Source organism: Lolium perenne, chromosome 3 (assembly GCF_019359855.2).
Source record: "Lolium perenne isolate Kyuss_39 chromosome 3, Kyuss_2.0, whole genome shotgun sequence".
In the NCBI taxonomy this organism is placed as follows: Eukaryota; Viridiplantae; Streptophyta; class Magnoliopsida; order Poales; family Poaceae; genus Lolium; species Lolium perenne.
The window spans coordinates 110720749-110791194 of NC_067246.2; the positions used below are offsets into that span (position 1 = coordinate 110720749).

The 70446-nt window shown below is 45.2% G+C and overlaps 4 protein-coding genes and 1 long non-coding RNA gene across 28 annotated transcripts; all 5 read left to right on the forward strand.

Moving 5' to 3' along the window:
* Nucleotides 1-2226: 2226 nt before the first annotated feature.
* Nucleotides 2227-6626, forward strand: LOC127342165 (large ribosomal subunit protein eL20z). Of its 4 annotated transcripts, none has more exons than XM_051368113.2 (4): nt 2227-2523; nt 5213-5285; nt 5448-5562; nt 6485-6626. In XM_051368113.2, the coding sequence occupies exons 1-4, from the start codon at nt 2409-2411 to the stop codon at nt 6554-6556; spliced, it is 375 nt and encodes a 124-aa protein (XP_051224073.1). In that variant the 5' UTR covers nt 2227-2408; the 3' UTR covers nt 6557-6626. The 4 variants fall into 4 exon arrangements, with proteins under 4 accessions (XP_051224073.1, XP_051224072.1, XP_051224071.1 ...); XM_051368112.2 differs by having other exon boundaries at nt 2238-2523; nt 5207-5285; XM_051368111.2 differs by lacking the exon at nt 2227-2523 and adding an exon at nt 3674-4363.
* Nucleotides 6627-9976: 3350 nt separating this feature from the next.
* LOC139838465 (large ribosomal subunit protein eL20z-like) lies at nt 9977-20821 on the forward strand. The gene is made up of 4 exons (XM_071828093.1): nt 9977-10230; nt 19330-19408; nt 19521-19632; nt 20598-20821. Exons 1-4 carry the CDS (start codon nt 10173-10175, stop codon nt 20661-20663), a joined length of 315 nt encoding a protein of 104 aa, XP_071684194.1. The 5' UTR covers nt 9977-10172; the 3' UTR covers nt 20664-20821.
* An 11934-nt stretch (nt 20822-32755) lies between these two features.
* Nucleotides 32756-35830, forward strand: LOC127342166 (G-type lectin S-receptor-like serine/threonine-protein kinase SD2-5). The gene is made up of 2 exons (XM_051368114.2): nt 32756-33029; nt 33100-35830. The coding sequence occupies exon 2, from the start codon at nt 33116-33118 to the stop codon at nt 35627-35629; it is 2514 nt and encodes an 837-aa protein (XP_051224074.1). The 5' UTR covers nt 32756-33029; nt 33100-33115; the 3' UTR covers nt 35630-35830.
* A 24429-nt stretch (nt 35831-60259) lies between these two features.
* Nucleotides 60260-62860, forward strand: LOC127338344 (uncharacterized). Of its 2 annotated transcripts, none has more exons than XR_011755219.1 (7): nt 60260-61053; nt 61135-61273; nt 61382-61458; nt 61988-62032; nt 62117-62183; nt 62270-62457; nt 62782-62860. It is a non-coding gene; the product is annotated as an uncharacterized lncRNA (long non-coding RNA). The 2 variants fall into 2 exon arrangements; XR_011755218.1 differs by having other exon boundaries at nt 62326-62457.
* A 28-nt stretch (nt 62861-62888) lies between these two features.
* LOC127342167 (uncharacterized) lies at nt 62889-70172 on the forward strand. Of its 20 annotated transcripts, none has more exons than XR_011755225.1 (13): nt 62889-62962; nt 63259-63381; nt 63463-63551; nt 64073-64177; nt 64305-64526; nt 65468-65534; nt 65643-65681; nt 66288-66350; nt 66835-66985; nt 68074-68186; nt 68283-68412; nt 68879-68975; nt 69797-70172. XR_011755225.1 is itself a non-coding variant. In XM_071828094.1 (13 exons), the coding sequence occupies exons 8-13, from the start codon at nt 65676-65678 to the stop codon at nt 69857-69859; spliced, it is 435 nt and encodes a 144-aa protein (XP_071684195.1). In that variant the 5' UTR covers nt 62889-62962; nt 63259-63381; nt 63463-63551; nt 63857-63968; nt 64073-64177; nt 64305-64526; nt 65468-65534; nt 65643-65675; the 3' UTR covers nt 69860-70172. The 20 variants fall into 20 exon arrangements, 9 of the variants coding, with proteins under 9 accessions (XP_071684195.1, XP_071684199.1, XP_071684196.1 ...); XR_011755227.1 differs by having other exon boundaries at nt 66835-66944; nt 68051-68186; XR_011755229.1 differs by having other exon boundaries at nt 66835-66944.
* Nucleotides 70173-70446: the final 274 nt, after the last annotated feature.

Sequence of the window (70446 nt, forward strand, 5' to 3'; positions counted from 1 at the left end):
CGGCTCTCGGCTCTCGGCTCGAGGCATTCCCGCAAACCGCGGCGCGCGCGTCGTGACGAGGCGAGCGAGCGGCGGCGTCGGAGGAGGAGCGCGCGTGTGGCCAGCTCCTATTTCCTCCTATTATTTCTCTCTTACAAAAGGTATGAAGAGCTCCCCTTATAAGCTGCTTCAACTCTTCTTCATCTAGCAATGTGGGACTAAACTTTTGTCCCACCCCTGCCATGCATGAATGGGCCATGTGGGCCTCTAGGATTTATTAGGAATTTCTGGAATATTTATTGTGTTGATCCAATATGGGCCAAAATTCCAACACATGCGTGCATCCCCTAGTCCCCGCATGTCATTCTATTTTCCCACACTTTCTCTCACCTACTTTTCCCACATGGGGTGGGCCCCTCTATTAAAATACATGCATTTGGACGCTGTTTGAGGGATACAGCTAAAAGACCTCTTTTTTGAACAAATTTTTAGTCTCTTTTTATCCGGCCCCGTCTCCAAACGTGCCCTGTCTCCAAACGTACCCCAAATCATCGTGTCGAACGTTTTTTGAGAAACGCGACTCGAGATGCTCTTACAGAAGACAATGTAGATTTTTTTAGTTACTAATAATAAGGTTGTAAGAACATCTCTAGCAGCATGCCCCAAAGCGGTCTCCAAAAGGGCGCCGGATTTATCGTTTGTGGGACGTGTTTCCTTCGTGTCGCGCTTGGGGTACATCGCTCTCCAGCCGCGTCCCTCAAACGCGCCCCAAACCTTTAAAGCATTGCATTTTTATTTTTATAAATAGACGAAAACTCTATACTAATATTGTTGCACTAATATTCAAAGCGGTGCAACACAAACAAATTACATATAAAAACTTCGAAAAAACATAAACAAATTACATATAAAATATTTAAACTACTTCTTCTTCTTTGATGGCCCCGCCTCGTCGTCCTCACGATGTCGCTTCCTGCTCGTCACCTCTTCCGGAGAGGCGGTATCGGTCGACGCGTCGGAGGAACTTGTGTCTCCTCGTCGTCGATGGTGCTCGTCGGCTGCGCCTTCGCCTTCACCTTGGCCTTCGCTTTCGCCTCCGCCTTCGCCTGGGCCACCGCCGTCGCCTCCTCAGCCTCTTCCTCCTCCTTCTCCATGGCCTCCCATTCCTCTGCGCTGTCCAGCGACGGCGGGGAATCATCACCGCTGCTTGGTGTCGCAACTCCGTCCCACGAATGGCGCCATCCCGAAGGGCTTACCCTCGCTGTCGGTGTCTGATGGAAGCTGAGAGAGGTCGCTCATCGTGAGAGGTTTGGATGAATGGCGGCCGTCTCGTAGATCCAAAAGTGCATACGCAGGGGTCTTATTGAGCGCAGATGAACATTGACGCAGATGTTGAAGAGAGCGACGGTTGCTCTTCTGCGGAGTTCGCGCTCCATTCCGACTGTTCGCGCGTCGATCGACGCGGTTGCCAATGCAACGGTTCTTTTTCCCGGCAACTGCACCGTCGCTAGGTAGGCGGCGATTGAGCGTCTGAGCCGCTGACGCGTCGGGTCCCATGTGTAGTGGACGCCGGACACCGTATTGAACCGTGTTGGACAAAAAGAGCATTTGGAACGCATGGCTGAAAATATTTTTTGTTCGACACACCTCAAATCCTTTTGAGGGACGCGGCTGGAGATGCTCTAAATTTGCAACCGAGTTTATTAGATTTGGATTTGGATTACAATTGATGAATTCTCAGTCTCTAACATGTGTTACAACTAAAGTTTAATAACTTACTAGCCGCACTCTCCAAATTAATCCAGATGGTTCCATGTGTCAAGATAGCGTGGGCAGAGGCTGGGGGCTTCTGGGTGGGAGATGATCGAGGCATCGTGCACGCGGCAGCCACGCGGACTCGCGGAGGAGTCCCAAGTCTAGGCTACGCGAAGTCATACAAAGGTTGAAGCCATGGCGTGCATTCAAGCGGCCCAATTTCGCGGCTGATGCCGGTACGTGTCGAGGTCATCTTCGAGACGGATGCCACTACCCCCGAAGAAGAAGGATTCTGATGTGACCATTTGTCGGATGGTGAATGAGTCAGGGAGAAGTAGTAGTATGATGTGCCAAGTCCAAAAAGCAGCACGCGGTGGCGTCTGGCGTGGTGCGCGCGCGGCTGTGCGCGTGACAGCAAATTCATGTCGACCGCACCTAGTACCTTGCTATATCTTCTAGCCAAGCCTTCACGCATCCAGCTCCAACGTTATCTCTTCCCGCGACAACACGCTTCCATCAAGCTCCAGAGCTCCACCAAGAGAGAGAGGAGGGACCCTCTGCCGCGGTTCGCCGTCGAGCTCTCTTCCCGTTCCCCCATTGCTGCGTCAGCCGCCGGCGTGTGAGCGAGGTAGCGGCCGCCGTCGTAGCTCGTAGGGCTTCTGTGCCACGGTTTCATGGCCGCCCCACCGACCGCGCCCCAGATGGAGATGGGCAAGCCGGTGCCAGGACAAGGTAGCGCGCCCCCGTTCGAGCCTGCCAAGGCGTATCCCTATCCGTATCCAGGACAAGGTACACGAAAGGCCGATTTGATTTTATGATAGTAGTTCACTAGTTGTTAATTTCAAAATTCATACTGTACTATGAAACTTCGGAAAGTCTGTTAGGTAATGATGCTCTAACATTGAAAAAAAAATCAACTCGTAATTTTGGAAAGCTACCTACTCTCTCCATTCTAAATCTTTTTTCTAATACATCTAGATAGGGCTTGAATAAAATTTGATCATTTATGGATGGAGGGAGTACATCCTTTCCTATCGGAAATTTTTGAAAGGAAATGCAAACTAATATGGAACAAAATCTATGTACAACCTGAGGAAGTAGTTTATATAGTTATCATATTTCTTTCATATATTCTTATTTTTTTCAAAAGCTTTTCGAGAAGAAAAGCAAAAGCTTTAATTTCGGAAAGTCCGTCCCTGATTTTGACTAGAGGTTATTTTTTTTAGAGGTTATAGCAGTCCCCGTTCCAAATTAATTGACTTGTTTTATCTAGACATGGATTTATATAAACATGTTTTAGTGGATAGATATATCTTTATCAAAATTTAGTCACAACAGAAAAAATGTTTGTAAATAATACTTGCGTGGAAAAAGGATAAGGCAGGTGTGTGGTCTCTTGCGTGGTTCGACGCTGATCGCTTATGTCGCTGTCGGAGTGTGCGGTGCTAGTTTCGTGGGGGTTCAAAGCGCACGCGGCGAGCAACAGAGATTACTAAATGAAATTTTTTATCACTAAGTTAGGCTGGTACCAACGCAGGCTATAGCGCGGGCGGTAGCGCCCGCAGCAAGGCGGTAGCGGGGCGGTAGGCGGGCGGTGGTTCCACCGCCCGGCGGTAGAGCTTGGTACCGCCCGCCTATAGCCCGGGTTGGAGGCGATAGCGGTGCTAGTGGGGGCGGTAGGGAGGCGGTAGGGAGGAGAGAGAAGTGAGAGCTGTCACTATAGCCCGTGCACTGGCACCGTGGGGTGAGAGTGAAGTGAGAGTGGGGTGAGAGTGAGGGTAAAAGCTGACGTGGCGAGGCTATAGTGGGGTGTTGCATTGGCACCAGCTTTATAAAGTGAGGGTGAAATTTTCTTTAGACTAAACTTGTGATTTTTGCGTAAGCTATATATGTTCGAATTTGGGTATAAACTTGGCTCGCACCGCACATACATACGGGCATCCTTTATGTGCAAAGATCTTATTTCAAAAGTTTGAAGATCCGAAAAGAATAGGGATTTCAGAGCACTATAGTATTTGCTATAGTATTTGGATTCCACTGAACCTATATGTCACTACATAATTCTTTAGAGATCACGATTGACCTAGCTGCAGTCGACCTCGCAGGAGGAGAGGACAATTCAGCCTTTTGGAGCATGGAGTAGAAAACTAGTCGAAATTGTCCATGATCTTCGTCAACATCTCCTTGACAAAGTGGTCGAAGCAGGCGAATCGTATCAATAATTCCGTTGTCGCGAGAGACCAAAGACAAAAATTCTCACCGTCGATCTCAAGCCGTCCACGTTTCCATGTGACGGGCCACATACGACCAACGGAGTTTCAGAGTGATGAGCCACGAGCTGAGGAGTGATGTGCCAGGAAAAGAAACGAAAAAAGACACCGAGGAGTTAGGCAGGCGAGGCGAAGCAGGGGAGGAGAGGAGAGATCAGAGATGAGCGGGGACGAAGGCGACAAGGCCAAGGCCGGCGGTGGCGGTGGCGGTGGCGGAGGGGAGTACGGGACGTTCCAGGGCCCGCCCAGCTACCCGCCCCCGCGCCCCCCGGTCGTCGGGTACCCGCAGCCCGTCCAGCCCCCCGGCCTCGTCGGCCAGCGCTACTCGCGCAACCGCGGAGGGTACCACTCCGGGGCCGGTAATTTCCAGATCCTTCCTCCGATCTCGGGTTCCTGGGTGGGTGAGACGAACGCGGTCGAGAAGTACAATTTGGAAATCTGTCTGCTCGGCGCCGCGAGAAGTTGTAAATGTTGATCAGAATTTGGTGTGGGGAAATGGTCCAGTGGTGGGATCGGAATTGGGTGTGGAAGTGGTGGGATCAGAATTATCGCTGTGGCTGGGTGGAATCGGGGGCCCGATTTTTGGGACGTTTTCATCTTTTGGTGTCAAACTGATTGCTCTGACTGATAGGGTCGAAAATCCTGTTGCAGTTCTGCATTCTTTATTTCAGTCCAAGTTGACCTTTTTATCGCCATGTCCTCTGTTTGATGTAGGTGCTATCCATCTGTTGTATGGAGTTGTTCCATTACAATATAGTTTTGCAAAAAAAATCCAGAAAATAAATGATTAACTCAATTTGAGTCACCAGGAGTAGTTGTGTAATAAGCATACCACGTTTCCATTTCTTAGCATGGCATGGAGGTCAATTGTCTAATCAGCTTCCCCAAGTGAGCATCGGTGCATTTCTTACCACAACATTGGGTTTGAATGTTTGATAGATCTGACCATCTGACATAAAAGATTAAAGGGCGTTCTGCCCTTTTGATCTCACCATTTCGCAAATATACAGGAAGTAGCAGATGTAGTGTTATTGTCTTTGTCTCTGATGAATGATGATTATAGGGAGTCGCCCACTCATATGTTGCCATTGTTGCGGCTGAGGCTTAATATGACAATCTTAAGTTTTCCTAGTTATCAGAGTAAAAGAGTCTCTAGACAAGAATTTTACGTGGAGCATTAATCTTGCTGTACCTGTTTTCAGCTCAAGATACCGAGGCAGGTGTACGTGGACATGGTTACGATCGCCTTCCTTGCTGTGGGTTGGGCATTGGCTGGGTTCTGTAAGTGATCATTGTCATAACTTTTTTTTTTCTTTTGGTCTTAGTTTCATGTGCAGCAGCATCATACGTGAATAATCACTCTTTGACATAAATTTGCAGTGAACTATGTGGTTGCTTTAGTTGCATCTGTGTAATTCTAACGATAGGCTTCTTGTTCTGTAGATTCATACTCGGTTTTATCTTTGGTGCCATTCCCTGGTATGCTGGAGCACTTCTGCTGTGTTTTTACAAAAGGGATCGCAGGGAGAAACCAGGATTTATTGCATGCGCAGTAGCGGTGAGTAAAGAGTTTTGTGCCGAGTTCATCCTGTTCCTGTCTAACAACAACATACATTGCCTTGCTACATTGCCTTGCTTGTTCCAATTGCTGATATAGCAATTTTTGCGTTTGAGAGCTTTTTTCATGACATGCTGATGTGAACCTAAACAATGGTCCAGTTATCTCGGTGTCAGGATTGTATATAAAGTTTCTGCATGTTGTTTCCTTTGTTCCTCAAAATATCTGTTTCCATATGTAATATACTAGTATACCAGAAAACGGAGATTAGTTGAGCATTTTTTTGATCTTGTTATTCTTATAAGATTTTTGAAAAAATTGGATCGTGAATCAGGAACAATTAATGAATCAAGAATCATATTAGTGGTGCATTCATGTTAGCCCCAACCGAAGAAGCTAATGAGATTTTTTTTAGTTTGGTTCAGTCAAGTTGTTGGATCTGTTTGTTCAGAAGCATTAAAATAACGGATTCAAATGAAGAAGATACTAGTCGAGTTAATTACATAGGATGTCTAATTAGGCAGGTGTCTTGGCATACTTGAAAATCATACTCTTCGGCAGTAGGACACCCTATCATTTTAATTCATGCATGAACTTTTCTACACTTCAGTATCTGGACCATATCTATGTGACGTTAACAAGGTGATTCAGAGAACATGAGCACCCTTATCAAAGAATGCATGAAAATGTTAATATGCAGCTAGGGCATATTTATGCTACAGTAAAAAAGGTTAGTCGGGAGAGTGAACACACTTTGTAAAATCATGGTAGTGTAATCTAGCTAATGCAGTGTAATGCTATGTAAAAGCTCCATACTGAAATAGTTTAATGAAGTTCAGTGTAGACCACTTATCTGTCAGTTAAGTACCACTTTTAATGTTGCGTTTCTGATGATTCTAACGAGAACCACTTATTGTAACAGGCTGTCATAGGTACAATTCTCATCATCATCGCGGTAGTTGTACCCTCTGAAGTCCGGGTTCATCATTATTGATGGCACAACTGTACATATTGTACATTTCACAAATGAATAAAGACTTCCATATCATGTCTTCTGCGATGTATTTTGATTGTCAACTTTGAATGTTAAATGTGTTCTTGTGCCAAAAAAAAAAAAAAAAAAACAATGTCTGGCAAGGAGAATCAAGTCTGAATCAGATGGAGATGACCCTGCGTTGTGAATGCGAGAATACTGTTCCTTGTTTATCATTGCTAGTTTGTTCATATCTGCTCTAAGAAGTATGTGACAAATGACAAGTACTCCCTCTGATCCATAAGAAGTATCAGGGCTTCAATTCAATTTAGTCCAAAATTGAACTAAACCTCCGACACTTATTGTGGGTCATAGGGTGTAGGTAATTTGTGAGGAATGTGTTGCAACCTTAGTTTCTTTTCGGTCCTCTTTGTAAAAGTTTGTCCGCCTCTTTATAAATGAAGCTCATGGGTCCTCTTGGGCGCTTTCCCTGTTCAAAGTAAAAAAGCAAAATAGAACTGTATGTGCAGTTTCTACAAAATTCTGATTCCCAAAGGATCTTTCAACATAAAAATAACATAGGATAATGCATATTCTTCAAGATGTTCAAGTACATACAAATTCCCTATTTTACAATGGAACACTCATGGAAAAAAAACTACGGGATTCATACAAATCAAACAACCTATCTAAAAAACATTCATATGATTACAATACTCTAGAATTCATATGGGAGCCCTTTCAATAATTAAATCCACTTTAGGACCCAAGTGGTGTGTGCTGTAATCCCGCGTCTCCAATATTCGGAACATTTGTTTCTCATACAAGACAGGATTACCATAGGATGAAATTTCCATGTATTCTTGAGTATTACAGGATTAAAAATTGGGGGCCACTTCTGATTTAAATAATTTGCCATGAGAATTTTTGAAGATCAGATTTTTTTTCTTCATATGTTGATTGTTTGATTTGTAGGATTTAATAGTGTTTTAATTTTTTTATAATGAATCCTTTCAAATACACTTCATAGAAATATTTGCATCCTTAAACCTGTCGGAAAGAATCCTTCATACTTTCATTTTTAGACAAATCAATTTTTTGTAAGATTTGATGATATGTCAATTCTGTTTTTTTTTTCGATCCTGTGTGTGAGAATCTTGCCAATCAAAGAGGCTATGGATAATTTGGAGCACAACATGATGGACATACCACTAGAAGCACAGAGAGGCCATACAAATAGAGTGCCTCTTTTTCGTAAGAAATACAATCTTCTGAATCAAACGACCTAAGAGCATCTCCAGCCGCGTCCCCAAAGCGTCCCCCAAACCGCGTCGGATTGAGCGTTTGGGGGACGTGTTTCGTTCGTGCCGCATTTGAGGGACGTCGCTCCCCAGCCGCACCCCAGCCGCATCCCCCAAACGCCGCCCCCAAATATTTAAAATATTTTTTTGGCATTTTTATTTCAATTTCCACAAACTAATACATAATTGGGAACATGGTTTACACGAAGACATAGTTAGGAACATGGTTTCCACGAACTAATACATAATTGGAACCATGGTGGACACAAATATATAATATTGCAAAAAAACTAAACCTAACTAGGCCGGTCATCGCAGGTTTCGTGTGTTCGCTGCCAAGAAAGAACACTCGAGGGCACACCCAGTCACCGAAACTGGAAAATCCAGCTGGTGACGGTGCCCCTGTTGGTTCTTCCGAGGAATAACAGCCAGAAACCTCCGTGCACGTATTCGCTGCGAAAAAACAACACTCAGTCATCCTCCTCGTCGGTGTTGTCGCCGTGGTAGTCCCGGCGGCAGCGCGTCACGTCGAGGACCTTGACGCTCATGTCCCTGTCGCCGAAGTAGGAGAACAGGAGGATGAAGCCGGCTTCGAGGCTGTGGTGGCGCGCGAACTTCTCCCAGCCGATGTTGAGGTACATCTTGCAGCGCGCGTCGTAGATCGCGTCAGCGATCCACCGGTAGTAGCCGCACGGAGCCTCCCGCAGATGCATCATGCGCGGGCGGTCGTCGCCGGCGACGTACTTGGTGAAGGAGTCCGGCAGCCTCTGGATGCCGCGCGGGTCGCCCTTGAGGACGAGGACGAACTCGAACAGCACGCCCGGCTCCACGTCCATCTCCGACGATGAAGACGACGACGTGGAAGGCGCCGGCGAGCGTTCAGCTCTGCCGCGGCCACGGCCACGACCACGACCACGGCCGCGAGGTCAGCCTCCGCCTCTACCAGACATAGCGTCGACTCGTGTTGAGATGGTGGCCGCTAGGGTTTGGGAGAGAGGCGCTAGGGTTTGTGTGTGAGAGGGACGATGAGAGGCGGCCCTTTTTATAGGCCGGAGGGAGGCGGTGGAGCGGTGGCGCTCATTAACGCCGGCACGCAGAGGTAGGCGCGACGAGACGCGTCGCTGCGTCTCTGCGGGAACTGCATCATCGTTGCGGGAACTGCACAGTCGCTGCAAAGCCAATAACTTCCGTCGCGAGGTAGGCGACGGTTAGGTTAAAATTTATTGTGCCGCTGACGGGTCGGCCCCGCCACTCCCCGCCTCGCTTTTCGGTGTGTCCGGCGTTCCCGGAGCGTCCCCTGTGGGACGGGGACGGGCTCGGGGCGCCGGACACCGTATCGGGCCGCGCCGGACAAAAATGGGCTTTGGGGGACGCGGCTGGAACGGATTTTTGGTCCGGCGCGCCCCAAATTGCTTTGGGGGACGCGACTGAAGATGCTCTAAATAGAACTTTACCAGGGTTCAAGTTCTATAAACAAATCATGTGAAATTCTTTTAGGCAAAGTTCACAAGTGTCCATGCTGGAAAAAAAAATCTAAACCACACAAACTTTTCTAACAAATACATGCGGGGACACCCTCAAACCCCCTTTGATTCTAAACTTCAGGATCGGCACCTCTCGTATAAATGTAATGGAATTTCTTGAAATATACGAGATCATCCTAAACAAGGCCTTGCTCTGGTTAGTCGTTACAGTGTTAAACTCGATTTCTACGGATAAATTTGGGACCAGAAACGAAACCAAATTTCGTCACCATCGATCCCAAGCGTCCTTCGGTAGATGCAGTTGCGACGAGCTGCACCGTTCACTGCACTGAATATGCTGAACACCTGTGGAAGGAGGTTTTCGGCAGGACAGCGCAGAACCTGCAGATGGACACCACCCAGTCATGGTTCCTTATCTAGCTGATGCCCTACATGCTGAGGCGATGGCTTGCATTCAGGCGATCCAGTTAACGGTTGATGTCGGGTCATCTTCGAGACGGATGCCACTACCCCGAAGGACGTGGTCTGCAGCTGGGACGAATCGGTTCCGGTGAATGAGACGTGTGATCTTCCCGGTCAAAATAGCAGTTTGTGCCTATGTGGTGGTGGACAGCTAATTCATGTCGGCCTCATCTACTTTATGTATAATTCTAGCCAAGATCTTCATGCATCCAGCCTTATCCCTTCCGTTAGAGTCACGCTTCCATCAAAGCTCCAGCGCTCCACGAAGAGAGAGAGAGAGACCCTCTCTGCCGCCGTCGAGCTCTCTTCCCGCGTTCCCTCTTTCTCTCTCTCTTTGCTGCGTCAGCCGCGGTCGTGTGCCTGAGGTTGCGGCCTCTCTGCCACGGTTTCATGGCCACCGCATCGAGCGCGCCCCCAATGGAGCTATCCAAGCCGTTGCCAGGACAAGGTAGAGGAATGGCCAATATTTTCATACTTGTTGTTAATTTCAAAGTTCATGTGAAGCTTCTGAAAGTCTATTTGGTAATGATTCTCCAGTATTCAAAAGTTTAACTCGTAATCTTCGAAAGCTCTCAAAATGAAAGTTCCTCGATTTGCATGTAATTTCTGAGAGTCGTGTCATATTTTTTCTTAAGAATTTTCTGAATGTGTGTTTTAAATTTTTCGAAGTTTATCGATTCATTTTGAGAGCTCTAATTTCTGAAATTCAGTCATTGATTCTGAAAGTAGCTCTGTAGGAGTTTGTAATTGTTTGTAAACATTTAGTTGAAAGTAGCTCTTAAAATGAAAGCTCGCCGAGTTGAAATATGGTGGGGCAGTGTGGTTGGACGCTGCTCATGTTTTGATTTTTTTTTTCGAAATGGGGTAAACCCCGGCCTCTGCATCAAAGTGATGCTCACATTTTGATGGGCGTCGCTGTCGGCATATCCGAACGTGTGGCGGGAGTTCCGGGTCGAAGCATACACGCCAAGCAACAAAGATTACTGTAGACCCAGCCAGCAGCCGTAGTGGACGTCGGTGCAGGCGAAGACACCTCAGCCTTTTTTTAATCGGAAAAGGCTTAAGTTTTTGAAAGGTTCAACACCAACTTTCCTCTGCAACACAGTAAGGAAACTCACTGTACAGGTTTCAAAAACTTTCCTTTGCAACCCTCGGCGACGCGCTGCGAGCAAAGCTCGATGCTGATTATGGACATCTAACGTAGCAAAACTCATCTCGGATAAAGATTGTAAAAAACCCAAACTCTATGGTTGGAAAATCGTTAACCTAGAGCAGAAGATGTCGGCGACAAGATCAAGAGAGAACACCGTCCCCGAGAAGCTAATACTGAAAAAGGCCAGAAGATCATCCCAGCTTCGTCCAGACGAAGATGGAGACGCCAAACTCACAAGTTCACAATAGAACTTGAGGACACCAATACACGGTGACATCATCCCCTCTATTGAACGTTGTGTCACCTAGACGAACACTTACCATGTCGGGTACCCGCAGCCCGTCCAGCCCCCCGGCCTCTTCGGCCAGCGCTACTCGCGTAACCGCAGCGGCTACCACTCTGGGACCGGTAATTTTCAGATCCTTCCTTCCTTCCAATATGGGTTCCTGGCGCAGAGGGGGGAGTTGTCTGATAGACGCCGCGAGAACTTGTAAATGTTGATCAGAATTGGGTGTGCGACTGATGGAATCGAAAACCCTATTGCAATTCTGCACTCTTATTTCAGTTGCTCTTGATCCAAGTTGGCCTTTAGGGTCCTGCCCTCTGTTTGATGTAGGTGCTGTCCTTTCTGTTGTATGCTAGTTGTTTCATTACGAATAATTTCTGCCCAGTTGCTCATAAGTGTAGCGAAAGTGGCATGTTTCCATTTCTTAGCATGTCATGGAGGTTAATTGTGAGCGAGAGAGCGCAGCGAGAGAGTGCTGCGAGGCGAGGCCCCCCTCGTCCGCCCCGTCGCCGCGGCGGCGGCGGTCCCCTCCCCGACCATGGCCTCGCTTTCCCCTTCCCCAACCCCATCCCCGGTCCGGTCGGCGAGCCCGCGCGGCCGGGAAGACCGCTGGCGCGGCGGCCGTGGCTCCGACTCCGAGGAGACGCCGCGGTCGTACCGTCAGGTGCTGGCCGGGGACGTCGAGGACGAGCATGCCGACGCGCAGATCTCCTCTCGCCGTCGCCCTGAGGTGAGGTCCGTGGTGCGGTGCGAGGAGGCAAGCACCGCCATCGACGGGTTGGACGACTCCGACGACCTGCTCAACGAGGAGGACCAAGCCCCGTGGGAGGAGCCGTCCCATGTCACCCGCAAGCGCGCCAGGGGCCGCCGCGGGGGCAAGAAAGTTGCGGCGAAGATGGCGCGCCCCGTGCACGACGTCGGCGCCTATGCTGAGTTCGACGGCCTGTGTCTGCTGTGCACCCAGCCTGGCCACCGCGCTGCGGACTGCTTGACGGGGCCCGTCTGCCTCCGCTGCGGTGAGGCTGGGCACATGGCGAGGGAGTGTTCGCTCCCGCGCCCGCCTCGGCCCGCGTCGCCGCCAACTGGGGATGAGCCGTCGCGGAAGCGGGTGAACGACGGCGGGCGGGCTCGTCGGGTGGGTGAGGGCGCAGTGGGCTCCGTGCGCGTGCGCCGGAGTTGCACCAGCTGCCGTGGTGCCGCGTGCGCAGCGCCATGTCGTGGCGTGCGAGGTTGGCGGTGACCGACGCTATTGGCGCCGCGCCGATGCAGCGCCGCCAAGGATCGGCGACACGGCTCGCCGGGCGTAGCTGCGCCGCGGGTGCTGCGGTGCCTCGCCGGAAGCCGCGCCGCCAAGGGTGAATCAAGGTGGCGCCTTTGGGCGCCGCGTGTGCAGCGCCATGTCGTGGCGCGCGAGGTTGGCGGTGACCGGACGCTGGTGGCGCCGCGCCGGATGCAAGCGCCACCAAGGATCGGTGACACGGCTCGCCGGGCATAGCTGCGCTGCGGGTGCTGCGGTGCCTCGCCGGGAAGCTGCGCTGCCAAGGGTGAATCAAGGTGGCGCCTTTGGGCGCCGTGACGCGCGCGACGCAGGCGCGGCTCGGACGGTTGCCCCGGTGCCAATCCCTGGCAACAGGCCACCGGTCGACGAGAGGACGATGGCGCCAGTTCTGCCGGCGGTCCGTCGCGCCGCGGATGCTGCGCGCCCGCGCAGGGGTGCGGAGGAGCAGGTGATGCCTTTAGGCCTGCGCACGCCGGCGGTGGGTGGCGAGCTGGCGAGACGCCCAGCGCGTGCTGTCTGTGTCCTTCCCCGCACACCGGAGATTGTCGACGCGGAGGAGGCGCTCTCCAAAGCACTCCTGGCGGTGATCGTCGGTGTGCGCCGGACGGTCACGACTGAGGAGGTGGCCCAGGCGCTGGAAGATGTGCACGGACTCGAGCCGGGGAGCTTCTCCGTCCATTGCCACCGGCCGGAGGATTTCCTCCTCTACTTTGCCGAGTGTGCGGACCGTGACCGTGTGCTAGGTGATGGTGTGTTGGCTTCCCCGTTCTTCCGGCTTCTTCTCCGACCTTGGTCGCGGCGCACGCACGCAGCCTCGGGTGGCCTCTGCGTACACACGGAGGTGGAGATCGAAGGTGTGCCGGCGAACGCTTGGAGCCTCGCTACGGCGGAGGAGATCATGGCTCCGTCGGCATGGGTCGAGCGTTTGCATCCCCTGACTCGTAGCCGTGCAGATATGGGTGTGCTGCGCCTCTCGGCCTGGTGCCTCGACCCGGCGGCGATCCCGCGGGAGGTCGACCTCCACGTCGTCGAGCCGGACGACCCACCCTCGCTGGCGGACATGGCCGCTCCGTCGCAAGCCGTGGTTCCTCCCCATGTCAGCACGCTCGCCTACCCTCTCCTTGTCCATGTCACGCGCACCGTCGACTTCCGGCGTCCCACGCCGGGAGGTGCGGCGGCGGGCGGTGGCGACGACGGAAGGACGGCGGGCTGGCCGGCGACGAGGCAGTATCAGTACACGCGTGGCGTCCCCGACGTTCTCCCTGGGGCTGGCGCCGGCGGCGGCACGGTTCCATCGGCGGGGCAGGCCGGCGCCCGCCAAACTGGGGCCACGAGGACGCTGTCGTCTGGCGCGGTGGTTGGACCTGTTGACCAGTCCACATCAGGCCAAGCTAGCAAAGCAAAAAGGAGGAGGCGTGGGGGCAAGAAGATCAGGGCGCTGAAGGAAAAAGCCATGGCTGCTGTTGAGCAAAGCGCCGGCATTTTGGATGGTTCTGGGGCTGCTGTTGCACAAAGCGCCAATGCCTTGGATGGTTCTGGGGCTGCTGGGAGCGCCCCCACCTTGGACGTATCTGCTATTGCACCGTTGGGGACTCTTGACCCGGTCTGCCCTGACACTTTGGCAGTTGCTGTGCGGGAGGGTGAAGACGAAGTTGCGCCCGCGACAGCTACGGGTAGGGTGGCGACGAAGGACGCCGTGCACATGGGCGCGGAGGTTCGGGTAGGATCCGTCGTGGTCCTGCCCTCTTCCGCTGCGACCGGTCAAGGCCAGCCTGAGCTCTCTTTCGTCCAAGCGCTCGCATCGGTGGAGTCTGGCTGTCCGTGGGAGAAGACAACGACGAGGACGTCCACGTCCCCCGAGCTGGGCAGCCCCATGTTGGGTCCGCCAGACCGAGGCCCAAGCCCAGCTGCGGGATCGGCCACCCTGGCGCCAGCACTGCAGGCAGCCACTCAGGTGGGCCGGGCCCAGCCTGCCATGCCGCGGGCTGCTGAGGACGAGCAGATGGGCCAGGTCTAGGAGGGTGAGCACGTGGCAGCCCTTGCGCCGGTGCCTGAGGTGATTTCAAACGTGGAGTTCCCGCCAAATGACGTGGCTGATCTACCCGCTATTGATCGTCTCGACAAGTGCCTCTCCCCCGTGTTACAACTGGCGGATCCTTGCACGGCTGCTGCCTCTTCGAAGGCGCGATGTTCCGAGGAGGATGATTCTGATGGTGAGGGCGTGGATGAAGAGATTCTGGTGGACCCAACCCCGGCGCGAGTCACACGCGACGTGGGCCAATCTACCACCACTCCAACGGTGTGCCGCTTCGCTTCGCCACCTTTGGTGTTCCAGAGGACCCGACAGCCCCCACGACCTTTACCCACGGTGGCCAGGCCCCGAACTCTGGGGGAGTTTCTCACAGCGGCGAAATCGCGGTCGGATGCCCTCCTGCAAACCCCTGCTGTTCGACGCAGACTTGTGGAGCTCAACTTCCAGCCTCGTCGGAGCTCGAGGATCGCGGGGCAACCAGGAGGCCTTAGCGCTGAGATGAAGGCGGTGCGCAACCTCATGCGCAAGCTTGGTCTCCTCAAAGGGGATGAGGCGCCGTCGGAGGCTGCCCTAGAGGCGTACCACAGGATGTATGAGCTCCCCCTGACGGACGATATGATCGAGGCGATTGCGGAGTTCTACGGGTGGTCACTTGAGACGATCAGAGGCTGCTCTCCACCACTGCTGGGGATGACGGGTGGTCGCCTCATTGAGGCCTGACCCCTGGTGGTGGTCCACGGGTGCTCTGCGACGCTGCTATGTTGTACGAACCTAAAGTATTCGTGGCCAATGTGCGAGGCCTCAATGATCGCGCACGGCGTTCGGGTGTTAGGAGTGTAGTAAGTACTACGGGTGCGACCATTGTATGTCTCCAGGAGACAAAGCTATCTGTTGTAACTCAGGCTATCATAATAGAAGCGCTTGGCGCAGAGTTTGACGCTTACTTCTGCTTGCCTGCGGCTGACACTCGGGGGGGTATCATTGTGGCTTGGGTTAGCCGGGTGGTGCAGCTCGACAGCGCACACTACGGTGCTAACAGTGTTACGGCCAGGGTCTCCCCTTCGGGTGGTGGCGCTGAGTGGTGGCTGACTTGTGTCTATGGACCTCAGGCTGAGGCTGACAAGGTCGCCTTCCTGGAGGAGCTCCGCGAGGTCCGCAGAGGTCACCCTGGACCTTGGGCCCTCTGCGGGGACTTTAACTTGATATACCGGGATGAGGACAAGAACAACGGTAATCTCAACCGTAGGATGATGGGAAGATTCCGGTGCTTTCTGAACGATTGCGAGCTGAAGGAGATCTACCTACATGGACGGCGTTACACTTGGTCGAATGAGCGGGAAACGCCCACTCTGGTGCGGCTGGATCGGGTGTTTGTTTCGGTTGCCTGGGAGGAACTGCATAGCAGCTGCATGTTGCGCTGCTTGGCAACGGTGGTGGCTGACCACTGCCCACTCCTCCTGGATTGCACCACCAAATCAGCGGGGCGGAAGAGGTTCCAGTTCGAACGCTTCTGGCTGAAGTTGGATGGTTTTGAGGACGCTGTGCGAAGCGCCTGGGATGTTGTGGAGGGTGACCCAGACCCCTTCCGGCGGCTCACCGCAAAGCTTAAGCGCACGGCGCGAAGCTTGCTAAGCTGGAGTGACAAAAAGGTAGGATGTGTCAAACTGCAGCTGATGATAGCGCGGGAGGTCGTGTTTAGGCTGGATGTGGCCATGGAGACTAGACAGCTATCACCGGATGAGCGCCGACTCATGGCGCACCTCAAACACGCTTACCTGGGCCTGGCTTCGCTGGAGCGCACTATGGCTAGGCAGCGGGCCAAGATCGCGTGGCTGAAGGAGGGGGACGCCAATACGGCCTTCTTCCATCAACACGCGGCGTACCGTCGCCAGAAGAACGTGATCCACAGCCTGCAGGTGGGAGGCGCGGTCATTTCTGACCAGGCAGCCATGGCTGAAGCTGCTTTCACACACTTTGAGGGCCTGCTCGGCACCTCGGTGGATAGACAGCACTCGCTGGACTTGGACTTCCTGGACACCCACTCTGAAGACCTCTCGGAGTTAGAGGCGGCGTTCACGGAGGATGAGATCTGGGAGGTGATTCGGCGACTGCCGGTGGGCAAGGCGCCGGGACCTGATGGGTTCACGGCTGAATTCCTTCAGAAGTGCTGGGGAGTGGTTAAGGGTGACTTCATGGCAGCCTTCGACAAGCTGTTCACGTTGTGCGGGCGCGGGTTCCAAGGTCTTAACCAGGCCTTGCTGACCCTGCTGCCTAAGCGCCCGGATGCGGTTGCGCTCGGAGACTACCGCCCAATCAGCTTGATCCATATCTTTGCCAAGCTGGTTGCGAAGGCGCTCGCCACTCGTCTAGCCCCTAGGATGGAGTCGCTGGTGGATCGTAACCAATGCGCGTTCATTCGCAAGCGTTGTATCCACGACAACTTCATGTTGGTCCAGCAGACAGCTAGATTCTTACACCGGGAGAAGGAGCCACGGGTGATGCTCAAGCTGGACATTGCACGCGCCTTTGACTCCGTTTCTTGGGGTTTCCTTCTGGAGATCCTCCGCAAGTTAGGATTTGGGCCGAGGTTCCGTGAACTGGTGTCCATCCTCCTATCCACTGCGAGTACTAGGGTGATGCTCAATGGCGAGCCAGGCCCCCCGATTTGGCATCGACGGGGCCTGAGACAGGGAGACCCCCTGTCGCCAGCGCTGTTTGTTCTGATGATGAACACTCTCAACAGGTTGTTGGCTAAGGCGATCGAACTTGGGGTGCTGCGGCGCTTAGCGCGGCGGGACTTAGCGACGTCGGTGTCGCTTTATGCGGATGATGTGGTGATTTTCTGCCACGCAGATGAGACGGATCTCCGCGCAGTGCGCGGGATCCTGGAGCTCTTTGGCCATGCATCAGGGCTGCGCACCAACTTCGCCAACTGCTCGGTCTCTCCCATTGCCTGTTCAGAGGCTGAGGCCGCGGGCGCTGCTGAACTCATGGAGTGCCAGCTAGCGCCGTTTCCGGTGAGATACCTCGGCATCCCGCTGTCTATAAGGAGGCTGACGGCTGCAGCTTTCCAGCCCCTCGTAGACCGTCTAGCCGACAAGCTACCTACCTGGCGTGCATCGATGATGCCTCGGGCAGGACGCTTGGCGCTAATCCGCTCGGTCCTCACAGCGATACCGTTGCACAGCTGATGGTGTTGGGTCTTGATAAGAAAGCACTCAAGCAGGTCAACAAAATCTTGCGAGGATTCCTATGGGCTGGTAGGGCTGACGCCAATGGCGGACATTGTCACGTCAACTGGGCGAGGGTGTGTAGGCCGCTTCGGCTAGGGGGGCTGGGAATCCCAGATCTCGCACGCACGGCCATCAGCCTCAGGGTGCGTTGGATCTGGAGGATGCACACCGACCCCCTGCGACCTTGGCACGGGTTGGACATGCATTTCTCGAGGACGGAGCTGGATGTCTTTGCGGCCTCTACCTACATGGTAGTCGGTAACGGGGAATCCGCCCTGTTCTGGGAGGACAGATGGCTGGACGGCAGGTCCATCAAAGAGATGGCGCCAGAGGTATACGCGTTGGTTCCTAAGCGCCGACGGAAGGCGCGCACGGTCCATGAAGCGCTGGTTGACCGCACCTGGATCCCCGATATAGTAGGTGCACCGAGCGCCCTGGCACTGTGGCAGTATGTCCAGTTGTGGGGTAGACTCAGGGACATTCAACTATCTGGGGACCCGGACAGGTTGGTTTGGCGGTGGACGACGGATGGACAGTATTCAGCTGTATCCTGCTATGACACCCTTTTCCAGGGGTCAATCATCTCAGGGTCTTGGAAGCTCAACTGGAAATCCTGGGCGCCACCTAGGGTGAAGTTCTTTATCTGGTTGACCTGTCTTGACAGGTGCTGGACGGGTGAGAGGCTGGCACGGCGGGGGCTGCCGCATGCGCCGAGATGCCCGTTATGTGATCAGTCTGCTGAAACCATGAGGCACCTCCTTACAGGATGTTCCTTCTCTAGGACGGTGTGATTTGAGGTTCTGTCGTGGATCCGATCCACCTCAGGCCCACCCACGGCTGAGGGTGACTTCGCGGAGTGGTGGTCGCTTGTGGTGCGGACTACCCCTCGCCAGCTGCGCAAGGGCACTTCGTCGGTTATCATGCTCACGGCATGGTGGATTTGGAAGCATCGGAACGCGGCGGTCTTCGACAATGCGCGGCCTTCGGTGACATCCTTGTTCAACGACATCGTTGCTGACGCGCGGCTTTGGGCGGACGCGGGAGCCCGGGGTGTGCGCCAGTTACTCCCCTAGTCTAGGTTTTTTCCTTTTTCTTGGGTCGAGTTGTATGGCGTGGTGTGTCCGTCCTCGGACTTGTACATAAACTCTTCTTTATCTATCAATGCATCGAAACGCAAGGCTTTTGCGTTTTCGCGAGAAAAAAATGGAGGTTAATTGTCTTGTCAGCTCCTCAACTGAGCATCGATTCATTTCCTAGCAGAACCTGGGGTTAGAATGTTTGATGATCTGACATAATAAAACATTATAAGGTGGTTGTGCCCTTCTAGTCCCACCGAGTAACTCCATTTGGCAAAATATACAGATGTAGTAGGTCATGTTCTTGCCTTTGTCCCTCTCCCTCATGAATGATGATTCCAGGGAGTCCCCCATGCATATGTTGGTATAGTTGCAGCTTCTAAGTGCACTGAGGCTTAATTGACAATCTTGACTTTTCCTAGTTATTTCACTCAAAGAGTTTTTGAATATTTTACGTGGACCATTAATCTTACTGTATCTGTATTCAGCTCAAGATACTGAGGCGGGTATACCTGGACATAGAAATGATCGCCTTCCTTGCTGTGGGTTGGGCATTGGCTGGGTTCTGTAAGTGATCATTGTTTTAACCTTTGGCCTTTTGATCTTAGTTTCATGCATGTACAGGCATACAGAAGCATCGTACGTGAATAATCCTAACGATAAGTTTCTTGTTCTGAAGATTCATAGCCGGTTTCCTCTTTACCATTCCCTGGTATGTCGGAGCGGTTCTGCTGTGTTTTTACAGAGAGGAGAAGAGGGAGAAACCAGGATTTATTGCATGCACAGTAGCGGTGAGTAACAAATTTAGTGTCAAGTTCATCGGAGAAAGTAGGACCATCCTGTCTAACAACATCAATCACCTTGCTTGTTCCAATTGCTGATATATCACTTTTGCTTTCTATACCATTGGCTGTGCTATGGTGTTAGTACCTGGGAATGTACAGCTTATGTTAACTGATAAGGTGTTACTAGAGCTAATTCAGTCACATAGGATGTCTAATTAGGCAGCTGTCTTGGCATACTTGAAAAGTTATACTCTGCCGCAGTTCATCGTATACTTTTAATTCATGCATGAGGGAAATGCACTTTGGCTCATAGGAGCATTTGCTCCCATTGTGTGAATCCACATTTCGAAGTGTCAAAAAATTCTAAACTAAATTTTTACATGTACATCTAGACATTTTATGTTGGTACACAAATTTAAAAAAAAATAAAAAAATCTGTGGCTCCTTAAAAAAAAGACAAATTTTGATGTTGTAACACGACTACGTACAACACATTTTTTTGTCTTTTTTGTACACACCACACAAAATGTTGTTTTTCCACGAAAACTTGTGTACGAACATAGAATGTCACGATGTACACCAAAAAATTCATGTCAATTTTTTTTGACATTTTGAAAATTAATTTTTAATTATTTTATATAATGGGAGCATTTGCTCCTGTGAGCCAAAACGCCACCTCCCATGCATGAGCTTTTCTACACTTCAGTATCTCGAGCATATATATGTGACATTAACAAAGTGATTCAGAGAACATGAGCACCCCTATGAAATAATAACAAAGTCTTGTCCGGAGAGTGAGCACACTTCATGAAAGCATGGTAGTGTCATCTAGTTAATGCAGTGTTATGTTATGTAAAAGCTCCATATAGAATAATTTAATGAATCCAGGGTAGCCCACTTTTCTGTCAGTCACTTCCCGCCTTTAATTTTAAATTTCTGATGATTCTAATGAGAACCACTTACTGTAACAGGCTGTCATCCTTACAATTCTCATCATCGTCGTGGCAATTCTTGACGCTGTACTAGTTCATGATTGATGTCACTTCTCGTTGTGTCGCTGTACAAGTGTACATAGTGTACTTTTCATGAATGAACAACATGTATGATAAGAACTAAGTCTTGTCATACCTTACCTTGTGAGCTTGAGACTACCTTTCTTAGTGAATGCTCAAACAAACTCAAATTCGAAAACAAACGGTGTAAATATTCCTTGTTTTGTGTTATTTTGGGGGCTGCTATTGGGCGACCGTTCTGAAACTAGCACGCGCGCGCGACTGCCTCCCACCATGTGATCTAGTAGGCAATGGCGGTTGATTATTATTTTTTAAAAATAAAAGAAAATGTTGCCAGGGTCCACATGGATTTTACCCTGCCAACTTCAGTTTTTGTCGGGCCAAGTGCATACCATAGACATGTTTTTTCCAGGTGTTAAATTCGTTTATTTTTTGAAACGTGGCAAATCGCCTAGGCCAAAAAAAAAACTCCATGAAAAAGGAGTTCATGAAAACTTGAGCAAAGCTAGAGAGCTATGATGTCTACTTCCCCCTCCTTTTCCTGTAGACAGTGTTGGGCCTCCAAGAGCAGAGGTTTGTAGAACAGCAGCAAGTTTTCCCTTAAGTGGATCACCCAAGGTTTATCGAACTCAGGGAGGAAGAGGTCAAAGATATCCCTCTCATGCAACCCTGCAACCACAAAGCAAGAAGTCTCTTGTGTCCCCAACACACCTAATAGGTGCACTAGTTCGGCGAAGAGATAGTGAAATACAGGTGGTATGAATATATATGAGCAGTAGCAACGGTGCCAGAAAATAGCTTGCAGGCGTGTAGTTGATGGTGGTAGTATTGCAGCAGTAGTAACACAGTGAAACAGTAAACAAGCAGTAGTAACGCAGCAGTATTTAGGAACAAGGCCTAGGGATTAGACTTTCACTAGTGGACACTCTCAACATTGATCACATAACAGAATAGATAAATGCATACTCTACACTATTGTTGGATGATGAACACATTGCGTAGGATTACACGAACCCTCAATGCCGGAGTTAACAAGCTCCACAATTCAATGTTCATATTTAAGTAACCTTAGAGTGTAAGATAGATCAAAAGACTAAACCAAGTACTAACATAGCATGCACACTGTCACCTTCATGCATATGTAGGAGGAATAGATCACATCAATACTATCATAGCAATAGTTAACTTCGCAATCTACAAGAGATCATGATCATAGCATAAACCAAGTACTAACACGGATGCACACACTGTCACCATTACATCGTGCAGAAGGAATAGAACTACTTTAATAACATTGCTAGAGTAGCACATAGATAAATTGTGATACAAACACATTGCAATCATAAAGAGATATAAATAAGCACCTCACTATGCCATTCATCAGTGAATAAGTATTCTGTGAAATATAGCCTAAGAGACCCACACGGTGCACACACTGTCACCTTTACACACGTGGGACAAGGAGTCTCCGGAGATCACATAAGTAAAACTCACTTGACTAGCATAACGACATCTAGATTACAAGCATCATCATATGAATCTCAATCATGTAAGGCAGCTCATGAGATTATTGTATTGAAGTACACAGGAGAGAGATGAACCACATAGCTACCGGTACAGCCCCGAGCCTCGATGGAGAACTACTCCCTCCTCATGGGAGATAGCAGCGGTGATGGAGATGGCGGTGGTGTTGATGGAGGAGCCTTCCGGGGGCACTTCCCCGTCCCGGCGGCGTGCCGGAACAGAGACTCCTGTCCCCCAGATCTTGGCTTCGCGATGGCGGCGGCTCTGGAAGGTTTCTTTGGGTTTCGTCGAACGTATCAGGGATTTCGCGACGGAGGCTTTAAATAGGCGAAGAGGCGGCGCCAGAGGGTCGAAGGGGTGCCCACACCATAGGGTGGCGCGAGCCCCCCCTGGCCGCGCCGGCCTAGGGTTTGGTGGGCCTGTGCCCCCTCCCTGGTGGCTCTCGGGTGTTCTGGATGCTTCCGGGCAAAATAGGAACCTGGGCGTTGATTTCGTCCAATTCCGAGAATATTTCGTTACTAGGATTTCTGAAACCAAAACCAGCAGAAAACCGGAACTGGCACTTCGGCATCTTGTTAATAGGTTAGTTCCAGAAAATGCACGAATATGACATAAAGTGTGCATAAAACATGTAGATAACATCAATAATGTGGCATGGAACATAAGAAATTATCGATACGTCGGAGATGTATCAGCATCTCCAAGCTTAGTTCTGCTCGTCCCGAGCAGGTAAAACGATAACAAAGATAATTTCTGGAGTGACATGCCATCATAACTTTGATCATACTATTTGTAAAGCATATGTAGTGAATGCAGCGATCAAAACAATGTATATGACATGAGTAAACAACTGAATCATAAAGCAAAGACTTTTCATGAATAGCACTTCAAGACAAGCATCAATAAGTCTTGCATAAGAGTTAACTCATAAAGCAATAATTCATAGTAAAAGCATTGAAGAAACACAAAGGAAGATTAAGTTTCAGCGGTTGCTTTCAACTTGTAACATGTATATCTCATGGATAATTGTCAACATAGAGTAATATAATAAGTGCAATAAGCAAGTATGTAGGAATCAATGCACAGTTCACACAAGTGTTTGCTTCTTGAGGTGGAGAGAAATAGGTGAACTGACTCAACATTGAAAGTAAAAGAATGGTCCTCCATAGAGGAAAAGCATCGATTGCTATATTTGTGCTAAAGCTTTGATTTTGAAAACATGAAACAATTTTGTCAACGGTAGTAATAAAGCATATGTATCATGTAAATTATATCTTACAAGTTGCAAGCCTCATGCATAGTATACTAATAGTGCCCGCACCTTGTCCTAATTAGCTTGGACTACCGGATCATCACAATGCACATGTTTTAACCAAGTGTCACAAAGGGGTACCTCTATGTCACTTTGTACAAAGGTCTAAGGAGAAAGCTCGCATTGGATTTCTCGCTATTGATTATTCTCAACTTAGACATCCATACCGGGACAACATAGACAACAGATAATGGACTCCTCTTTTATGCATAAGCATGTAACAACAATTAATAATTTTCTCATATGAGATTGAGGATATATGTCCAAAACTGAAACTTTCACCATGGATCATGGCTTTAGTTAGCGGCCCAATGTTCTTCTCTAACAATATGCATGCTTAACCATAAGGTGGTAGATCGCTCTTACTTCAGACAAGACGAACATGCATAGCAACTCACATGAAATTCAACAAAGAGTAGTTGATGGCGTCCCCAGTGAACATGGTTATCGCACAACAAGCAACTTAATAAGAGATAAAGTGCATAAGTACATATTCAATACCACAATAATTTTAAGCTATTTGTCCCATGAGCTATATATTGTAAAGGTGAAGAATGGAAATTTAAAGGTAGCACTCAAGCAATTTACTTTGGAATGGCGGAAAAAACCATGTAGTAGGTAGGTATGGTGGACACAAATGGCATAGTGGTTGGCTCAAGTATTTTGGATGCATGAGAAGTATTCCCTCTTGATACAAGGCTTAGGCTAGCAAGGTTATTTGAAACAAACACAAGGATGAACCGATGCAGCAAAACTCACATAAAAGACATATTGAAAACATTATAAGACTCTACACCGTCTTCCTTGTTGTTCAAACTCAATACTAGAAATTATCTAAACCTTAGAGAAACAAAATATGCAAACCAAATTTTAGCATGCTCTATGTATTTCTTCATTAATGGGTGCAAAGCATATGATGCAAGAGCTTAATCATGAGCACAACAATTGCCAAGTATCACATTACCCAAGACATTAATAGCAATTACTACATGTATCATTTTCCAATTCCAACCATATAACAATTTAACGAAGGAGAAACTTCGCCATGAATACTATGAGTAGAAACTAAGGACATACTTGTCCATATGCTACAGCGGAGCGTGTCTCTCTCCCATAAGGTGAATGCTAGGATCCATTTTATTCAAACAAAACAAAAACAAAAACAAACCGACGCTCCAAGAAAAGCACATAAGATGTGATGGAATAAAAATATAGTTTCAGGGGAGGAACCTGATAATGTTGTCGATGAAGAAGGGGATGCCTTGGGCATCCCCAAGCTTAGACGCTTGAGTCTTCTTGATATATGCAGGGGTGAACCACCGGGGCATCCCCAAGCTTAGAGCTTTCACTCTTCTTGATCATAGTATATCATCCTCCTCTTTTGACCCTTGAAAACTTCCTTCACACCAAACTTCTCATAAACTTCATTAGAGGGGTTAGTACATAATCAAAAACTCACATGTTCAGAGGTGATACAATCATTCTTAACACTTCTGGACATTGCTCAAAGCTACTTGAAGGTAATGGAACAAAGAAATCCACCCAACACAGCGAAAGAAGCAATGCGAAATAAAATGCAGAATCTGTCAAAACAGAACAGTTCGTAAAGACAAATTTTTAATAAATACTTCCGTTGCTCAGATCAGAAAACTCAAAACTAACGAAAGTTGCGTACATATCTGAGGAACACGCACGTAAATTGGCATATTTTTCTGATTTTTCTATAGAGAAAACAGCCCAGATTCGTGACAGATAGAAATCTGTTTCTGCGCAGAAATCCAAATCTAGTATCAACCTTCGATTAGAGGCTTCACTTGGCACAACAAAACACAAAACTAAGATAAGGAGAGGTTGCTACAGTAGTAAACAACTTCCAAGACACAAATATAAAACAAAGTACTGTAGCAAAATAACACATGGGTTATCTCCCAAGAAGTTGCTTTCTTTATAGCCATTAAGATGGGCTCAGCAGTTTTAATGATGCACTCGCAAGAAATAGTATTTGAAGCAAAAGAGAGCATCAAGAGGCAAATTCAAAACACATTTAAGTCTAACATGCTTCCTATGCATAGGAATCTTGTAAATAAACAAGTTCATGAAGAGCAAAGTAACAAGCATAGGAAGATAAAACAAGTATAGCTTCAAAAATTTCAGCACATAGAGAGGTGTTTTAGTAACATGAAAATTTCTACAACCATATTTTCCTCTCTCATAATAACTTTCAGTAGCATCATGAGCAAACTCAACAATATAACTATCACATAAAGCATTCTTATCATGAGTCTCATGCATAAAATTATTACTCTCCACATAAGCATAATCAATTTTATTAGTTGTAGTGGGAGCAAATTCAACAAAGTAGCTATCATCAAATATAGGAGGCATATTGTAATCATAATCAAATTTACTCTCCGTAGTAGGTGGCAACAAAAGACTACTATCATTATAATCATCATAAATTGGAGGTAAAGTATCATCAAAGAAAATTTTCTCCTCAATGCTTGGTGGACTAAAAAGATCATGCTCATCAAAACCAGCTTCCCCAAGCTTAGAATTTTCCATATCATTAGCAACAATGGTATTCAAAGTGTTCATATTAATATGTTCCATGGGTTTTTTAATTTTCGGATCAAACCATCCATGTCTTAAATCAGGAAATAGAGTAAAAAGCTCATTGTTGTCCATTATGCCTTACTAGTGTAAACAAGAAACAAAAAGATGCAATTGCAGGATCTAAAGGAAATAGCTTTGAGTACTTACGACAGCGGAAAATAGCTTGGTAGCCGAGGTCCGGAGTGTGAGTACCTTTTACCTTTCCTCCCCGGCAACGGCGCCAGAAAATAGCTTGATGTCTACTTCCACCTCCTTTTCCTGTAGACAGTGTTGGGCCTCCAAGAGCAGAGGTTTGTAGAACAGCAGCAAGTTTTCCCTTAAGTGGATCACCCAAGGTTTATCGAACTCAGGGAGGAAGAGGTCAAAGATATCCCTCTCATGCAACCCTGCAACCACAAAGCAAGAAGTCTCTTGTGTCCCCAACACACCTAATAGGTGCACTAGTTCGGCGAAGAGATAGTGAAATACAGGTGGTATGAATATATATGAGCAGTAGCAACGGTGCCAGAAAATAGCTTGCTGGCGTGTAGTTGATGGTGGTAGTATTGCAGCAGTAGTAACACAGTGAAACAGTAAACAAGCAGTAGTAACGCAGCAGTATTTAGGAATAGGGCCTAGGGATTAGACTTTCACTAGTGGACATTCTCAACATTGATCACATAACAGAATAGATAAATGCATACTCTACACTATTGTTGGATGATGAACACATTGCGTAGGATTACACGAACCCTCAATGCCAGAGTTAACAAGCTCCACAATTCAATGTTCATATTTAAGTAACCTTAGAGTGTAAGATAGATCAAAAGACTAAACCAAGTACTAACATAGCATGCACACTGTCACCTTCATGCATATGTAGGAGGAATAGATCACATCAATACTATCATAGCAATAGTTAACTTCGCAATCTACAAGAGATCATGATCATAGCATAAACCAAGTACTAACACGGATGCACACAGTGTCACCATTACATCGTGCAGGAGGAATAGAACTACTTTAATAACATTGCTAGAGTAGCACATAGATAAATTGTGATACAAACACATTGCAATCATAAAGAGATATAAATAAGCACCTCACTATGCCATTCATCAGTGAATAAGTATTCTGTGAAATATAGCCTAAGAGACCCACACGGTGCACACACTGTCACCTTTACACACGTGGGACAAGGAGTCTCCGGAGATCACATAAGTAAAACTCACTTGACTAGCATAACGACATCTAGATTACAAGCATCATCATATGAATCTCAATCATGTAAGGCAGCTCATGAGATTATTGTATTGAAGTACATAGGAGAGAGATGAACCACATAGCTACCGGTACAGCCCCGAGCCTCGATGGAGAACTACTCCCTCCTCATGGGAGATAGCAGCGGTGATGGAGATGGCGGTGGTGTTGATGGAGGAGCCTTCCGGGGGCACTTCCCCGTCCCGGCGGCGTGCCGGAACAGAGACTCCTGTCCCCCAGATCTTGGCTTCGCGATGGCAGCGGCTCTGGAAGGTTTCTTTGGGTTTCGTCGAACGTATCAGGGTTTTCGCGACGGAGGCTTTAAATAGGCGAAGAGGCGGCGCCAGAGGGTCGAAGGGGTGCCCACACCATAGGGTGGCGCGGGCCCCCCTGGCCGCGCCGGCCTAGGGTTTGGTGGGCCTGTGCCCCCTCCCTGGTGGCTCTCGGGTGTTCTGGATGCTTCCGGGCAAAATAGGAACCTGGGCGTTGATTTCGTCCAATTCCGAGAATATTTCGTTACTAGGATTTCTGAAACCAAAAACAGTAGAAAACCGGAACTGGCACTTCGGCATCTTGTTAATAGGTTAGTTCCAGAAAATGCACGAATATGACATAAAGTGTGCATAAAACATGTAGATAACATCAATAATGTGGCATGGAACATAAGAAATTATCGATACGTCGGAGACGTATCAAGCTACTCCCCCACAGTGAAATTTGACAAGCATTTGGCACGAGCGATGATCCAAAGCCTAGCCTCCTCCTTTATGTCTAGAACGATGCGGGAAGGCATAAGAGAGGCCCTCTGAAAAACTCTGATGTTGCGCTCATTCTAAATCTTCCCGGTGACAAGAGAGGTGATGGATGCGACAGCCTAACGCAGGAGACTATCACCAAACAACATGACTTGACGTCCAATAGAGATCCGCCCATAGATCTGGGGAGAGATGAGGGAGCCCCAACCAAAAGAAAACGAATATCTAGAATGGGAAACAAGGTGAACAACAGACTCTATATCTGGTTGTCAGAAAAGAAACAACAAGAAAATAGTAGATAAGTTGATTGAATCTCAGAAGGGAGCACTGAATACATTTGTGTTGAGAAATGACACTAATCAAAATTCTGAGAAATTATATATCACCAATGGTGAAGAACAACCACATGATACTGAGAATATTGTTGAGGAAAATGATGTTGATGTTGATGCCAATTAGAAAACCGAAAGTGAGAATCCTAGAAACATAGAAACATAGAAACATAGATGGCGCACTACTAGAAAAAAAACAATTTGATGAAATTAGTGACAGTGAAGAAAATGTCCAAAACCAAGAAGCGTAAGCAATGTAGGAGGACTCATGTAGAGTTAAATACTTTCTGGTGATGATTGATGGTGCAATTGCTTTCCTAACTAATAGATTTGAGGAACTGAGTTAGTTGGGAGTATATTTGGCTTCTTGTTCAACTCGAAAGAATTGAAGTCCTTGGATGATGATGATCTAAGAAGACGTTGCACTAATTTTATCAGAACTTTCACTCATAGTGAGTTATCTGATGTTGATCTAGATGACTTTCGTTCTTAACTAAAAGTGTTACAGCTGACATTGCCAAACACACTCATGTCAGCGGATGAGATTTTTGAGTTTGTTAGAGATGCAAATTGTTATCCAAATGTCTTAGCCTCATATCGTCTCGTCTTGACCGTAACGGTAACTGTTGCATTAGTTGAAAGGAGTTTCTCAAAAAAAACTAAAGCCACTGAAAAACTATTTGAGATCAACTATGTCACACGACAGACTAAATAGTTTGGCCATGTGTTCCACGGAGATAAATATGCTGGAGAGTATTGATTTTGCCACTGTCATTGATGATTTTGCATATGTAAAATGCACGGAAAACTATTTGAGGCTTGGAGGTTTGTTCGGAGGCTATTTTCTTTTTATGCACCGTAGCTTCTATGATATTTGGTTTGGAACAAAGACAAGAAAATTTATCAGATATTTGATGCTACTGAAAAATTATTGGTGCTTATGAGTTCGCAGTTTCATCAGTTTATGCAAGCAATCGTTTTTTCACCCTTGGGCCCCTTGATAGACTTCGCCCTCGGGCCTTCGAAATTTTAGAGCCAGCCCTTCTAGCAGTGGTATGCCGGGGCGGCAGCCCTGGGCGGACATTCGGGTGGTGGCCATCATCTTTGGCCACGAGGGTGGCGATACTACCACACTGGATCTGCTCGATCCTTTCGTCTGGCCAGACTGGCGGAGCAGCGGTGGGGGCATCACTCGCAGGAAAAGTTGTGGCTAGGGGGGGGGGGGGGGGGGGGGTTGTGTTGCTGGCCCATATGGCTTGGCAGCAAGGTTTTAAATAGCGCGCTATTTCATTTAGCGAGGACCTTCTCCAAACGCTATGCACGTTATAGCGTGCTATAGCGCGCTATATATAAAATAGCATTTTCCAAATGTTAAGGGTTTCGGCAACTAAAATCTTATCCAGCATACTAATTGCATAAGCAGATCGTTCAAACTAGATTCTTAGGACCAAATTAAAGACAACATTTTTTAAGACATGCTAACATTATGATTTAAGATCCAAGGAGGAAACAACAGAGGTGAAAGCACTCATTCAGAATCGGAAGAAGAATGCATGGCTTCATGTACAAATCGGAGGATAGATTGTACACTACCAATCTAGTCATCTACAGATCAATAGTTCAATACATCTACGTATCTACAAATCAGGATGAGGAGGAGGTTCTAGTCAGCTCTAACCCGGTGGGTGATTTGCTTGCGGCGTCTCCGACATCCGAGCCGGAGGAAGTAGCCAACGACACCCTGTGGGAGGAAGCAACGGACGCCAACATCACGCTGGAAGAGGCATCCACCGTCGCTTCCGTGGAACTGCTAAACTGGGATTTAGGCTAGGTTTTGCCGTACGTATATGTGCTTTAGGTATTTAGCTTCGGTGGGGAAATTGGACCTTTGGGCCGATGGGTTGGCCTGAAGCATTGGACCTTTTTGCTTTTTTGCAGCCAAACATTTTAGCGCCGCTACGCGTTATGCGTTTTAGTGCGATTTAGCATGATTTAGCGTGTTATTTCGTGTTTAGCACCGTAGCGACCATTTTCTGTCAAATATAGCGTGGAGGGTCCAAATCCGCTATTGCGCGCTAAAACCGGCGAAATTGCGCGCTATTTAAAACCTTGCTTGGCAGCAGCAAGGTGGTAGTGTTGATGCGGTCTGGGCGATGGAAGTTAGGTTGTTGTTTGTTGCTAGTGGACTCGGGTGGTTGTATGCGGAGGATCCCAGGAGAAATCCTTGTCCTGGCTCTGGCCAGGACCAGCCACGGCGACGCCCGTGGATGTCGATGACTTTCTTGGAAGCATCGTTGAGGGCTACTCTCCCCACACTATGGTCTTCCCTCCGGAGGGAAACCTCAGATCCTCAGGATCGGACGATGGAGGCGTCTCTGCGCATTTCTCCTTGTTGGGGGCATCATCTCGGGATTGGCTTCGACTTAAGGACAGGTGGTTGGTTGGTTGCTGAGATGGCTCGCTTTGGGACAACGCGGGATGTTTGGCAACGATGATACGTCGAGCGGAGCTTGGGTTACAGCTTGGGCTTTGTTAGCTGGTTACTGACGTGTCCGATGGGTTCTCTCATGCTTCGTTGCGTCACCGTGAAGTCTGACTTGCGACCGAGTGTGTTCCTTTGGCAACGATGACCAGCAACCGGTGGCTTTGGTGGAGGATTCGGTCAGCGCAAGCCCATCATAGTTCACTTGTGAAGCTCCTCGTCCGAGTTGGAGCTGTCTCTCTTTGGCGTGTGTGGCCAACTGTTGGCATTTGACCAGGTCGGTTGGTGGTTATGTTGTGGTCATGTTCCATGACGACATTGGTGTACTTGTATCGGTTTTTGGCCGGTTACCCACTAATTAATTGGCCATCTTCTTCTTTATCAATGAAAATGGCAAGTGTTGCCTAGTTTTTCAAAAATGCTAAAACTATGTGGTCAAGTTGGCATAGTCATCTGATATGAAAACTAATACATCGCAGGGACTGAAGAGTGAGAGGTAGCAAGAGGAGAGTGGAAAAAATGAGTAATAAACATGCCCTAGAATAGGGTGACATAGTGTTTTTTTAAGGAATCCGTAACTTACTTGCCTATAAGTTTAGATCATTCATATTTATATTCTGGTGATATTTTCTTAACATAACATTTCCAACGGCGTCGACGCCCTTGGGCGCCGTTTCCTTCTTGGAGGCGCCCTTGTGGTGAAGCTCTTGCTCCTCCCCTAAGTCAACTTCAGAGGAAACCTTTGATCATTGCTATCGGACGATGACAGCATTTTTGTGTCGTTTTCCCTCTTGTGGGCTTCGTCTTTGGAGCTGTGCTTCCACCGGTGTGCTGGTGTTGTAGCCGGAGCGGCGGCTCTGAAGTATCGTAGGGTGGCTGAGTTGTTGGCTCGGCAGGTGCGCGGTCTCGGGGCCGGTGTGGGTGTCGGACTGGAGGCTCATGTGTGGTAGGGTGTTGTCTCTGGTTGCTTGGGTGATAGGGCAGCGGCTCGTTTGGTGCGTGGTCTCGGGACCGGCATGTGTGTTGACGATGTACCAGTTTTCAGCTGGTTTTTCCTAATTAACTAGGCAACTTCTTCTTAATCAAGGAACAGGCACATCTTTTGCCTTGGGTTAAAAAAACATTTTTGTGGCGTCTACAGAATAAAATAGTTTAGAAATACATATTTTCAACATTTATAGAACCATACAAAAATTTGTCTGCAAGGGCCACTTGGCTAGATCAAGACAAAACTAAGACGAACACGATAAAAATCTAGCCAAAGCACGCATAGCCATTAGCAGGCAGTAGTTCATTTTACTAGCTAGACACCCCCTCTCTGATCGCACTCCAAAGATGCATTGACTGCTAGTAGTATGGTTGATAACACACACTGTTTCCAACTCAACCTTTATTTGTACCTGTCGGCCGACGACGACGACCCATTTTGCGTTACAGAGCCTCCAGGCTCACCTTTCACCTCTGATAAAGAGATCGAAAGAAGTGTGTCTTCTTCTTCTAAACCTGCACTTGCACATAGAATACAATTTAAGTATAGTTTATTAGCATTGTTGGGACGAAAGGTTGGCATGGTGATGAGGGCACAGCCAGCATGACTGGAACCGAACTGTTTCTACAGGATTCATATTCTTGGAATTTTCTTTCGTGTGAGTTTTCATTGGACCGTATCATGCACGTCCAATTAGTTTCTTGTTGACGACGTGCACTCCACGGTCCAGCAACATCCAAGTCAGTCACTGTGACACTGTCGCCTTGGGACTAATCAGAGACCAGCCAAACTATGGAACCCGTGATCTACTCCAAGTCATCTCTCCGGCGACGACGATGATCATCGTCAATGTTTTTTGTTGACTGAAGGTCTGAAGCACACAATTTCCTGCCTAGCAGGGAAGAGCCGTGATCGGTAGACCACACACGTGTCACGTGTGCCCAGCATTGGCACCACAACTAACCAGTCAGTGACGCTTTGGGACTGTCAGAAACACCAATCCATCTATGAAATCCCGCAGCACTCTTGGCTACTCCCGTCTCTCTGGCGACTGCATCTTCTCCATCGGCTCAGCATCATCAGGTGTGACCGTGTGATATTGTTCTACTCTGCTACTTCATCCGCCGGCTGCTTAATACCATCAGGTGCGACGCTCGTCTCCAGTTACTTGCTGGTTCATCCTTGTGCTAACTGATTTGTAGTTTATTATTACAGTTTCTGCTGAAGCGCCATGGGTCCTGCCATTGTCTTCTTCCTCGTGCTTGCGTCTGCAGCACCGCTGCTCTTGGCGTCGCAGGTTTTGGGCGATTATCCCACGCCCAAACCCTCAACAGTTTGGATCAACAACAACGTTTTCTTCAAAGACTCCGACAGCCGCAACATCATTCCCCGTGTTGTTGTACCTGACTCAAATTCCGAAATTTACACCGATGCAGGGTTCCACTGTGTCCCATCTATTTTCCAGTGCGACCAGTTCCTCTTTGCAGTATCTATTGGCAACTCCAACACTCAGCAGATGTCCCGGTCTTTCAACCAGCAAATTGCCGGCTTTGCCGACACTCGGCAGATTATCTGGTCTGCCAACAGGGATCGTCCTGTTAGGGAGAATGCCACACTTGAGTTTACCACACATGGAAACTTGGTCCTCCGTGATGCTGATGGTAGCCAGGTCTGGTCAAGCAACAGCTCAGGCCAATCTGTAGCTGGCATGGTGATCAAAGATGTAGGCAATCTGGTCTTGTTTGATCACAATAACAGAACCGTGTGGCAGTCATTTTATCATCCTACCGACACATTGGTCCTTGGTCAGTCACTTGTGGAAGGTATGAGGCTCACATCAAATACTTCTGCAACAAATACGACCGAGGGTATGTTGTATATCACTGTGCTACCAGGTGGATTATATGCATTTATTGAATCCACACCACCACAGTGCTACTTTTTAAATCCCTTGCGTCAAAACAAGACAACAAATGATCCAACAAAGGTCACATTCATGAGTGGAAGCCTCACCACGTATCAGTCAGGGCAGTCAGATTTTCGTACTAATCTCGTATTTGCTCCAGCTACATCCACCCAGTTCATGAGATTAGAGTATGATGGACATCTGAGGGTGTATGGATGGTCTGTTGATAGATGGACTCCAGTGTATGATGTAATGACATCAATGGAGAAGGATGATTGTGATTACCCAACAGTTTGCGGGGAGTATGGCATATGCACAGAGAGGCAATGCGGCTGTCCAGTTGAGACTAATTCAAGTTCAAGCTACTTCAAGCTGGTGGATGAACATAAGCCAAATCTTGGTTGCACACCAATAACTCCAATCTCTTGTCAGGAAATACAACACCATCGGCTCTTGACCCTTCCCAACATCGATTACTTTGACGAAAGCAACACGGCAGCCAATGCAACAAGCATCGATGACTGTAAGCAAGCCTGCTTGAAGAACTGCTCCTGCATGGCTGTTTCGTTCAGGTATAAATGGAATGCTCCCCATGGGAAATGTGTGTGGGTGACAAAGGTCTTTTCCTTGAAATCGATACAACCTTATGATGGTTACAACTCTTCTACATACATTAAGGTGCAACTTAGCCCCCCTACTGAAAACAGAACAACGGTGCAGCCCAACCCCTCTAGCGAAAACAAAACAAAGGTGATGTTAGGTGCTTCACTTGGTGCTGTTATGGCTCTTGTATTGGTTGTCATTGTTGTCGCACTTTATCTAAAAAGGAGGAGAAATTATGTGGATGAAGAATTTGATTTTGATCAATTCCCTGGAATCCCGACGAGGTATTCTTTTGAAAGATTAAGCGAATGCACAGAAGGGTTCAGTAAGAAGCTCGGAGAAGGTGGGTTTGGATCAGTGTTTGAAGGGAAATTAGGTGAAAATAGAGTTGCCGTGAAACGTTTGGAAGGTGCTAGACAAGGAAAGAAAGAATTCTTGGCAGAGGTTGAGACTATTGGTAGCATTGAACACATCAATCTTGTCAGGCTAATTGGCTTTTGTGTAGAGAAGTTTGAGAGGCTTCTGGTTTATGAGTATATGTCGGGAGGGTCGCTTGATAGGTGGATCTATTACCGACATAATAATGCCCCTCTTGATTGGTCCACGCGTTGTAGGATCATTCTGGATATTGCGAAGGGCCTATGCTATCTTCATGAGGATTGCAGACGGAAGATTGCTCATTTGGATATCAAACCACAAAATATTCTTTTGGATGACAACTTCAATGCCAAAGTAGCTGATTTTGGACTATGCAAGCTAATAGATAGGGATCAAAGCAAGGTAGTGACTATGATGAGAGGAACACCTGGATATCTGGCACCTGAATGGTTGACGTCACGGATCACTGAAAAAGTTGATGTCTACAGCTTTGGAGTTGTCATCATGGAAATAATAAGTGGAAGAAAGAATATCGACAACTCTCAGCCGGAGGAGAATGTCCAGCTCATAAATCTATTAAGAGAAAAGGCTCAAAACAACCAACTGATTGATCTGATTGACAAGCATAGTGATGATATGCTCTCACAGCACGAGGAAGTGGTTCAAATGATGAAGCTCGCGATATGGTGCCTGCAACATGACAGCATTCAAAGGCCTTCAATGGCAATCGTGATCAAGGTATTGGAAGGCGCGATTAGCATACAAACTTTCGATGCAAATTCAATCACGTTTGCTCAAGATAATCCATCAGCATATTCAGCTCCATCTCAAGCATCCATATTATCTGGCCCAAGGTGAAACGGGTGGGTAATGAGCAGAAGAATGTCAAGCTATGGACTTTGGCTTTTGTATCCTATCATATTTGTACTATTGAAGCATGTTTGAAATTCAAAATTTTAGTTATCAATAATATAGACATCAGTATTGGATGTCACAATAAAAAATCTAATTCGTATGTATATAATTTGATTCCAACAAATGTTGGGAAATATTGATAAATGTGGTTTTATTGAATAATTATAAATATTCATATGACCGGTACTATTTCTATTTTTACGAGGAGCGGATTAGCTTAGTAAATGAAACTATTACCTGTAAAATGGGCAATATATTGCATATTTCAAAGCTTAATGGATGACTTGCTGAAGTCAAGCACAACCCCATTGTTTTCTTGCAGCAAAATTCATAAGAAGGATGGCAAATAACTATTTCAAACAACAAAAGGTACGATATATCCTATAGAAATCCAAAGTCCAAATTAAGCATATCACCTTAGTGCAGAGTAATGCAAAAGGCACATTGCCCATGAATATCTCCTACAGCACTCATTTTCCCACATCAACCTGCAACAACCAAGTAAGAATAAAATAAAGGGACATATATAGCCTATTATAATAGAAGAATAAATTGGCAACAATAACAGAAATGGTTGGTTATGTTCGCTGAAAGTCATATTAGTGACCATCGCAATTAAAAATGGAGCTGGCTTGCCTGCACTATAGAGCTATGCATCAGGCATTACCAACTTCAAATTTTTAGCCTCTTTCCACAAATGGCAGGGCCGGCAAATTAAAAAAAATGTAACCAAAGGAATTCTAAAAAAAATCATAAAATGAAAACATGCGCATGGAGTCACTGTATGAAATATAGTTGTTAGGAAAAATAATAAACCAGCCTTATGGTGACTTGAAAAAAAGCTTCGCAAAAAAGTTGTATTAGTATGAGTTAGCTTAGCTTTCTAGTTTCTACTCAAATAACCATGCTGATTGCAAAGCCTTTTGCAAACTTACCAATAATCACCCGATGAAGCTTGCAATTGGTTTGCATTTGGATTTAGAGCGATTGAGGAGGGATCACATCGCCAATGCCTACGTATTGTAGACTTGGGTTTCGGGAGAGAGCGACGATGGAGATTCCGGGAGTGAGATTAGGCACACGACGTACCCAGCTTCGGGTACCCTTGGTGGAGGATCCTTACGTGCTGCTAGCAATCCAGTATATGATCATATGTATGTTTACAGGGTGCCGCCATAGGCGGAGCTATGTTGTATATCTGTTCTCCCCCTCTATCAGGTGCCCTGGCTGGCTTTATATATGCAACCAGCCTAGGGTTTTACAAGAGTCCTAGTCGACACTACTTCTTCGGGTTGCCTTGTTGGGCCTTCTCCATATTGGGCCGAGTCAAGCCAGGTATACTAATAATGGGTACCCGAAGGGTATACCCATGTCAGTAGCCCCCGAGTGTCTAGGGAAGTCGAAGACTTGCGTAGAGACTCCAAGCATAATCGTCTCCGAAGTCGAAGAAATACAAGGCAAGGCCATTAATCCGGAAAATACATCAGGTCAATGTCGTAGATCATGTGTAGCGTAGATGATGTCGACGATTCTCGAAATTATTTTTCTATCGGGTGCGCGGCAGCGCTCCCGATGGGAATAGCCCCCGAGTCTATGGGCAAGTGCTTGCACTTGGGCATAGACTCAAGTTGTACTACTCGATGCAGATTTTGACTATATTTCTGGGCGTAGCCCCTCTTTTTATCGACTCCTGTTGGAGGACTTAATGAAATCCATGTGCTCCCGATGGGAGTAGACTCTACTCGAGTCGCCGAGTTGAGTGTACAAAACTTTATATATTTACAGAATCGAATGAAATTTCCATGTTTTTTCTCGTTTTCAAATTCTTCGAGACCAAAGAGACACTATATTTTCTTCGTCAAATATATTGTACAGGGATATTGGTAAATGCGGCTGGTTCATCTGACGGATCAGGTACCAGTTAATTGCTCTAGTGGCAAATCCGGATAAACCTACTTCAAACTCGCGTCCCCGGACATGAATTCGGGATACTGGCGTAAATCAGAACGTGCCGCTTTAGGACTTACCGAAACTGAATTCCAGCAAAAGTATCGGGTCCACAGCGTGTCCGTCGGGATTTTTCTTCACATCTGTTGATGTGGAAAAAATGGCAGAGCGCATTCGGGTGCGATGCCACACCACACAGGACGGATCCTGGGGTCTTACCATCGTGACCTTTTTACGAGTCACGGCATTCGGAGTTTTTACCGCGGCGGACGCGCTCCGAGAATATGTTGTCTAGTGCCTTGTTCGGCTGATGTAATGACCTATTTTTTGGGCTGCTATCTTTTGTCAAATAGGATCTTGATGTTCCTTCTATATTGCCTTGCTATATTGAATTTTATTTCTTCGGGTGCGCGACCAGCGCTCCCGATGGGAGTAGCCCCCGAGGCTACAGCCGAGTGTTTGCACTCGGGTGTAGGCTCAACTTTTTTTATCGACTTCCTTGAAGTATGTTTTTCCTCGAATATGCAATTGGAATAAATGACGAGTATATGGACTCGAATATTTTTCCTTTTTTTTTGAGTTCCTCTTTGAAGAAAATTTCGTCGGGTCCTCCTTGAAGAAAATTTCGTCGGGTCCTCCCTGAAGAAAATTTTGTCGGGTCCTCACTGAAGAAGATTTCGTCGAGTTCCTCCTTGAAGAAAATTTCTTCGGGTTCTCTCTTGAAGACAATTTCGTCGGGTTCCTCTTTGGAAAAAAATTCGGGTTCCTCCTTGGAGAATATTTCTTCGGGTTCCTCCTTGGAGAAAATTTCTTCGGGTTTCTCCTTGGAGAATTTTTTTTCGGGTTCCTTGAAGAATTTTTTTTATCGAGTTCTTCGTTGATGTAGATTTTTCTGGGCGCGGTTCTTCTTTTGTCGACCTGAGATGTAGAGTGAATCTATACAGCGCAGCCCTCGAGTGTCGGGTGCGTTGAAAGTAAATGATAATCAACTTTGCGTAAATTAAACCAAATACTTAGCTTATTAGGTACGACGGAATTAACGGAGATACGCCGTGCAGCTAAGTCGATGAAGCCTTGGAGTGCAGCGAAGAAGTCGAGCCGAAGTAGAAAACCACCAAATAGCAAAAATAGATGGCGCCAAATTGTTGATGAAGAAATAGTCGAGCCCCCGAGCGCTGTTGGGATGACATCATGATTATTGCTTAGATGTCGTGTCGCAGTTTTGACCCGGAGCGAAGTCGTTGTCGAGCCCCCGAGCGTTGCTGAAAACGTTGTGCCGAAGTAGTGGTCGCATGGAATATTGGATTGTAGCTATGCTCGGGGGGCAAACTTTTTGTCGAGCCCCCGAGTGTTTCCTCCATGGATATGTAACCTGTTTTTGACTTCCGCTAGAGAATTCGATGAAATTGTCGACCCCATTGAAGCTGAAGCCATTTAAATATTAAGCCATTGAAGATTACGCCATGAGAGATAAAGTCATTGAATATGAATCCAAGATGAAATATTTGAGATGAATCCATATTGAAGATTATGTCATTAACTATAAAGCATATTGAATGTACTAGTACGTCGCCTAGAGGGGGGGGGGGTGAATAGGCGGTGTATAAAAACTTCTACTTGAGAGCTAAACTAGGCGGAATAAAACTACTAAGTGTTTACTAGTTTAGCTCAAAGCCTATCAACTAGTGGTTTGCCTAAGAGCACCAACAACCTATGCTAGCATGATGAGCAACAAGGTGATAACAAGATAAGTATAGCATCAAGCATGGTAGATATCACAATGTAAAGCGCATAGGTAAAGGAGCTCGGGTTGAGAAGTAACCGGTGCACGAGGAGACGAAGATGTATCCCGAAGTTCAAACCCAAGGGTGCTACGCCTCCGTTGGAGCGATGTGAAGGCACGAGGCACTCCAATGAGCCACTAGGGCCACCGTATTCTCCTCGAGCCTTTCCTCCAAGGAGGAAAGCCTCGATCCACTAAGGGACCCTTGAGGGTGGTCACCGAACCCGTACAAGCTTGGGCAAACTCCCAAGTATCAAGCTTGAGGCAACTCCACAACACGGAGGCTCTCAAGTACAAGGCCACAAGAGGCTACAACACGCCATACCGGCAACAAAGCCACCAAGACACAACCGCGCCACAACCGGAACCAAAACCACAAAGGCTACCACACTCCACAAAGGCAACAACACCACTAAGGCTACCACGCCACAAAGACGACAAGGCCACAAAGGCTACAAGGCAACAAAAGGCTACAAGGCCACAAAAGGCTACAAGAACACCACTAAGGTCAAACACGCCCTCTACGAGACTGAAACCTCGGAGAGATCCCAAACCGATGCACCTAATGCAATGGCTAAGAACACCACTAAGATGCCCAAGTTCTTCTCTCCCAAATTCCAACAAAGCTACAAAAGCTATTGGGGGAATAAGGGAGGAAGAACAAATATGAGGAGAAACACCAAATAACTCCAAGATCTTGATCTAGCAAGATCCCCTCACTTGGAGAGGGATTCAATTGGTGAAGCTCTAGATCTAGATCTCCTCTCTCCTTTCCCCCAAAAATATGCAAGAAATAGTGGGGGATCAAGAGGAGGAAGAATCACTTCAAGATCAACAATGGAGGAGAGAGAATGGAGGGGAAGAAGTGGTTGGGTCGGAGGTGGAAGAGGGGTATAAATAGGGGACCCAAAATAAAGCTGTTGGGGCTGGAAAAACGGTCAGATTCGCGCCCGAGCGGTACTACCGCTTGTCAAAGCGGTACCACCGCTCGTGCGCAAACTGTGCAGAAAACAGTCATAAAACGCCCCAAACCGGTAGTACCGCTCCGCGGAGCGGTAGTACCGCTTGTGCAAAAATACCAAAGCAAATCAGTGCATCATGCAGGAGAGAGAGAGAGTTGGTGGCAGGCAGCAGTGCATGCGCAACAGGTGGGACCGGGAGACATATGCGTGGGGCAGGCGGCAGCAGCAGCGGCAGCGTGGGAAGCGAGGCGGGCGCGCGCGAGTGGGGGCCAGCCTAGCGAGCGAGCGGCCGGGAGCAGCGAGCGGTGCGCGACGCAGGATCGATCTCCCGTGAAAGTCAACGCGCACGCTCGTGCGGTGGAGCATGGCGAGCGGGCGGGAGCCACGAGGGCGCGTGTCGCGTGGCGGCCGGGCGGGCTGGCGAGCTAGTGGAGATGGGCCGGTGCGGGTGAAGGGCATGGCGGCCCACTGCGGGCTGGAGGGAGCTGCCTAGCTGGGCCAGAGGCATGGCGGCGGCCCAGGTGCGGAAGGAGAAGCTGCGGGGAAGAAAAACAGAGCTGGGCCGGCCGGTAGTACCGGCTAGGTACCGGGCCGGTACCGTAAATGGGCTACGGTACTACCGAGCGGGTACCGTCCTGGTACCGTTTGCGATCCAGTATACAAAACTGCACGTGCGGTACTTTGGCCGGTACCGCCCACGGTAGTACCGCCGACCCAATAATATTTTTTTCCTTTTTCTTTTTAAATATGCAGCAACTGTAAAATCCATAACTTGAGCTAGGAAACTCGAAATGACATGAAACCAATTTTGTTGGAAAGATGGCGACAAGAGCTACCTTCTCACATGATGAAATCATGGAAAAGAGTGGATGATGATTTTCTCATGGTCATAGAGGTGTAACCTCTCAATATGGTATATCGGGAAAATCATCACCCTCGCACATGCAACATGCGATGCAACCGGAATCCGTTTCTGATGATCTAGAGCTTGTCATGAGAATGAACATAAGCTCTAACTCATCTCATGGATAATAACCAAGAACAACCAAGAAACACGATGCAATGCATGCAAGGTTTGAGCTCTCTCCGATGATGCGATCCACTATCCTATCGAGCACAAACCTTATCCTTGCGCGTTCCTCTTGAGTCGGCAAGCTCTGTCTTCATCCTCTTCCTCCAACATACACGCCACCGTCTTCTTCCAACATACACGCCACCGTCTTCATCCATCTTCTACGTCATCTTCGTCTCTCTTCATCTTCTACACCCTCTTCATCTCTCTTCGACACCGTCTTCATCACTGTACTCGATCTTCTCCATCTCGCAACCTTGAGACCATCATATGGCTATGGACATGTCCTAAGATTTACTCTCAATGCAACTGTTAGTCCATAGGGATTGTCATTAATTACCAAAACCACACATGGGGCAATGGACATGTTCTTTCAATCTCCCCCATTTTGGTAATTGATGACAATCTCTTTGAGAGGGTTTAGATAAGGAATTTAGCGAACAACCCAAGTTGAATATTTAGAACAAACACCCCAATAATATATGCATGTGTGAATGAACTTGAATTTCATTGCATATATCGGCAATTAAAGCCTAACGGGGTATCCTCTAAATATTCAACCATGCAAAGCAACAAATGCAAGGCATGAAAGGCAAATGCTTAAGAACCAACAAAAGCAATTCCCTTAAACCCTCCAAACTTCTCCCCCATTGGCATCGATTGCCAAAATGGACGAAAGGTTTAGAAGGCCAATATAGTGAGCGTTCCTCCATAAGTTGTGCATTTCTCATAATTGTGAGTGAAATCAAATGCACATATTCAACGACGAATATTCGGAGGAAATCAAACTATATTGAGGATCAAAGATTGCAAGAGAATAAGAAGGTGAGAAAGCTTCAACAAATGAAGCAAGCAATCCAATGAACCAAAAAGAAACACAAGCTTAATAAGAAGCAAGTAAAAACAAAGCTTGTGCCAAAATCAAATATGAGTGCTTGAATATGCAAATAGGATAAAATGAGCACTCATATCAAATTCTTTGTGGAGCCATCAAGAGACAAACAAGAATGAAAAGAATGGACCAACAAAGAGGGATATCAAAAGATATGTACCATCTCTCATGTATATAAGTTTCTCTAAGTAGACAACATCACAAAGATATTTATCCACAAAGAAACATGCACACACAAGATAGGTACAAGAGAAATAGAGCAAGATATCCAAAACAAGCATGCTCAAGGACTTATCTCATTTTTGGAAAATAAAACCAAATATCAAGTAATGAGATAACCAACTCCCAAAGAAAGCAAGGTTTCAAATAAACCAAACCCTCAACACTTTTCATGATGGCACAAAAATACCGAAAAGAAAAGGTTTGTCTTCCAAAGCCAAATTCTTGAAACAAGGGAGTGTTCTAGCAAACATAGGAGAGCTCCCCCAAAATTAGTGCACTATTTAGGATTTTGCATTTGAATACAAAATGCACAAATGCAGGATCATCGCTCAACCATTGTTTATCAAAACACTAACAAGGTTCAAGTGAAAAGAGGAGATCCATAAGAAGCAAGGAAGACACATGGGAGTCTAACCCACAAGGACAAATTCTTGGCAAGAGATTAATCAATTGAGCACATGAGCCAAGTGTGAGGATGATCCGGAACAATACAACACAATTTATTACCAATTGTCCAAGGATAAGAGGTATTTAGGAAATACTTCCATATGATAGTTTGTGAGTATGTCCAAGATCACCTCACAACTAAGAAAGCATATGGTAAAGGATAAGAATTAACCATAATGCAAATGGAGATTCTTGAGAGCTTCAATTAGTTACACCAATCATGCAAGGCAATGAGTAGCATAACATGAAGCACATGATTTTCCAAAGAGTATATAGCTAGTATTATAATGTGGAAAGCCATGCCAAGAATAACTCTCACAAACAAACTCCATGAGAATAGCAATAAGAGCATTTTAGAAAAAATGGGATTTGTTTGAGCAACATGTCACATAGGAGCAAGATAATCTATAATATCAATTCTATGTGACACAACCTCAAATGTTCACATTTTCTAGGCTTGTAAAATGCACAAAGCACAATACTCCCCCATAATGTGATAAAGAAATTTTTTGTGCAAGAGGAAAATAAGAACCAAGTGAGATAATTAATGGAAATTATAGGATTTTAATTCATCATGTCACACATTTTAAGATTGTGAAATGCACAAAGCATATCACTCCCCCGAAATGGGATAGTCCATTAATTTCTCACATGAGCCAACAACTAAGATATCAATAAGATGCAATAGGCTCAACATAAGAACAATTGTACATGATGTGCCACCCCACATATATAAGCATGAATGTAAGATAAGCAAGTAGGAGGCACAACATACACAACCACATGCAAGGTACAAAACCAACACATGTAACAGGGGGCGAGTAAGTTTCAATGTAAAGGAGTTGAGGACTCGTTAGCGCAAGGAGGAGCATGGGTAAAGGATGAAAGGAATAGTACTTGACTTGAGGAAATGAAAATGATGAAGATCCCCTAAGTCTTCATGAACTAGTCAAGCCTCCATGCCCTCCACATGTACCTATTGATCAGATTTTGGCTTGTTGGTTGATGCTTGCAGTTGACACAAGTCCGTTGGGAACCCCAAGAGGAAGGTGTGATGCGTACAGTAGTAAGTTTTCCCTCAGTAAGAAACCAAGGTTATCGAACCAGTAGGAGTCAAGGAACACGTGAAGGTTGTTGGTGACGGAGTGTAGTGCGGCGCAACACCAGGGATTCCGGCGCCAACGTGGAACCTGCACAACACAATCAAAGTACTTTGCCCCAACGTAACAGTGAGGTTGTCAATCTCACCGGCTTGCTGTAAACAAAGGATTAACCGTATAGTGTGGAAGATGATGTTTGTTTGCGTAGAACAGTAAAGAACAAGTATTGCAGTAGATTGTATTTCAGATGTAAAGAATGGACCGGGGTCCACAGTTCACTAGTGGTGTCTCTCCGATAAGATAACTAGCATGTTGGGTGAACAAATTACAGTTGGGCAATTGACAAATAGAGATGCACATACATATATCATGATAATTACTATGAGATTTAATCAGGGCATTATGACAAAGTACATAGACCGCTATCCAGCATGCATCTATGCCTAAATAGTCCACCTTCGGGTTAGCATCCGCACCCCCTCCAGTATTAAGTTGCAAACAACAGACAATTGCATTAAGTATGGTGCGTAATGTAATCAACACAAATATCCTTAGACAAAGCATCGATGTTTTATCCCTAGTGGCAACAACACATCCACAACCTTAGAACTTTCTCACATCGTCCCAGATTCAATGGAGGCATGAACCCACTATCGAGCATAAATACTCCCTCTTGGAGTTACAAGTATCAACTTGGCCAGAGCCTCTACTAGCAACGGAGAGCATGCAAGAACATAAACAACACATATATGATAGATTGATAATCAACTTGACATAGTATTCAATATTCATCGGATCCCAACAAACACAACATGTAGCATTACAAATAGATGATCTTGATCATGATAGGCAGCGCACAAGATCTAACATGATAGCACAATGAGGAGAAGACAACCATCTAGCTACTGCTATGGACCCATAGTCCAAGGATGAACTACTCACACATCAATCCGGAGGCGATCATGGTGATGAAGAGCCCTCCGGGAGATGATTCCCCTCTCCGGCAGGGTGCCGGAGGCGATCTTCTGAATCCCCCGAGATGGGATTGGCGGCGGCGGCGTCGCAGTAAGGTTTTCCGTATCGTGGCTCTCGGTACAGGGTCTTTCGCGACGAAGGCTTTAAGTAGGCGGAAGGGTAGGGTTGGAGGCGGCACGAGGGGCCCACACCATAGGGCGGCGCGGGCCCCCCTCTGGCCGCGCGGCCCTATGGTGGCGGCGCCTCGTCGCCCCACTTCGTAACCCTTTCGGTCTTCTGGAAGCTTCGTGGAAAAATAAGACCCTGGGCATTGATTTCGTCCAATTCCGAGAATATTTCCTTTGTAGGATTTCTGAAACCAAAAACAGCAGAAAACAACAACTGGCTCTTCGGCATCTCGTCAATAGGTTAGTGCCGTAAAATGCATAATAATGACATAAAGTGTGTATAAAACATGTGAGTATCATCATAAAAGTAGCATGGAACATAAGAAATTATAGATACGTTTGAGACGTATCAAGCATCCCCAAGCTTAGTTCCTACTCGCCCTCGAGTAGGTAAATGATAACAATGATAATTTCTGAAGTGACATGCTATCATAATCTTGATCAATACTATTGTAAAGCATATGAAGTGAATGAAGTGATTCGAAGCAATGGTAAAGACAATGATTAAACAACTGAATCATATAGCAAAGACTTTTCATGAATAGTACTTTCAAGACAAGCATCAATAAGTCTTGCATAAGAGTTAAATCATAAAGCAATAGATTCAAAGTAAAAGGCATTGAAGCAACACAAAGGAAGATATAAGTTTCAGCGGTCGCTTTCAACTTGTAACATGTATATCTCATGGATAATTGTCAACATAAAGCAATATAACAAGTGCAATAGGTAAACATGTAAGAATCAATGCACACAGTTGACACAAGTGTTTGCTTCTAAGATAGAAAGAAGTAGGTAAACTGACTCAACATAAAGTAGAAGAATGGCCCTTCGCAGAGGGAATGATGGATTACTATTTTTGTGCTAGAGCTTTTCATTTTGAAAACATAGAAACAATTTTTGTCAACGGTAGTAATAAATCATATGTGTTATGTATAAGATATCCTATAAGTTGCAAGCCTCATGCATAGAATACTAATAGTGCCTGCACCTTGTCCTAATTAGCTTGGATTAACACGGATTATCATTGCATAACATATGTTTCAACCAAGTGTCACAAAGGGGTACCTCTATGTCGCCTGTACAATGGTCTAAGGATAAAGTTCGCATTGGATTTCTCGCTTTTGATTATTCTCAACTTAGACACCCATACCGGGACAACATAGACAACAGATAATGGACTCCTCTTTTAATGCTTAAGCATTCAACAACAGATAATATTCTCATAAGAGATTGAGGTTTTATGTCCAAACTGAAACTTCCACCATGATTCATGGCTTTAGTTAGCGGCCCAATGTTCTTCTCTAACAATATGCATACTCAAACCATTTGATCATGAAAATCGCCCTTACTTCAGACAAGACGAACATGCATAGCAACTCACATGATATCCAACAAAGGTGTAAAAGTTGATGGCGTCCCCAGAAACATGGTTACCGCTCAACAGGCAACTTATAAGAAATAAGATACATAGCAACATATTCAATACCACAATAGTTTTTAAGGCTATTTTCCCATGAGCTATATATTGTAAAGACAAAGAATGGAATTTTAAAGGTAGCACTCAAGTAATGTACTTTGGAATGGCAGAGAAATACCATGTAGTAGGTAGGTATGGTGGACACAAATGGCATAGTTTTTGGCTCAAGGATTTGGATGCACGAGAAGTAATCCCTCTCAATACAAGGCTTAGGATAGCAAGCTAGGTTGTTTGAAGCAAACTCAAGTATAAACCGGTACAGCAAAGCTTACATAAGAACATATTACAAGCATTATAAGACTCTACACTGTCTTCCTTGTTGTTCAAACACCTTAACCAGAAAATATCTAGACTTAGAGAGACCAATCATGCAAACCAAATTTTAACAAGTTCTATGTAGTTCTTCATTAATAGGTGCAAAGTACATGATGCAAGAGCTTAAACATGATCTATGTGTGCACAACAATTGCCAAGTATCAAATTATTCAAGACATTATACCAATTACCACATGAAGCATTTTCCGTTTCCAACCATATAACAATGAACGAAGCAGTTTTCAACCTTCGCCATGAACATTAAGAGTAGCACTAAGAACACATGTGTTCATATGCAACAGCGGAGCGTGTCTCTCTCCCATACAAAGAATGCTAGGATCCGATTTAATTCAAACAAAAACAAAAACAAAAGCAAACAGACGCTCCAAGTAAAGCACATAAGATGTGACTGAATAAAAATATAGTTTCACTAGAGGTGACCTGATAAGTTGTCGATGAAGAAGGGGATGCCTTGGGCATCCCCAAGCTTAGATGCTTGAGTCTTCTTGAAATATGCAGGGATGAACCACGGGGGCATCCCCAAGCTTAAACTTTTCACTCTTCTTGATCATAGTATATCATCCTCCTCTCTTGATCCTTGAAAACTTCTTCCACACCAAACTCAAAACAAACTCATTAGAGGGTTAGTGCATAATCAAAAATTCACATATTCAGAGGTGACATAATCATTCTTAACACTTCTGGACATTGCACAAAGCTACTGAAAGTTAATGGAACAAAGAAATCCATCAAACATAGCAAAAGAGGCAATGCGAAATAAAAGACAGAATCTGTCAAAACAGAACAGTCCGTAAAGACGAATTTTTCTGGGGCACTTAACTTGCTCAGATGAAAAAGCTCAAATTGAATGAAACTTGCGTACATATCTGAGGATCACGCACGTAAATTGGCAGAATTTTCTGAGTTATCTACAGACGGGGCTGCTCAATTTCGTGACAGTAAGAAATCTGTTTCTGCGCAGTAATCCAAATCTAGTATCAACCCTACTATCAAAGACTTTACTTGGCACAACAATGCAATAAAATAAAGATAAGGAGAGGTTGCTACAGTAGTAACAACTTCCAAGACTCAAATATAAAACAAAAGTGCTGTAGTAAAATGATGGGTTGTCTCCCATAAGCGCTTTTCTTTAACGCCTTTCAGCTAGGCGCAGAAAGTGTGAATCAAGTATTATCAAGAGATGAAGCATCAACATCATAATTTGTTCTAATAATAGAATCAAAAGGCAACTTCATTCTCTTTCTAGGGAAGTGTTCCATACCTTTCTTGAGAGGAAATTGATACTTAATATTCCCTTCCTTCATATCAATAATAGCACCAACAGTTCGAAGAAAAGGTCTTCCCAAAATTATGGGACAAGATGCATTGCATTCAATATCCAAGACAACAAAATCAACGGGGACAAGGTTATTGTTAACCGTAATGCGAACATTATCAATCCTCCCCAAAGGTTTCTTTAGAATGATCAGTAAGATTAACATCCAAATAACAATTTTTCTATGGTGGCAAGTCAAGCATATCATAGAGTTTCTTAGGCATAACAAAAATACTTGCACCAAGATCACATAAAGCATTACAATCAAAATCATTTACTTTCATCTTAATGATGGGCTCCCAACCATCTTTCAACTTCCTAGGAATATAAGCTCCAAGTTTTAATTTCTCTTCTCTAGCTTTAATGAGAGCATTTGTAATATGTTTTGTAAAGGCTAAATTTATAGCACTAGCATTAGGACTTCTAGCAAGTTTTTGTAAGAACTTTATAACTTCAGAGATATGACAATCATCAAAATCTAAATCATTATGATCTATAGCAATGGGATCATTGTCTCCAATATTTTGAAAAATTTCAGCAGTTTTATCACAAACAGTTTCAGCAGTTTTAGCAGTTTCAGGCAGTTTTGTACGCTTTGTACTAGGAGTAGAAACATTGCCAACACCAATTATTTTACCATTAATAGTAGGAGGTTTAGCAACATGTGAGGCATCAATATTACTAGTGGTGGTAATAGTCCAAACTTTAGCTACATTATTCTCTTTAGCAAGTTTTTCGTTTTCTTCTCTTTCCCACCTAGCATGCAATTCAGCCATCAATCTAATATTTTCATTAATTCGAACTTGTATGGCGTTTGCTGTAGCAAATGACTTAATATCTTTAGTTTCATTAGGCATAACTTTCGATTTTAAAAGATCAACATCAGCAGCAAGACTATCAACCTTAGAAGCAAGAATATCAATTTTACCAAGCTTTTCTTCAACAGATTTGTTAAAAGCAGTTTGTGTACTAATAAATTCTTTAAGCATGGCTTCAAGACCAGAGGGTACACTCCTATTATTGTTGTAAGAATTACCATAAGAATTACCATAACCATTACCATTATTAGAAGGATATGGCCTATAGTTGTTACTAGAATTATTCCTATAAGCATTGTTGTTGAAATTATTACTTTTAATGAAATTCACATCAACATTCTCTTCTTGAGCAACCAATGAAGCTAAAGGAACATATTAGGATCAACATTAGATCTACCATTCACAAGCATAGACATAATCACATCAATCTTATCACTCAAGGAGGAGGTTTCTTCAACAGAATTTACCTTCTTACCTTGTGGAGCCCTTTCAGTGTGCCATTCAGAGTAATTTATCATCATATCATCAAGAAGCTTTGTAGCCGCCCCCAAAGTAATGGACATAAAAGTACCTCCAGCAGCTGAATCCAATAGGTTCCGCGAAGAAAAATTCAATCCTGCATAGAAGGTTTGGATGATCATCCAAGTAGTTAGTCCATGGGTAGGGCAATTCTTTACCAAAGATTTCATTCTTTCCCATGCTTGAGCAACATGTTCATTATCTATTGCTTAAAATTCATTATGCTACTTCTCAAAGATATAATTTTAGCAGGAGGATAATATCTACCAATGAAAGCATCTTTACATTTAGTCCGTGAATCAATACTATTCTTAGGCAAAGATAGCAACCAATCTTTAGCTCTTCCTCTTAATGAGAAAGGAAACAATTTCAGTTTTATAATATCACCATCTACATCCTTATACTTTTGCATTTCACAAAGTTCAACAAAATTATTAAGATGGGCAGCAGCATCATCAGAACTAACACCAGAAAATTGCTCTCTCATAACAAGATTCAGTAAAGCAGGTTTAATTTCAAAAAATTCTGCTGTAGTAGCAGATGGAGCAATAGGTGTGCATAGGAAATCATTATTATTTGTGCTAGTGAAGTCACACAACTTAGTGTTTTCAGGAGTATTCATTTTAACAGTAGTAAATAAAGCAAAGTAAATAAAGTAAATGCAAGTAACTAATTTTTTTGTGTTTTTAATATGGAGATAGCAAACAAGACAGTAAATGAAGTAAAGCTAGTAACTAATTTTTTTGTGTTTTTGATATAGAGAACAAACAAAGCAGTAAATAAAATAAAGTAAAGCAAGACAAAAACAAAGTAAAGAGAGTGGATGTGAGAGACTCCCCTCGCAGCGTGTCTTGATCTCCCCGGCAACGGCGCCAGAAAAAGAGCTTGATGCGTGCAGTTGACACACGTCCGTTGGGAACCCCAAGAGGAAGGTGTGATGCGTACAGTAGCAAGTTTTCCCTCAGTAAGAAACCAAGGTTATCGAACCAGTAGGAGTCAAGGAACACGTGAAGTTTGTTGGTGACGGAGTGTAGTGCGGCGCAACACCAGGGATTCCGGCGCCAACGTGGAACCTGCACAACACAATCAAAGTACTTTGCCCCAACGTAACAGTGAGGTTGTCAATCTCACCGGTTTGCTGTAAACAAAGGATTAACCGTATAGTGTGGAAGATGATGTTTGTTTGCGTAGAACAGTAAAGAACAAGTATTGCAGTAGATTGTATTTCAGATGTAAAGAATGGACCGGGGTCCACAGTTCACTAGTGGTGTCTCTCCGATAAGATAACTAGCATGTTGGGTGAACAAATTACAGTTGGGCAATTGACAAATAGAGATGCACATACATATATCATGATAATTACTATGAGATTTAATCAGGGCATTACGACAAAGTACATAGACCGCTATCCAGCATGCATCTATGCCTAAATAGTCCACCTTCGGGTTAGCATCCGCACCCCCTCCAGTATTAAGTTGCAAACAACAGACAATTGCATTAAGTATGGTGTGTAATGTAATCAACACAAATATCCTTAGACAAAGCATCGATGTTTTATCCCTAGTGGCAACAGCACATCCACAACCTTAGAACTTTCTGTCAGTGTCCCAGATTCAATGGAGGCATGAACCCACTATCGAGCATAAATACTCCCTCTTGGAGTTACAAGTATCAACTTGGCCAGAGCCTCTACTAGCAACGGAGAGCATGCAAGAACATAAACAACACATATATGATAGATTGATAATCAACTTGACATAGTATTCAATATTCATCGGATCCCAACAAACACAACATGTAGCATTACAAATAGATGATCTTGATCATGATAGGCAGCTCACAAGATCTAACATGATAGCACAATGAGGAGAAGACAACCATCTAGCTACTGCTATGGACCCATAGTCCAAGGATGAACTACTCACACATCAATCCGGAGGCGATCATGGTGATGAAGAGCCCTCCGGAAGATGATTCCCCTCTCCGGCAGGGTGCCGGAGGCGATCTCCTGAATCCCCTGAGATGGGATTGGCGGCGGCGGCGTCACAGTAAGGTTTTCCGTATCGTGGCTCTCGGTACAGGGACTTTCGCGACGAAGGCTTTAAGTAGGCGGAAGGGTAAGGTTAGAGGCGGTGCGAGGGGCCCACACCATAGGGCGGCGCGGGCCCCCCTCTGGCCGCGCGGCCCTATGGTGGCGGCGCCTCGTCACCCCACTTCGTAACCCTTTCGGTCTTCTGGAAGCTTCGTGGAAAAATAAGACCCTGGGCATTGATTTCGTCCAATTCCGAGAATATTTCCTTTGTAGGATTTCTGAAACCAAAAACAGCAGAAAACAGCAACTGGCTCTTCGGTATCTCGTCAATAGGTTAGTGCCGGAAAATGCATAATAATGACATAAAGTGTGTATAAAACATGTGAGTATCATCATAAAAGTAGCATGGAACATAAGAAATTATAGATACGTTTGAGACGTATCATTGGTCCCCAACCAAGTTGGGTCCTAAGAAGTTAGTCACAATAGGCTTGGCAACCCAAATGGATCTTTTTAAGAAACCACTTTGAGTGCCAACATATTTGGCAAACACATCGCCAACCTTATCCTTATGTAGAGAATAAGCACCATGGATCAAGATAGGGTTGGATGAGTTACCAATGGTGCAAAAGGAGGAGATGTGGCCCTTCTCATGGCATATGTAGCATGTTCTTCTCTTCTCCTTCTTGGGTAGCGGCCTTTCTTCAAGTCGAGGTAGACCTTGAGCTTGGCCTTGAGGTAGACCATGAGCTCCATCTTGAGGCCGCTTCCCTTGTTTCTTCTCGCCAAGTGGCTTCTTCTTCAAGGGGCACGATCTAACATGATGCCCTTCAATCTTGCACTTGAAGCACACAATCTTGGCGGGGTCCTTCACATGCCCATGGCCCTTCTTCCGCTTGTGCGTGGTGGACTTGTTCTTGTTGTTGGAGTTGAATCCAAGTCCACTCTTGTCATTGAGGGATTGCTTCCCTTCATGACCCTTTACCAAGTCCTTCTTCAAAGAAGTGACTCAGGCCTCGAGCTCTTCGATTTCCCCTACATGGTTAGTAACAACACAAGTACTAGAGGAACTGGAAGCTTCATTGTTAGAGCAACAAGGCAAGGTATGTAATTCACCACAAGATATAGCAATAGCATGGGTGGGTGAATTACTAGCACTAGCACATGGAATTGTAGAGCAACAAGGCATAGAAGGTAGTTCACCACAAGATAAATCAATAGCATGAGTGGGTGAACTAAAAGCACTAGCACATGGCAAAATAGCATTTTGAGAGGTAGTGCTAGTACTCACATGAGGCTCACAAGATTTTACCTTTGACATGATAGCCTCATGAGCTAACTTTAGCAAATCATGAGAGACTAGAAGATCATCATGGGAGCTAGTAAGCTTTCCATGACTTTCTTCCAATTTCTCATAATTGCTTGTTAGCAAAGCAAGTTGAGCCCTTAGCTCAACATTCTCCTTCAAGATGGATGCTTCTCAAGAGGTAGAGTTAGTAGCACAAGCATTATCAATTATAGCACAAGGAGAAGGCAACTTAGCAAGCTCTATTAGGTTGAGAGCCTTAAATTGCTCATGTGACTCGGTGAGTTTGATGAGCTCACTCTCAATGGCCCTAGAACCATTTTTGAGAAGCTCAAAATCCTCAAGGAGTTTACCATGAGCAATTACTAGCTCATCATTTTTAATTTGAAAATCATGTGCCACCTCTAAAGCTCTATCACGAGATTCCTTTACTTTAGATAGCTCTAGAGTAAAGGTCTCCTCAAGAGATTCATTGGTGGTTTGTTGTTCTTCAAGGGCTTCACTAAGAGTTGCAATCTCGTTTGCATACTCGCGCTCATGCCCTTCCATTTTCTCAATAAGTTTTGTGCTCTCAATGGCAAAAGCCAAGATTTTCATGAAGTTAGAGCAAGCAAATTTCTTATCATGGAGAGCATGGAATACTAACTCACCCATCATGTTTAAGGAAGCAACATTAAGTTCTTCCATATCATCATCCTCATCATCACTAGATAAATAGGGTTCCAAGGAAGGAGATACCTTAGAAGCCTTAGCCATAAGGCAAGTGTAGGAACCATGAGGTGATGAAGAGGATGAAGTAATTGAAGCTCCATCCAAGATCTTGTCTTGGCCCATAGTATCCTTGGTTCCCTCTACATTGTTAGTCACACAAATACTAGAGGAAAGCAAAGTATCTTCATTATGGCAACAAGACAAGGCAAGCATATCATCATGGAATGAAGATATGCAAGGACTACCAACACTAGCATGTAAAGAATTTATAGTGCTACAAGTGTTCAAGTCCAAAGATGAAACATTGCAATGGGATAGGGATGAAGAATCATCAAGAGAAAGCTCACCATCAACAATGCAATGTTCATCACCACTCACCATACCATTACCTTGTGTCTTACCACACATTGGTGAAGTGGAAGGAGTGTGATCATTCTCAATGGTCTTGGACCCACCATATGTATCTCGAAGCTTTGTCCAAAACTCATGAGCACTCCGGAAAGACGTGATGGAGGAAATCACTACATGACACACAACATGGCAAAGCACTTTAGTAGCTTGAGAATTTAGATAAGAGTTTTTCTTCTCCTCCAAAGTTGGATTTTGTGGATCCTTAGGAGGAGAAAACCCCATATCAAGAATTTGCTCCAAATGTGGGTGCATGCCCCTAAAATAATCAGGCATGTAGAATTTCCAAGCATCATAATTAGTGCCATCAAATGTAAAGGTGGAAATGTGCACTAATCCTCTAGCCGACGTCATACTCTCTAGGTGGTGAAGCCCAACAAGATAAGAGAGCCCTAGCTCTGATACCAATTGAATGTACTAGGACGTCGCCTAGAGGGGGTGAATAGGTGGTGTATAAAAACTTCTACTTGAGAGCTAAACTAGGCGGAATAAAACTACTAAGTATTTACTAGTTTAGCTCAAAGCCTATCAACTAGGGGTTTGCCTAAGAGCACCAACAACCTATGCTAGCATGATGAGCAACAAGGTGATAACAAGATAGGTATAGCATCAAGCATGGTAGATATCACAATGTAAAGTGCATAGGTAAAAGAGCTCGGGTTGATAAGTAACTGGTGCACGAGGAGACGACGATGTATCCCGAAGTTCACACCCAAGGGTGCTACGTCTCCGCTGGAGCGGTGTGGAGGCACGAGGCACTCCAATGAGCCACTAGGGCCACCGTATTCTCCTCGGGCCTTTCCTCCAAGGAGGAAAGCCTCGATCCACTAAGGGACCCTTGAGGGTGGTCACCGAACCCGTACAAGCTTGGGCAAACACCCAAGTATCAAGCTTGAGGCAACTCCACAACACGGAGGCTCTCAAGTACAAGGCCACAAGAGGCTACAACACGCCACACCGGCAACAAAGCCACCAAGACACCAACGCGCCACAACCGGCACCAAAACCACAAAGGCTACCACACTCCACAAAGGCAACAACACCACTAAGGCTACCACGCCACAAAGACGACAAGGCCACAAAGGCTACAAGGCAACAAAAGGCTACAAGGCCACAAAAGGCTACAAGAACACCACTAAGGTCAAAGACGCCTTCTACGAGACCGAAACCTCGGAGAGAACCCAAACCGATGCACCTAATGCAATGGCTAACAACACCACTAAGATGCCCAAGTTCTTCTCTCCCAAATTCCAACAAAGCTACAAAAGCTATTGGGGGAATAAAGGAGGAAGAACAAATATGAGGAGAAACACCAAATAACTCCAAGATCTAGATCTAGCAAGATCCCCTCACTTGGAGAGGGATTCAATTGGTGAAGCTCTAGATCTAGATCTCTCCTTTCCTCCAAAAATATGCAAGAAATAGTGGGGGGATCAAGAGGAGGAAGAATCACTTCAAGGTCAACAATGGAGGAGAGAGAATGGAGGGGAAGAAGTGGTTGGGTCGGAGGTGGAAGAGGGGTATAAATAGGGGGCCCAAAATATAGTTGTTGGGGCTGGAAAAACGGTCAAATTCGAGCCCAAGCGGTACTACCGCTTGTCAAAGCGGTACCACCGCTCGTGCGCAAACTATGCAGAAAACAGTCAGAAAACGCCCCAAACCGGTAGTACCGCTCCGCGAAGCGGCACTACAAAAATACCAAAGCAAATCAGTGCATCATGCAGGAGAGAGAGAGAGTTGGTGGCACGCAGCAGTGCATGCACAGCGGGGTGGGACCGGGAGACATACGCGTGGGGCAGGCGGCAGCAGCAGCGGCAGCGTGGGAAGCGAGGCGAGCGCGCGCGAGTGGGGGCCAGCCTGGCGAGCGAGCGGCCGGGAGCAGCAAGTGGCGCGCGACGCGGGATCGATCTCCCGTGAAAGTCAACGCGCGCGCTCGTGCGGTGGAGCGTGGCGAGCGGGCGGGCGGCCGGGCGGGCTGGCGAGCTAGTGGAGATGGGCCGGTGCGGGTGAAGGGCATGGCGGCCCACTGCGGGCTGGAGGGAGCTGCCTAGCTGGGCCAGAGGCATGGCGGCGGCCCAGGTGCGGAAGGAGAAGCTGCGGGGAAGAAAAACAGAGTTGGGCGCCAGGTACCGGGCCGGTACCGTAAATGGGCTACGGTACAACCGAGCGGGTACCGTCCTGGTACCGCTTGCGATTCAGTATACAAAGCTGCACGTGCGGTACTTTGGCCGGTCCCGCCCACGGTAGTACCGCCCGGCCCAATAATATTTTTTTCTTTTTCTTTTTAAATATGCAGCAACTGTAAAATCCATAACTTGAGCTAGGAAACTCGGAATGACATGAAACCAATTTTGTTGGAAAGAGGGAGACAAGAGCTACCTTCTAACATGATGAAATCATGGAAAAGAGTGGATGATGATTTTCTCATGGTCATAGAGGTGTAACCTCTCAATATGGTATATCGGGAAAATCATCACCCTCGCACATGCAACATGCGATGCAACCGGAATCCGTTTCCGATGAGCTAGAGCTTGTCACGAGAATGAACACAAGCTCTAACTCATCTCATGGATAAGAACCAAGAACAACCAAGAAACACGATGCAATGCATGCAAGGTTTGAGCTCTCTCTGATGATGCGATCCACTATCCTATCGAGCACAAACCTTATCCTTGCGCGTTCCTCTTGAATCGGCAAGCTCCGTCTTCATCCTCTTCCTCCAACATACACGCCACCGTCTTCTTCCAACATACACGCCACCGTCTTCATCCATCTTCTACGTCGTCTTCGTCTCTCTTCATATTCTACACCGTCTTCATCTCTCTTCAACACCGTCTTCATCATTGTACTCGATCTTCTCCATCTCGCAACCTTGAGACCATCATATGGCTATGGACATGTCCTAAGATTGATTCTTAATGCAACAGTTAGTACATAGAGATTGTCATTAATTACCAAAACCACACATGGGGCAATGGACATGTTCTTTCACATATATTGAAGATGAATCCGCTGATATCATAGAGGATGATTCCATTGACCCGAACAAAATAATTCCGGTAATAACCATAGGAGATGAATCCACTGACCCGGAGGTGCATCGGGTAGTATTGTATAAGAGTAAACCAGTAATATTCATATAGATGAATCCGAATAAAATAAATTCGCTAACCCGAAGAAAATAAATCCAGTAATAATCATCGATGATAAATCCACAAAACCGAAGAAGATAAATCCACTAAATCGAAGAAGATAGATCCACTGTGCCGGGAAAGATATATCCAGAGCCGGAGAAAATAAATCCACTGTTATATTTGCGGTAACGATATAATGGCGCAGCCCCGAGTGCCGGGTGTATTTGCCGTAATATTGTAATGGCACAACCCCCGAGTATTCTGGTGTGACGAAAGTAAATAATAATTAACTCTCGGAAGAGGAACACTTAGCTTTTTTATCGGGTGTGACGGAATCGGCGTGGAAGTAGGTCGTCTGATATACGCAGTCGAAGCGGTGGACGTAGTAGATGTGGCGGATCCTCGATGGATGAGCCCCCAAGCGTAGTGAGCGACATGGCGAACGGGGTCGACGTAGCAGCGGAAGTCGAAGTTTTATTGCGATCTGCAGTTATATTGTAGTGCGCAAGTTCGGGCGCAAATAATAGCTCGAGCCGAAAATATTTGGCCAAATAAAATGTGCAATCAGTAATTAATTAGAAATATAGCACCTGATATATATCGAGTCCGCAATGTGACAAGCGAGCCCCCGAGTATGGCGACTATACGTGGCGAAACAATCGAAGCTTGTTCCGATCTGCAGTTATATTACGGCGCAAAAAACTGCGCGTAAATAATAGCACGAGCTAAAAAATATTTGACTCAATTAATCTACAAAGAGTAATCGATTAGAAAAATAGGACCTGATGATTCCAATCTCGGTCGAAGTCGCGATGAAGAAGATTAATTTGCAGCGTCACGATCCTCCATAATAGTGCTGCACTTTAACCTGACCGTTCCTTTCTTTTCTTGGTACTTGATACTCCGCCCGTGTAGATCGGCATGACGGAAACATTGGTGACGGGCTGACGGCCAGGTCCCAAGCACGCCCTGCAGCCGCTGCCGATGACTCCCGTCTAGATCCCAATCACCAGAATCCCACGACCATGATAAAATTGCAATTTTGTTGGTGACAAAGTGCATCTCCACGGACGAACTAGCCTGATGGATCTGCGCCAAAAAAATCCTGTCGGCTGGTCATTGACAGAGCTGATGACGAACTCGACAATTTTGTTTCCCAGACGCAATCTGAACGTTGTTGATGATGAACTCGATGGATCCCGTCCGGATGACAAAATCCAATCGTCGCAATCCCCACGGACGGCGCCAATTGACGAGGGATCACCTCGCCAATGTCTACGTATTGTAGACTTGGGTTTCGGGAGGGAGCGACGATGGAGATTCCAGGAGCGAGATTAGGCACACGACGTACCCAGCTTCGGATCCCCTCGGGGGAGGATCCCTACGTGCTGCTAGCAATCCAGTATATGATCATATGTATGTTTACAGGGTGCCACCATAGGCGGAGCTATGTTGTCTATCTGTTCTCCCCCTCTATCGGGTGCCCTGGCTGGCTTTATATATGCAATCAGCCTAGGGTTTTACAAGAGTCCTAGTCGACACTACTTCTTCGGGTTGCCTTGTTGGGCCTTCTCCATATTGGGTCGAGCCAAGCCAGGTATACTAATAATGGGTACCCAAAGGGTATGCCCATATCAGTAGCCCCCGAGTGTCTAGGGAAGTCGAAGACTTGCGTAGAGACTGCAAGCATAATCATCTCCGAAGTCGAAGAAATACAAGACGAGGCCATTGATTCGGACAATACATCAGGTAAATGTCGTAGATCATGTGTAGCGTAGATGATGTCGACGATTCTCGAAATTATTTTTCTATCGGGTGCGCGGCAGCGCTCCCGATGGGAGTAACCCCCGAGTCTATGGGCAAGTGCTTGCACTTGGGCATAGACTCAAGTTGTACTACTCGATGAAGATTTTGACTATATTTCTGGGCGTAGCCCCTCTTTTTATCGACTCATGTTGGAGGACTTAATGAAATCCATGTGCTCCCGATGGGAGTAGACTCTACTCGAGTCGCAGAGTCGAGTTGAGTCTACAAACCTTTATATATTTACAGAATCGAATGAAATTTACATGTTTTTTCTCTTTTTCAAATTCTTCGAGACCAAAGAGATACTATATTTTCTTCGTCAAATATATTGTATAGGGATATTGGTAAATGCGGCTGGTTCATCTGACGGATCAGGTACCAGTTAATTGCTCTAGTTGTAAATCCGGATAAACCTACTTCAAACTCGCGTCCCCGGACACGAATTCGGGATACTGGCGTAATTCAGAACGTGCCGCTTTAGGACTTACCGAAACTGAATTCCAGCAAAAGTATCGGGTCCACAGCGCGTCCGCCGGGATTTTTCTTCACATCTGTTGATGTGGAAAAAAGTGGCAGAGCACCTTCGGGTGCGATGCCACGCCACACAGGACGGATCCTGGGGTCTTACCATCGTGACCTTTTTACGAGTCACGGCATTCGGAATTTTTACCGCGGCGGACGCGCTCCGAGAATATGTTGTCTAGTGCCTTGTTCGGCTGATGTAATGACCTATTTTCGGACTGCTATCTTTTGTCAAATAAGATCTTGATGTTCCTTCTATATTGCCTTGCTATATTGAATTCCTACATATTGTAGACTTGGGTTTCGGGAGAGAGCGACGATGGAGATTCCGGGAGCGAGATTAGGCACACGACGTACCCAGCTTCGGATCCCATCGGTGGAGGATCCCTACGTGCTGCTAGCAATCCAGTATATGATCATATGTATGTTTACAGGGTGCCGCCATAGGCGGAGCTATATTGTCTATCTATTCTCCCCCTCTATCGGGTGCCCTGGCTGGCTTTATATATGCAACCAGCCTAGGGTTTTACAAGAGTCCTAGTCGACACTACTTCTTTGGGTTGCCTTGTTGAACCTTCTCCATATTAGACCGAGCCAAGCCAGGTATTTCTCTTATAAATGTCCCTAGACTACCCAGCCATCCAGGGGGTCTGAGAGGGGCAAATCAATCTGGTCCACACGTTTTCACCGGTACAGTAAAAGTTGGCTCCCGCTTTCTACTTCAGCCGTTGGATGTGGTTAATTTTTCCTCACTTGTTCATCCTCCAAGCAAGTCCATGACGCATGGGGCCGAGTATATGCGGGATCCACCGAGCAGAGGGAGCGATGCTGCTCATCCGCGTCGCGTCCTTTGGCGGTTTTCTCATGGGAGTGGGTGGACAACGCCTTGTCTCGATTGGTGCCGTAAAAACCCTAGCTGCCCAATCCTCATCTCCACTCCCCTCTGCCCAATCCTCATCTCCACTTCCCTCCGCCGCCTCTCCTTGGCCGACCTCCACCTTCCGCCTGGACGCGGCCGCAACAGCGGCAGAGAACGCGCGCCCGAGCGAGGGCGGCTGGATGCGGCGATGGAGTCTCGCCGTATGGCCGGTCGCGCGGCACTGGCCGGACGTGGCGGCTGTACGCAGCGACGGCTGGGCGCGGCGGCTGTACCGGCAGCGGCTGCGGCAGAGAACGCGCGCCCGAGCGAGGGCGGCTGGACGCGGCAGCGACGGCTGGATGCAGCGGTGGAGGCTCACCGGACGGCCGGACGCGCGGCGCTGGCTGGACGCGGCGATGGATGGACACGGCGGGTGTAACGGCAACGGCGATGGCGCATCCCCGGCTCCGATTCGCCCGCCACCTGCGCTGGAAGCGGGAGCCGACGGCGGATGCTGGACGCGGCAGAACTGCGGCAAGGATACGCGGTCAGGCGCAGTACGGGATTCTCCCTCGTCTCTCTCGCTCTTCCTCTTTACCTATCTCTCTCAGATCTCACTCTTGTTTCTCACTTTTCAGCTGCAGGGAATGGTGGTGGAGTAGGTGTGAGTCAAGGACGGCCAGGATCCGGGGCAGGGCCGGCCAAATCGTGGCGGGCGGCGGATTTCGACAATACAGGGACATCAACGGCAAGCACTGCTGGTTTTAAGACTCCAAGGTGGGCTTCAGGAGAGCTTTTCCCAAATCCCAATCTCAATACAGTAGCATTTAGTTATTGTTACGTATTAGCTAAGAGCTCCTAATAGTTTGTTTTTCCTATTTGCAGCTACTATTTTAGTAAAATATTTGATGTGCTAAAACAATAATGCGGAGAGAAGTCGTTTCTCCAATGAAAAATAATAGGTACAGATTTTTGTTTTGTTTTCAGTACCATTTTAGGCTTCAGTTAGCCGAAAAGGAATATATCGACCAATGTTGGACCATGTGGTTGCATGGTCAATGAGGTGGCTGAGGCAAATTAGTAATACAACAGCTAGATGAGTGGCGTATACTAGATTGTTGCAGTAGGTACATAATTGATATATTTGCTTCCCTCATTTGCAAGTGGCCCTTATTTGAGATGATTTTCACTAGAAACCTGATATCGTGTTGTGTATACCAGATTGTTCAGTAGGTATGATTGATATGTTTGCTTCCCACATTTGCTTGTGGCCCTAACTTAAGATGATGTTCATTGGAAACCTAATAGAGTAAAATTAGATTATCGTGTAAATCCGCTGTCAATTGCTACATCTTCCAGTTTATGATGTATCTTTGTTCAAGGAGTGCTTACTAGAGAGGGATGTATATAATTGAAATTTCATTTCAGTTGTATATTTTACTTTATAAGGCACTATTTTGTTTTTTCTGAAACCTACCGTATCTTATGCAGCTCAAGAAGGTGATTTCAGATCTTCCTTGTGAGGTACTTCAAAAAGTATGTGTTCTCATACGAGATGCAGCCCTATTCCCATACCTTTGTTTATGAGATTTGATTTTGTGACATGTTTGTCCTTTTTAGTGGCTGAGGTGCGTTGAATTTTATGGAATGAATTCCTAGGCACCAACAGAAGGATTTGTGCAATGGTGTAAGTTCCTACTAGCTCTGAATCTTGAATGCTTACATTATGGCACTATCAAATCTCAGGTTTTTGTACCCATTGAGTTGTTGTAGGTAACAAGTTTGGTGTTGAAAATAGCGTTTATTTCTGTGATGTTTCATTCGTGAAGGATGCCAATGATGCACAATGAGGAGATGGTTGGGCCTTGTGGTGTGCTTACGACAGCAGCTCTCCTGTCAGTGCGGTGTTCTCGGCTGTAGTAGGGCGACCTTGCCAGCAAACTCGCCATCTCTTTCCCTAGGTATACCAGCTCTCGCCCGCTCCCCTCTTCTTTGATTTTGCAATGCTTTTACAATGTTTTATTATCTACTATGTATGAGATACTATTTACAATGCTTTTATTGCCAAACAGGTTCAGCAATGTATGCCAAATGCATACTACTCGGCATGCCATCTTATTTGTTGCTTTTATGATGTAACATGTGCTCTAGGTGAATTAGTACAGATACAAATAATATAGTATTTTTACTCATGAACAAGTACTCATTTTTTTTTAGTTTGGCTGCAACCCTGTGCTTGCTTGTTTTGCGATTACCCACCAATTATAACTCATCGCCGTGTTCAGGTTCAAACTCCCGATGAGGTTCTGCAGCGCTGATATCAACCTCACCAGAGGCATTCGCCGCCTCTCTTCCCCTGCAGTTCTGCCGTTGCTTCACCTGTGGAACTTCGCAGAAACGCCGGAAAAGAGAATAGCCGCTGCATCTTGGAGACCCTCACCCATAGTCGCAGTCCCATGTTTGCCGGTAATTTACTTCGATTAGGATTCTTTCTCTTGTAGACTTTCCTCTTTTATGTGATTATAATTCTCATTGAATTGAAGTGTAAATAATAGTATTGACCTGCTTGCTTTGGCCATCTTTTTCCATGTATTACTTGGTTGATATGCTTTTGGCCATTACTTTTTGAAGTGAGGTTTACTCATTCAATGGAGATCTTGCAGCATCCTCCAACTTTTATTTAGTATCGCATCAGAAAGTCAGTTTTCTTTGTGCATTGATGCATATGCATGCAAAGATATGACCGGAAATGTTATCTACAGGTTTTAGTTCCTCCATTTTATTCTGGATCCAACTTTGTGTCAGCATCATTTGTTGTATGGATTTCAATCATAAATAGCAGAAACTGATTGGTGTGTATGATCATTGGCCAATTCTGCTGCCTGGTATGTTAACTAAAACAACATATATTTGTAGATATATGGGAATCTCACCTTGTGTTTACTAATGAAAATATTATTTTCCAGGTGATCACTCGCTTGCCGTCACCTGAAGGACCTAACCTGAGGTTTCACATGCTTCATGAACTTTTACTCAAATGATCAAAGAATTGCGGGTATAATTATAATACAAGATCACCCAGTTTACTCTTCCTCCTTTTAGCCACACCTCCTTAGTGCGTTCATCTCGCTTTTTAATTTGTCACGAGATGGTGCTACTCGATTTTACAATTGAAATTCCTTTTTAGCTCTAATTGCATGTTTCTACTTGATTTAGCACCCCCAAGTGAACTCCTACCGGCTGGTTTCTTGCTTAGCTTTGTGAAGAATCCGCTTATTATGTATTTCCTTACTTTTTCTTCAAAACTCACCATTGTTGATTTCCTTCTTTCTATCATTTGTGCATCCATCACATGTTCAGTTAAAGGATATTCTTCTCCTTTTATCCTGCCATTTTTTAGTCTGCCACAAGCAATTGGGTACAATCATATTTACAGAGGACATTTAAAAAAATCTGCTTATTCCGAAGTCAGGTTATACAATTTCTGATGCAATGCTATTAATTGTTTGTCTCTCTTATTTTATTTACTTCACGGTGCGGATAACTCAAAATTTAATTTGTTATTTTAATATACAGGAGCTAATGTGGATATACATTTCATTTCAAAAACTTAGAGGGTGGCTTGCTGTTTGATGTTATGATTATGAAGCTGCAATTCACCAATTTATCCCTTCTCAGGAGGTAATTCTTTTGCTTTGACCTGAAGCAGTAGTGATAGTGATTACAGGAGGATAGCATGGTTTTCTAATCAGTTATCCCTTCAATATGACTATTTTATGTAGATCAGCAACATTATGTCACATTGCAGGTTTGTGTGTGATGCAGCTTTCACGTGTTTGGAGCCTTTAGCCTTGCCTGGTCATGCACGTTTCTTACGATGTCAGTCCCGCATTCATTTCTTGAAGAAGATGATGATTCTGTGAATAGTTGGTCTTGGTCATGTCTGTCAATGGATGAAGCATGCAGCTCTGTTTGCTTTGGGGTATTGCTATCCACCTGCCATCGGAAGATGGTGCTGGAGTGTTTGATGGTATTTCTCGTATTGATATCATCACTCCCAACTTAGATATGCTTCGGCAAGTAATTTACTTTATGAGCTTGTAGTAGAATTAACTGAAGGATGCGATATGTTGTTCTTCTAAAAATGTGTAACTATAGTAGTTCATGATCACATACATCCTCACCTCACCCACAAAAGAGGGCACATCGAGCTGTTATTCCTTCCAATCTTCCAGATCTGTATCTCTTGCACGTGCTCATGTCTTGTTCACCTAGATAAATTTGATTGCCTTGGGTAATGTTTGATCTATCTTCTCAGTAGTATCCGACTCATTAGGTCTTGTGATAATGTTTTTTTTGTAACAATCTGATAATGGTCTTAACCCAATGCGAGCTATTGTACAATATTTAAATCTTTGTACATAATTTTTTAATCAGTGTGCTTGACAACCCCGCCCTCCAGCACTTGCATAGTCAGTTATGCCAGCCTGATTCTCCATTGTCTTTGCTTGATATATATGTTTAGCTCATGTAGCATCAGGTTGGGGGATTTATTTCAAAAGTGAGCTCAATGAGACATCAATTTTTTTAAAATAGAGGTACAAAAGTAAGATTATTAGCTACGTGCTATGCTTCTTGTTGTTTATGCGAAAGAACAAAATTAGGGCATTAGTCCGGTCTCCCTTCCTCTTCTAACCATTGTTTGTTTACAATGCTGAAATGTTTCAAATTAGTGAGCTTAGTCATGTTCTTGCGGGCTTCCCAACCATTTAGATATATTACTTATATGTGTTTCTTTGTATTCAGATATACATTGAACCAAGTAATACTAAAATATTTTGGGTCAGTGGAATGCCTGAATGCAAATTTTGGAATGCATGACAAGGTTCTTTTGGAGCTTCAGGAGCGAGCAACCAAATTGAAGGAAATAGACTTTGATTGTAAACTATTTAGTTTTTTGTTTCATTGCAGGAGCTAGAAAAGAACAGGCAAGTCAAGTGACTGATTTTTGTAGCAGAGATGTTCACGAGGCTAGAAGGTAAACTATGTATGACCATTTATTTACGGTTTTGTGTTCCTGCGATTGGTTACTAACTGATGTGTTGGGTGAGCACATTATTAATTTTATTCTGATGGTATTTGCCAGGAACAACCTTAGTTGAGGCATTTCTACATAAATATGAAGGTAAATGATTAGCTCCCGATGCCTTATATGTAGATTTTAGATGCGGATCATCCTGAAAACAAATTCCAAGTGGTCCCTTAGACTTCAGTAGCATGGTTCTCAGATACTCATATTTAACAACTATGGTTGCACATGCATGACCATTTTACCGGCTATTGTAAATATATGAAGATTAGTTTTAGGGCTTTGACATGCTTATCTTAAGTATCATGAATCTCCAGCACAACTTTGGAGGTTTCTGCAGTTCGGTGATTTATTTGTGATGAATATAATACTCCCTCCAGGTCAAAATAATTGTGAGTTTAACCATTGTTGATTTCCTTTACAAATCATGTTTATTCATGTATCTCATATGTACATCCATCTTGTTTAGTTAAAGGCCATTCTTCTCTTTTCTCCTTGCGTGCTAGCTACTTATTCTTAGAGAGCATGGTTTGATTTCCTTCTTCTAGCTTTTTCCATTCTACATTTTTTTTCTTCTGTTTAATGGAAGGATGCTTAAAAGTTAAAGGTGCACCTCAATTATTTGTATTACCTTGCAGCTTTCTTCTACATAGTTGTGCTTCTATTGTAATATATATGCTAACGTGGTACATTATTGGTCAGGCTTCTGCACGTCCAAGTGTTGTTTGTGGTGGTACCTATGTGCTAAATAAGCCAGATGGTCAGGTAGTTCTTATCCCTTCTGTGATAATCATGCATGGTGGTACCATAGTCATGCAGTCTTAATAATACCAATAAATTTATAGATTTACAATAGAAGTTAAAATGTTCCTTTCCTTTATGTGATAACCTTGCTCCTGATAATTATCTTGCAATGGCAATAGAACTTCAAAGGTTTCTTTCCTCTATTTGTTGATTCTTCGCATTCAACTCATGCCAGCTTATAGTGAAGCATGGATGACCTCGAATTATTGGGAAACAAGAAAAGTAGAAACATTCTGCCAGTATCCTCTTGTTTAAAGTGTCCTCATATAACTTCTAACTAAAAATAGTACAATAAGTGATCATGGCTTCCATCATTTTTTCGTCTAATCGTGCCTTTTCTGAATTATCTAATTAGTGTTTAAACTGAGCTTTCCTTCCCTCCAGTATTGTTTTGATATTTCCAGAACATGGCTTCTCCTGATAACTACATGTCTCTGCATTTTAGTTCAGATCTCCGAGTTTCTTCTTGGATGCCCTATTTCACGATGTTGAAGGGAGAATGCATTTGGTTTATATTCCAGGTGTCGTCAGCTATACCAAGCAGCTAGACAATATGTATCCTCCAAACTTGGTTTCTTTCTTTGCAATGGAACAGGGTGCTTTCCTCTTACTATTCTGAAAAGCCATAACTCTGCATTTAAGAAGTGATTGTCTTCACGGGCGTATAGATGAGTTAGAATGATGACTAGCACTCGTATGTTGAATATAGCACTCCCCTTTATCAGGTGCTTTAGTACAGACTATTGATATAAGAGAAAAGGCAAGTTCTGTGTTTTTTTGTACCCTTTGTGGGTGACATGACTAACTATTGTACTCTCTCTGTCTCTAAAAAAAGTTGCTCAACTTTGTGTAGATACGGAGGTATATAGGCATGTTTTAGTTATAGATACATCTCTATCTACAAAAAGTTGAGCACTTCTTCTATTTTGTCACTTCTCTTAGAAAAAATATAAAAATTTAGAAATTCTGCAGTCTTGATTTCAAGATTTGAAGTTAACTAGCTGTCTTGAAGTGATTCATCTAATTTGAACCTTTTTTGCGGGGCATATAATTGGAACCTAAATTTTGTGTAAAAACTGAATTTTATAAAAAAAAATGCTTATCTTAGCAGTCCCCTTTGTTTGTATTAAGATTTTGATTCATATAATCGGAACATATAAAAAGTTCCACAATTTTGAGGTGAATTAGCTATCGATATGCTTTTTGTGAGAACTATGTCCATGTGCTCAAGATGATAGGATATGAATTTGCTCTATAATTTAAGGTTATATGTTTTAAATTCTTTTGGGAGAAGATGCTACAGCAATCATACAATTCAGGTTTGGAAAGATTAGGAATGAAAATAGAAGGGGCCATACACATACAAGATCATTCAAAGCTGTGCTGAATGAAGTCGTAATTGGAAAGACATTGAACTGAAATCATGTTCTTGTTTAGTTATGCCATAGATTTGTTTGGTCTGATTGTAGATGATGCCCTTTAACTTGGTACTACCTATTTAGAAGTGTTCACGGGAAGTTTCTTCCCTGCACGCTATAAGATTAAAAAATGATCAATTAGTTTACTTGTTTCTTGCTGTCATTTTAATTGAGGTGATGCTTAAATAATCTTGGATTTTTACGATGGATAATGGTTTATCTACAAATCTAATAGTTTGATAGGCCTCTGCCCATTATGATGATAGGTTGCCTCAAACGATTGAAATTTACATCAAATGAGGCATACAGGAGGCCGTTGGATGGGTTCCAATGGTTCAAGTTGTCCTGGCTGCATTAGGTTTCATTGTGTTTGGAGGAGGTGCAGTGATTTTACCGCAGTTTTTTCTACCTAAAATACTTCTTCAGCACTGTTATTTCATTGTGTTAATGTTTTTGCAATCTGAATTTTGTACAGGTAGTGTTGATCCCGGTTCTGGGGAATTGATTTGGGCAACTTTTGAAGTTTGGTTCTCATATATTGGTCCTGAAAGATATTTTTGTGCAAGTGGCCAATTGATGTTACGCTTATTTGAAAGCCAAGCCTGGTATGTCTCGGGCTCTTCTTTTCTATTCTGCATTTCTTCAGAAAAATCTATTACTCTCTGGGCTTGATGATTTGGGTAACAAGTGTTTAATCTACTTTCTCGGAGATGTGCAAGAAGTTTAATTTATGCCAGAAGCTGTATATGAGTCCCTGCACATCCATTCTCATTAAGAAAAGAATATTTACACTCCACTATGTATGCATCAGCTACTATTACAAAACTCTTATTGAAAAACAGGTCCAGCAATGTACACCAAGTGCACACCACTTGGCATGCCAGCTAATTTGTTGCTTTTAGGATGTAACATGTGCTGTAGGTTGCTTAATACAGATACAAATAATATGTTCTTTTTTACTCATGAACAGCAAGTACCCAGTTTTTCAGTGTGCCTGCAACCCAGTTCGACAACAACAAGAGCACATGGTATTTGCTCTGTCAGTATATCACAATTTAATTATGTTTATAGGTGTGCTTGCACTGCAATAATCAAAGCCGGAATTAGTGAGTGGGGCTTTCAACATGATTCTTTGTTGCATCTAGCTCCACAAACCACCTTTATTCAGGTAGGTGGTGTCAGTTCTTGATTGTGTATGACTGATTATGCTAAGGTCTTTAATCTACCTTTTGTTCACTCGATAGAGGTTTCCTAGGATACTTGATCTCTGCATGTGTTATACCCGTCGGCCAACTTTGTGTTCACCGATGACCGGTACCTCCGCGGCATTAGCTAATTTTTCCAGCGTACAGATTTTAGTAGACAAAACGAATGTTGTTATGAAAGATTTTTCAGTCCAGAAAACACATAAGAGCCTGCGAGAGCAAGGGGAACCAGTATGCATGTTGTTTGGAATGCATTAGGCCAGCTGCCATGGATGTGGTATGTTGGCATTACAAAAATTTCTATTTTCTTCATGTTGGGTAGTGTGCAGTATAACACCTTGGCTTGCTTGTTTCTTCATGTTGTGTAGTGCTACAAAGGAAAATGATCAATTAGTGTACTTGTTTCATTCTGTCATTTAATTGAGGTGATGCTTAAATTATCGGCACTTTGTTTGAAATACTACAGAAATAGATGCATGTATATTTGCCTTTGCAGCACTAGCATTTATGATACACAACTTGTTGTATTTTCCGTAGATAAAGCACCTTTATTTGTCTACTTCTTTGTTTGATTTACACTCATTCACAACACAGTACACTTGTTTACTTTACCATGTGATTTCTGGTGATCTTCACACTCACATCCGTAGTTGATTCTGTTCCCTGTAGAAAAATTCATAGTAGCAGATGCTACGAGGATTATAATTTATCTAATGTCCTATGCTTTGTTATGTTAATGGATTTGACAAAGATAATGATGACCCAAGCATGTTTTATTTCATAGCTGTGGAACCCTGAGCAAGGTGCAGTTCCCCTCCAAGTTACCCTCCAAGTGTGCAGCGTGTGATCCACCATGTTGAGCAATGCTGCATTTACTCTGAGCAATTTTTTTTAGTAAAATTAGAGCTTAAATAAGCTAGCCAGTGGCAGCTAAATGCCCAGATAGGTTGAGATGTTGATGGAGCTGATAGGCTCTATTACTTCATGGATTAATGATTGCTGGTATCACTAGGATAGTAGTTAATGAATCTTGAAATCATGTCTCGCCATGCATAATTTTGCCGATTGGTGTAACCATGTTATCTATGATATTGGTTGCTGTTTTGAGTACAAGAAAATAAAGATCCGGGGCACTGAAAGCATCCTTATTTGTAGTTGAACCGGATGACCACTTCTGATGTTGCTTTGCAATCATGATATGTTCTGAATTTCTATTGGAAGGGTGGTGATGATGTCGCTCTCTGGACAGCCTAGCAGAAGATGAAGTGTCCGATTATCTGAAATTGTTTTATCGTGTAGCTTACTAATAATCTAAGATATCTCTATTGCTTGGTTAATTATTTCTGGGTATTTCCTTTCCATTCATGTAAACAATGTACCTTCAAAATACTTACTACAAAATACTTACTATGATGCATAGTAGATATCGCTGAT

Coding starts and splice junctions, on each gene's coding strand:
- LOC127342165 (XM_051368109.2), top strand. CDS start 4,165: ATGAGCGGGGACGAAGGCGACAAGGCCAAGGCCGGCGGTGGCGGTGGC. Junction 4,364..5,206: donor AGGGTACCACTCCGGGGCCG/GTAATTTCCAGA, acceptor ACCTGTTTTCAG/CTCAAGATACCGAGGCAGGT. Junction 5,563..6,484: donor TTATTGCATGCGCAGTAGCG/GTGAGTAAAGAG, acceptor TTATTGTAACAG/GCTGTCATAGGTACAATTCT.
- LOC139838465 (XM_071828093.1), top strand. CDS start 10,173: ATGGCCACCGCATCGAGCGCGCCCCCAATGGAGCTATCCAAGCCGTTG. Junction 10,231..19,329: donor CAAGCCGTTGCCAGGACAAG/GTAGAGGAATGG, acceptor ATCTGTATTCAG/CTCAAGATACTGAGGCGGGT. Junction 19,633..20,597: donor TTATTGCATGCACAGTAGCG/GTGAGTAACAAA, acceptor TTACTGTAACAG/GCTGTCATCCTTACAATTCT.
- LOC127342166 (XM_051368114.2), top strand. CDS start 33,116: ATGGGTCCTGCCATTGTCTTCTTCCTCGTGCTTGCGTCTGCAGCACCG.
- LOC127342167 (XM_071828094.1), top strand. Junction 66,911..68,282: donor GCATTTGGTTTATATTCCAG/GTGTCGTCAGCT, acceptor AATTTTGTACAG/GTAGTGTTGATCCCGGTTCT. Junction 68,413..68,878: donor TTATTTGAAAGCCAAGCCTG/GTATGTCTCGGG, acceptor TTATGTTTATAG/GTGTGCTTGCACTGCAATAA.